Here is a 72,089-nt window from a genome sequence, read left to right as displayed (position 1 = left end):
ATAGGTACTTAAACAATTATTGTTTTCTCTAATGGAGAGATTCCTGCTGCCAGTGTCTACTCCCACCCCCAGAAGTAAGTTGTGACATCCTTGAAGCTGCAAGTCCAAACATAAAGTTTATGAAGGGGCCCACAAGCAGGGCTCTCCCTATCAAGGTTTACTTGGCTACAACCACTGCATAGCATCCATGTGACAAGAACCAGGGACAACGTTAGTGCTGGGGTGTGTCGTCCATGTGATTCCAGACAGCCTCCTCTTCAGTGAGTGTTTCTGTTGAGGCATTGACAAGGAACACAAATGTCCTACTCTCCCAATCCAAGATGTCCATCCATGTGTCTTTCCAAAAGACTTCCTTATTATCCTCCTCAATCTTGCTTTTTTCCCCAGATCACTTAGACAAGCCAACATGGATTATATAATCAACCACAAGCAGAGAAGATCTATGTATTTCCCATATTTATAGTAACCATGTGTTGTATTTCAATCATATTGGACTCTTTGCGACCCCATGGACTGTAGCTCACCAGGCTCCTCTGTCCAGGGATTCTCCAGGCAAGAATACTGGAGTAGGGAGCCAGGCCCTCCTTCAGAGATCTTCCTGACCCAGGGATTGAACCTGAGTCTCTTATGTTTCCTGCATTGGAAGGTAGGTTCTTTACCACTAGCGCCACCTGAGAAACCCATAGTAACCATAGTAGAGGCCTATTTAAGCTAGGTGATGCTGAGGAATAACCTCAAAATGTCAGTGGTTTGACACATAAGTGGCTTATTTCTTTTTGAGGTGAAGCACACTGCAAACCCAGCCTAATCTTCAGGGCAACTACTGTCCAAGTGGAAAATGGTTCCACATCCTTCAGAAGCTACAACATCTGAAACACACAGCTTCCTTAATTATCATGGAAAACAAAGTGAGGGGAGGATATCACACTGGCAATTAAACGTTTCAGTCCAGAGGGTGACACTGACCCAGAACTAATCACATAGCCCCATTCTACCATTAGAGATTGGGAAGTGCCAACTTCTCTGAGCTTTGAAGGGGAGAAGCAGAGCAACTCTGTGACCTGTGCTGTAACTATAATCTGATAGCTCTACCAACATTACTTCTAAATTTTACAGGAATTGTGGTTTCAAATAAAAGCAAAACTATTTAGTCACATATTTCTACTAAAATAAAAATAACTGAGTGCTTATTGATTCAAACAAAGGTGTGAATTCAAACACAATGTTGATGATGGAGGTATAAAGTAATCACAATAGTTCTTACTGTGTAATTAAGAACAAGTTGCCTCTTTGGTTGGAGAAATATGACTCAGGACTAGAAAACTCTTAATAGAGAAATGACCTGAAGAGAAAGGCAATTGCCATTACTAGGATATTTGAGGTGGAATCTCTCTCAATCTACTTCCACCCTGGCACATGACTATATACTATGTTGCTGAACTTAATGGATGACTTTATTCTTTCATTTGAATCAACACATATTTGTGGAGTATTTGCATAGTGCTAGACATGATATTTGGAGAAGGAAATGGCAACCCACCCCAGTGTTCTTGCCTGGAGAATCCCAGGGATGGGGGAGCCTGATGGGCTGCCGTCTATGGGGTCACACAGAGTAGGACACAACTAAAGCGACTTAGCAGGAGCAGCAGCAGACATGATACTAAGAGGCACACTATGAAACTCAAAGGTCTAATTTCTGACTGCAGAACACATATATACAAAGAATAGGTAGCAATGGAAGCTTCCATAATGTTCCTTGCAAAGCGGATAGCTCCAAGAAGCTAACCTAGAAAAAAAGCTTTGAATGTAAGAGGTTTATTTCAGAGGTAATTCTAGAATGAGTAGAGAAATGAATTATCTATTACTGCCAAATGTAGTGGCTTAAAACAACACAAATTTATTATTTTATAGTTATGTAGGTAAGTCTGACATGAGTCTCACTGGACTAAAATCAAGATGTCAGTAACCATTGTCTTCTCCAGATTCTAGAGGCCACCAATATTTCTTGGCTCATGACTCCCTTCTTCCTCCTGAAGGAGACAATCTTCAAAGCCAAAAATTTTGCATCTCTATCACCCTTCACCTATCATCATGTCTCTCTCACCACAATTGAGAAAGTTCCTCAACTTTCAAAGACCCAGGCCATTAGACTAAATCCATGTAAATAACCCAAAATAATTTCTTTGTCTCAAATTCCAAAACCTTAATTCCATCTGCAAAGTCCCCTTTGCTACGTAAGGTAACATATTCATAGATTTCAGAGATTAGAGTATGAATGAGTGTCTTTGGACTTTGCAGCCATTATTTTGTGCACTCAGGGAGTGTGGGAGGGAGATATCAAAGAGATGGAATTCCAAAGAGTGGGCATATACAATGGAATATTACACAGTCATAAAAAATAAATTTTGCCATCTGCAGCAACATAGATGGACTTGGAGGGCATGATGTTAAAGTGAAATAAGTTAGACAGAGAAAGACAAATACTGTGTGCTGTCACTTACATGTGGATTCGAAAAACACGACAAACTAGTGAATATCACAAAAAAGAAGCAGACTCACAGGTATAGAGAACCAACTTGTGGTTACCAGTGGGAAGAGGGAAGGGGAGTAGCAATTTGCAGGCCAAAGAGTAAGGGGTACAAACTATTAGGTAGAAAGTGTGCTACAAAGACATATTACACAACATTGTGAATATAGTCAATATTTTGCAGTAACTGTGAATTAAGCATAATCTTTAAAAATTGTGAATCACTACATTGCATACCTATAACATAATATTGCCAATATTGGACAACAAGGAGATCAAACCAGTCAATCTTAAAGGAAATCAACCCTGAATATTCACTGGAAGGAATGAATGCTGATGCTGAAGCTGAAGCTCCAATATTTTGGCCATCTGATGTGAAGAGCCGACTCATTGGAAAAGACCCAAATGCTGGGAAAGATTTAGGGCATGAGGAAAAGGGGGAGACTGAGGATGAAATGATTGGATGGCACCATCAACTCAGTGGACATGAATCTGAGCAAACTCCAGGAGAGAATAAAGGAAACCTGGTGTGTTGCAATCCATGGGGTCGCAAAGAGTCAGACATGACTGAGTGACTGAACAACAACAACGTATAATATTTCCCAGCAACTATACTTCAATAAAAAGAGATGGAGGGGTAAACTGGGAGATCGGGATTGACATATACATACTACTACATATAAAGTAGACATCTAATAAGGACCTACCTGTATAGCACAGGGAACTTTACTCAGTACTCTGTTATAACCTATATGGAAAAAGAATCTAAACAAGGGTGGATATATGTATAACTGATTCACTTTGCTATACACCTGAAACTAACACAACCTTGTAAATCAACTATATGCAAATAAAAGTTTTTTAAACAGAAATGCAAGCCCGTAGAACGCATGTGAATGAGCACGTCACTACTATAAGCACTTGGGGCTCAGTCTTACTGAGGGCATCCAGAAGATGGTGTAGAGCTCACCTCAGAGTTCTCCCACTCTGAAGGGACAACTTAACAGCCTAAGGGCTACTCTGAGGGCATTTCCCAAAAGCCCTTGGGAGATATAGATGCTTCCAGGAGCAAGCTGTCAGCACGGTATGCACAGGAACTGCGACTGCTGAAGAAATATGGTGAAGTGCTAAATAGCAGTCCCAGAGAAAGAATATAGCATTTGAGAGTCAATGTAAAACAATAGATAAAGCCTTTATAATCACTCTATTTCTTCACCGACTAGGAGTGGTTTAATGGAATCACATGACCAAGTACAGGAAAACTGTATTCATATCTTTTATCTACCACACAACATTGAATTATGGATTCAAACACTTGTCTGGGCTCCATTTCCAGTCTGAGAAGTTGGACCAGAGAAACTCTATAAAATTCCTTCCCGCTAGACATGCTGCTTTCTATGAGTTTTCAGGCCACTCACCCTGGTGATATCTATGGCTTTCCTTAAACATTTCATAAATGAAATCCACACCAAAGCAGGGGGCAGCTGCAAATAGGCAGTTTTTCCCAACTCAAATTTTAAATGTCAACACACAATTTACTTATTAAAAGTCACAGGAAACAAAAAAGAATGATTTAATGGAAGGGTGTAATTATAATGAATGTTGCCTGCAATTGACTTAGGATGCTAACCAGGGAAAACCAAGAACTGACTATCAGAGTTTAACCAACCACAAGGAAGTTGGGAAATTGATCAAGTATGTCAGACTACAAATGTTCTTGACCTTGGGAATAAGTTCTTAACCTTGGGAAAACTTATGAGTCAACACAAAATTTCCTGGGAATTCTTGAGGTGGATTTGAAAATGCTCAGACAGACTCTGAGTTTGCAAATTACTCTAGTTCAAGACTGAAGTTCACTCTCGGGAAAACAGAACTGTTTTGAATCAGTATGACAGGGGTTGGGGGGAGAAGCGTGTGGGAGAGCTGCCCTTCAGTCACCTGAATTGCTCTCAGCATATATGTTGCTAAACAACCAGATTCCATCTCCGTCGTCATTCATACTCAAGTCCTTGTAGTTCTCTGTATCAGTTGTCTTCCGCCTGTGTAAGTATTGATCTGGACATAGAATGTGGCATAATTTGCCTTTGACTCTGCTAAGCACATCTATACTATCCAGAGGAGAATACACTGTAGGATTTGGGGATGTTACTAGTCTGTTCAGGTGACAGCTTAGTGTGTGTCCTCTAAGGAACTAGGCAAATGCTTTGTATTCAGGGTCATGTCTTTTCTGTATTTTTCACCTTTATAGGAAGAAAAGTTCATCCAAGTTGAACAAATGTCATGAAATGAATATGTTGTATGCCTGAACAGCTTGTTTTTAAATTTGATGGCCATCACGTTAATGTGGGCAGACACACACAATACTGTAACTACATTTAGTTATAATGAGTCAGTGAGTGAGTGAAAGTTGTTCAGTCATGTCTGACTCTTTGTGACCCCATGGACTATACAGTCCATGGAATTCTCCAGGCCAGAATACTGGAGTGGGCAGCCTTTCCCTTCTTCGGGGAATCTTCCCAACAAGGGGTTCAAACCCAGGTATCCTGCATTGCAGGTGATTCTTTACAAGCTGAGCACAAGGGAAGCCCCTTAGTTGTAATAGTTTTAAAGTAATGACCTCATTTTTCACTTACCACATTTTCACATTTCTGGGTGAGCCTTCAGATGTTCCCCTACATTGCTTTTATACATAAAAATTGGATAAGCATTGATTTTAAATTATTTTAACTTATTCAATGTCTATTTAAAATAACAAAAAGAAAAGCATTTGTAAATAATTGCTGGAATAGGAGACAGCCAAACCATTTATAGTGTGTTCAGTTTATTTTAACCTTTCAAAATAATAAATTCTGGGACTTCCTTGGAGGTCCAGTGGTTAAGAATTCGCCTTGCAGTGCAGGGGACACAGGTTTGATCCTTGGCTCTTCCCAGGTGACTCTACTGGTAAAGAACCTGCCTGCCAATGCAGAAGTCATAAGAGATGTAGGTTCAATCCCTGGGTCAGAAAGATGCCCTAGAGGAGGGCATGCAACCGACTCCAGTATTCTTGCCTGGAGAATCCCATGGACAGAGGAGCCTGGCAGGTTACAGTCCATAGAGTCACAAAGAGTTAGACATGACTGAAGCAACTTAGCATGCTTGCATGCAGGGAAATAAGATCTCATATGCTGTGGAGCAACTAAGCACCTGTGCTGCAACTACTGAGTCTGCTGGTCACAGCTAGAGAGTCCATGCACCACAATGAAAGATCCCCAATTATGCAACAAAGACGGACGGGCCACAACTAAGACCTGACACAGCCAAATAAATAAATAAATTCTGATTATAAAGTGAAGATGAGATGGCCTGTAAGCATATCCTTATAAATGAATTGCACTGGATAGTTTATTAAGCAGACTTGTATCTATTATCACATCCAGGACTCCTAACAATGCTTTCAACTAGGAGGCAGGTGTAAGTTCATTTTGTATAGAAGGAAACTGAAGCTCAGAGAAGCTAAGTCATTTGCTCATGGCTCTTCAGTCAGAGTTCAGAGGGTCCAGACTGTAGCCCTATTGCCACCTCATCCTTACCATAAGAAGGACAGGCGTCTGCTGGTTGCATTAGCCCCATGGGACATGATGCAATGGACAAAATGTTTCCACATCCCCAAACTCTCTGTCCTATGACATTTCCTTTTGACTCTTGAAGTGTCCAAATGCTCTCATGATAATCTGTTAGCAAAACCTACTCTCAAGGAGGATTTAAAAAGTGTTAATATGACTATACAACCTAGTGTTTTCTCTTCCACCAAAATCTCAATTTTAGTAGATTTCTGGGGGGCTTGCATGGCTGCCCAGTGGTTAAGATGCTACACTTCCAATGCAAGGGGTGAGGGTTCAATCCCTGACTAGGGAACTAAGATCCTATATGTCCCACAGCCAAAAAAAAAAAGTGCCACTTTTTAACAATGTAGTTGAGCAATAAAATGTATGTGTGTGTGTATATATATAATTCTGGAGCTTAGGCTCTAGAAATTAAATTTTTGGGAGCTTTAAACTGTAAAAACTGTGGCAGAGGATTGAAGTTTTGTGGAAAGAAGTTGCGAGGTAGGAAAGAGGGAAGAAGACTCCTTTATAATACCAGTTCTGTTTGTTGGGCAATCAAGTCTTTCATGACTAAACTAGGCTTTTATTTTCTTTTTTCAAGGCTTCTCTACTCATGCTCCCCTCAGTATTCCTTGTAATTTTAGAAGATTTCTTTGGAAGACTTTGTTATGAAATGGAAAATTGAGGCTTTCTTCCAAAACATGGTTTTTCAAAATTTGTTCTTTTAGAAATGAAGTGGTTTGTGTGGTTTACATTTTCATCACTGTCTGAAACATATTTTCCAAAGTCGAGAGCCACACATGCCCGCTGGTGCCCTGCTGACTTTGGCAGCCTGTGAAAGCATTTCTTTGGTGATTTTGGTCACCTAACACTTAGTTAACCTTGCAGACATGATATAATTATTCACAGGACTCTGCATATGGATTTTTAAAGTAATGATGATGGTCGAAACTGTAGATTTTTAATTTTTTATTTGATTATTATTGAAGTACTCTTTACTTGACTCCTTCATGTCACCGTTCCATTTATTCCTTGCACAAATAGAAAAATAACAACAAAAATTCCACTCTGAAACAAAAACAGACTTATAGACATACAGAACAGACTTGTGGTTGCCAAAGGGAGAGGTAGAGAAGGAGAGGAGTGGGAATTGGGATTAACAGATGCAAACTATTATACATAGTATACTATTACATAGTATAAAGAATAAGGTCCTATTGTACAGGACAGGAAACTATACCTGATATCCTATGATGAAACATAATGGAAAAGAATATGAAAAATGGTGTGTATATATATATATATGTATGTGTGTGTGTGTGTGTATATACATATAACTGAGACATTTTACTATACAACAGAAATTAAACACAACCTTATAATCAACTATACTTCAATAAAATTATTTTTAAATTTCCAAAGATAAAATAGTTACTCGGAGAATATCTTTGCTATGCAGATACAGAGTAAATTCTTTGTGATGAAGACTCTACTCATGCTAAGAAAGAAATGTAGTAAAGGAAAATGGAGTTTTGTTTGTGTGTGTTGAGTGAGGATTGGGGGTGGGATGAGGATTGGGGGTGGGATGAGCAACACAAAGAAGATGAATAGAAAAGACTCTGAGCGCTGATTGTGTGATTCAGGCAGAACGAAGTAATTTTAGACAAGTCGTTGAACTCCATGAAGTCTCTGTTTTCTCAGCTGTAAAATGAGGGGTTGGGACAACAGTGTTTTAAGAACCCATCCAACACACTGTGCTTCCAGGAAACCCAGCCTACCAGCCACAGGAAGCAGGGAAAACAGTTAAGAAACTCCTGAAATTTCCACCCCAAAGTCTCAGGCTGAAAGCCAGCCCTCTGTTGAGGCCCCTGGGGAAGAGAATTCAATGGCTGGACCATCAGCTTAATCTATAGCAGAGTCCAGAGTGGGAACCACAGACTTTCCCTATAACATATGCCCTTTTGAGGAAAATCTAAACCTAAACAAGTTTAGGGTCCTCTCCCAAGCTAATCAATAAACACCATTACTTAGGGTTAATAGATTCATTTTGAATTGCTATCTGGGAAACAGACATGAAATAAATTTTTAGAGTTTCTTCCCAGAAATGACTCAGGAAGGAGGAATATCCAACAGTACTTTACTTCAGTCCACTCTGTACTCAATCTGCACTTGACTACTTGGGTTGGAATTCACATACCAAGCCCAATGGGACTCGTGGTATGAGGTTTGATCAATACATACTAGCACTGGACATCATCAGATACCAGCGTTCACTGTGTCTGTAGAAGACTAGTTGGCTCCAAGTCTCAAATTAAAAAAGATATCCAAGTATCTTTTTAAAGAACCCACCCAACACACTGTGCTTCCAGGAAACCCAGCCTACCAGCCACAGGAAGCAGGGAAACAGTTAAGAAACTCCTGAAATTTCCACCCCGAAGTCTCAGGCTGAGGGGTATTTTATTGACGCAATGAATGTATCAGTTCAGTTCCGTTCAGTTCAGTCGCTCAGTCGTGTCCGACTCTTTGCGACCCCATGAATCACAGCACGCCAGGCCTCCAGGTCCATCACCAACTCCCAGAGTTCATTCAAACTCATCTCCATCGAGTCGGTGATGCCATCCAGCCATCTCATTCTCTGTCGTCCCCGTCTCCTCCCACCCCCAATCGCTCCCAGCATCAGACTCTTTTCCAGTGAGTCAACTCGTCGCATGAGGTGGCCAAAGTATTGCAGTCTCAGCTTTAGCATCAGTCCTTCCAATGAACACCCAGGATTGATCTCCTTTAGAATGGACTGGTTGGATCTCCTTGCAGTCCAAGGGACTCTCAAGAGTCTTCTCCAGCACCACAGTTCAAAGCATCAATTCTTCTGCGATCAGCTTTCTTCACAGTCCAACTCTCACATCCATACATGATCACGGGAATAACGATAGCCTTGACTAAACGGACCTTTGTTGGCAAAGTAATGTCTCTGCTTTTTAATATACTATCTAGTTTGGTCATAACTTTCCTTCCAAGGAGTAAGCGTCTTTTAATTTCATGGCTGCAATCAGCATCCGCAGTGATTTTGGAGCCCAAAAAAGTAAAGTCTGACACTGTTTCCACTGTTTCCCCATCTATTTCCCATGAAGTGATGGGACCAGATGCCATGATCTTTGTTTTCTGAATGTGGAGCTTCAAGCCAACCTTTTCACTCTCCTCTTTCACTTTCATCAAGAGGCTTCTTAGTTCCTCTTCACTTTCTGCCATAAAGGTGGTGTCATCTGCATATCTGAGGTTATTGATATTTCTCCCTGCAATCTTGATTCCAGCTTGTGCTTCTTCCAGCCCAGCGTTCCTCATGATGTATTCTGCATATAAGTTAAATAAGCAGGGTGACAATATACAACCTTGACGTACACCTTTTCCTATTTGGAACCAATCTGTTGTTCCATGTACAGTTCTGTCTGTTGCTTCCTGACCTGCATACAGGTTTCTCAAGAGGCAGGTCAGGTGGTCTGGGATTCCCATCTCTTTCAGAATGTTCCACAGTCTATTGTGATCCACACAGTCAAAGGCTTTGGCATAGTCAATGAAGCAGAAATAGATGTTTTTCTGGAACTCTCTTGCTTTCTCCATGATCCAGCGGATGTTGGCAATTTGATCTCTGGTGCCTCTGCCTTTTCTAAAACCTGCTTGAACATCTGGGAGTTCACGGTTCACATATTGCTAAAGCCTGGCTTGGAGAATTTTGAGCATGACTTTACTAGCGTGTGAGATGAGTGCAATTGTGCGGTAGTTTGAGCATTCTTTGGAACTTCGGCTTCTTCAGCATTACTGGTTGGGGCATAGGCCTGGATTACTGTAATATTGAATGGTTTGCCTTGGAAATGAACAGAGATCATTCTGTTGTTTCTGAGATTGCATCCAAGTATTGCATTTTGGACTCTTTTGTTGACCATGATGGCTACTCCATTTCTTCTAAGGGATTCCTGCCCACAGTAGTAGACATAATGGTCATCTGAGTTAAATTCACTCATTCCAGTCCATTTTAGTTCACTGATTCCTAGAATGTCTATGTTCACTCTTGCCATCTTCTGTTTGACCACTTCCAATTTGCCTTGATTCATGGACCTAACATTCCAGGTTCCTATGCAATATTGCTCTTTATAGCATCAGACCTTGCTTCTATCACCAGTCACATCCACAAGTGGGTATTGGTTTTTCTTTGGCTCCATCCCTTCATTCCTTCTAGAGTTATTTCTCCACTGATCTCTAGTGGCATACTGGGCACCTACCGACCTGGGGAATTCCTCATTCAGTATCCTATCATTTTGCCTTTTGATACTGTTCATGGGGTTCTCAAGGCAAGTATACTGAAGTGGTTTGCCATTCCATTCTCCAGTGGACCACATTCGGCTGTGGTCCATGTGATCAGATCGACTAGTTCTCTGTGATTGGAGGGTCAATTCCAACACTCACTGCTGCTCCTGAATGAGCAGTGATTTTGATAGGCAAGCAGTAGAGACAGCTAATTTAAACCCTAAATCCTAAAGAGGACCCAGTTCGGGGGTCATTAACCTACGGAGCAAGGAAAGACTTCAGAAATTTGTAGAAACAAATGTGATAGTATGTGAATATGAGCATATGTGCATTTTTTTCTGAGATCATAATTCTTAAAGGATTTTATGAGTTTAAGCAAATCTATGAAATCCATGTTAAAAAAGAAAGAATTCTTAGTCTAGGAAGAACTTGGGGATAGGGGAAAAACTTCCAAACATAAGATGCATTTGAAATACCTGACAGAGGGTAAATCAACAGTGACATGCTGAAGTAACACTATAGTCACACTGATATGAGGAGAAATAATGTGGGATGCATGGCTCCCCCAGGGGAGAGACACATTGGTCTCAGGCTAAAATCCCAAGTACATCCCTAACATCAAGGTTGAGGTAAGTGATTTTTTCATCTAACTGAGCAATCTTTAGAAAGCCAGGAGCTCAGAGGTAGGATGAAGAAATCTGTGAGAGCATCAGGTTCAGTTAAGAGGGTTGTTTTATTTTCTGAATGACAAACGAACTGTTTAACAAAATACATGTAGGCAGTAGTCAGGGGCAGCCACGTATTCATGGTCCAGGTAGCTGCTTTAATGAAAGACAAAGAAAGAAAAATACTCTGCTTTCCAGGGAAGAATGAAACTAACTTTGATCACAGACTGGGGATAGAATTAGAGAGAACTAACAGAAAATTTCACATGAGGATTTGGAGCTAGGGAAAGCATCAGTTGCTTTGATGATGAAGCATGAAACACTGAAATAGCCAAGGAGACAGCTATGCTTATGTAGAGGTCGAGTTTGTGGGTCCAGGGTCAACCCACCACCCTCCCCGCCAGGTCTCTACACATGGTTTGATGTGTACAATGGATTTTTTTTCCCTAAAGTCCATGGGGAGAGGTCTGTACATGGATGCAAGAAAGGCAGGAGGGGGAAAGGATAATGTGAGATGACATAATATCTGTCTCTACTTTGGACTATTTTGAGCACCTTGGAAAGGTGGGTATCAGTCCATTTTTTTGAGAGAGATTTTGTGAGTTTTTTAGCATAAGTGGGGCCTTTTTTCCTTCCTTCCTCCCAACTTGGCTGTATCATACAATATTGCACCCAAAAGTTGCAAGGAAACAGTGGGACAGCTGCATGCCTGTGGAGAGTAAGTTGGCGGCAACAGGCAGGCCATTACTCTCATATTGAGACATGGTCAACCTTGCTGCTTCTTCCAATAATTGGCAGATGCAATCCCACAAACCATTTAGAGTTTCTAGAAGCTCATGAGAACATTTATGTCTGAGCCCACATGACCGTTTCTCTAAAATTCTGAGAAACAGCAGGTGAAGATTTTGAGGAGGGAGCAGAAAGAACTTGCACTAAGAAGAAGGGGCTAACAATTTGGAAAATTCCGATATCAATGTATAAAATGAACCCTTAGACACCAAAAGGAGGGGAGGCCCTGGCTGAGATCTGCATGCACTTCCTATCCACCCTCTTGTTCACTTCCTTTGCTACCTTAACTTCCCTTCTGCAGCATAGACCCCACTTAGCCAGGTTCTAGATGTTTCTATGACCCACTGTTCTGAGCAGGATGGGCTGCACTAGCCACTCCTGGACTCCTGCAACTCTCTTTGCTTTGACAGCTGAGATCATCTGCTTTCTTCCCACTTACTTACAACAGGCTTCCCAGCTCCTTCCCAAATCTTCCAGCTCTTTCTCAAAGAGAAAAACCCCAAAATGCCCCACAAGATTATTCGCAGCTTTTTAAGTAGATATTTTGGCAAAAACTCTGTTTGTGTAAGATGACACTTCTCTGTGGAGGAATTTCATCCTTGGTAAAGACTTGAGTAGGTCCTTTATTTTAGCTGTAGCCATTGACTATGGTTATATTTTCTTCTAAATCATTTTACTGCATTTAATTTTGTCAAATATTATTTCAGCTGTTGCCATCAGAAATAATTAGATCTCTGTGAGATTAATTCCTTCGTCGTCCAGCTGCTGCCAGGAATTATGTCAATCATTTGTGCTTATGATGTCATGGTTTGTTTCCATGGTAACAAATATGCAGTCACAAGTGCCTCATTATCATTTCATTAGAGTGATGACATATTTATAGTATTCAGGAACAGCATATTGCCTTTTTAAATAATGTGTTCTTATGGCACACACAAATACCCTTCTTCCTGAATGTACATTTTTTCCCTGTGGTTTGCATCATTTCCTATATATATACTGTACACTGTTTGCTTGTTTAGAAAGAAAATAAATAAAAGATTACTTAAAAGAAGTAAGACAACATAAAAGTATTAAAATTAGTCAATCCAAGGGAGAAGAAACATTTACAATAAGAAAGTCAAAGGACTATCAAATGATTATCAAAAAAAAAAATCAAGCTGTTTAAAGCTTCCTACCTACCAGGATTTACCAACATGTTTATTGAAAATATTAACTCAAAAATTGAGAGAATCAAATAATATTTTAAGTAATTTAGAGTAGTCACTCTTCATATTATAGCACTACTAATTATGAACCTGTAAAGAGACACTTGAAATGTTGGCACACTAATGACTTAAAACAAGTATAAAATTTTATTCCGTTGAAGATGCAAGGACCGATAAACAATATTAAGTGACACATTTCAGATTGTTCTGTGAATGTGGTCTTTCTTCTTGCCACAGCTATCCCCTTGCCTTTTCATAAATCTTATTCAGAAGTGAAACATTTATTCAGTTCAGGGAGATTCTCTCTGGAGGGGAAATAATTTTATCAGTAAGACTCCCTGGTGATGAGGCTGACTGGGGACTGCTATTAATCAGCCTTTTTGACGTGGTACCTTGAATAGCCCTTCCCATCATGCTCCATGATTCCACCTTAATGCTTTCCCTTTGAACTCACCATGACTCATACATGTCTTTTTGTCCCTTTGTGTGTCTGAAGTTATCCCATTATTAACTTTAATTGGAAAGGTACCTTTTGTTCCCCTAGTGGAGTCATACACTAACCACTGAACTCCCTAGGCTAAATTTCAGGGGCAGGAAAAACTTAATTTTTTTTAATAACTGAGGGGGATAAATAATGATAACTCAGATAACTTCATAGTGATTAACAAGAAGTTACTGCAAAGGAGCATATTTTGGTATACATTTCACTTTTGTAAAAGTGTTTCCATTCAAAAGCTCTTCTGAAAAGAAAAGAGAGCAGGCTGGGGAAGTGGGTTCCACAGGGATGTTTGCATGAGGGTCAAGGAGCTTCCTGGCAGACAAACGAACATGGAGAAAGAGGGGGTGTAAATAGGAGCAAGGTTTCCTCATCAGTGAGGAGGAGTGATTAGAGCATGGATGGATCTACCCTGGGAGGAGCCTATGAGTGAAAACACAAAGAACTGTGTCCACTGAGTGTCTAGAAGACTTTGGAAGCATCAGGAGATCCTGCTTTAGACTTTGGTAGCACAAAGTTCGTAAGTTCAGGGAGACGGACTCAGCCACTTTGGTCTTGTACTCTTTGGAGTTCCCACCAGTCCCCCTGGGTGTACAGACACCTGGAGAGCAAACATGAGTCACCAAAACTCAAACACCCATAAGCATCACCAAGGGCTGTGACACCTTTGTCAAGCATCCAAAGTCTAGAGCCTGTGGTGGACATTATCTTCTTCACAGGGCTCAGAGACTCAAATAGCCGATCTCAAAAAGCAGGAAGTAAATGGTGGCTTCAGTGTGATAGCTTAGAGGATGAATTTGTGGGTACATCAACAGTATTATCAAAACTACAAAAATAGAAGGCTGGGGTCTTTGAGGATTATATTAAAATCCTACAATAGCAGTAGATGAGAGCCACAGAAATGCACTACTCTTCCCTATTATTTTGGCCCCTATTTAACTTCCAGAGTCTTGTGTTCTAAAAAAAAAATGGCTGATCACTATACAGGATGCAAACAGTTGGACTAGTACCCAGATCACACACACACACACACACCAAAAAAAGTCCATGTTTAGATTTGTTCCCTTCATTATCCCAGAGATTACAGTGTTCATAATAAAAGCAACAAATCAAATCATATTGACATGTTGAACTTCAGGACTAAAAACAAGGTTCATCTATTTATTTTTGTTCTTTTCAAAGGTACTTTTAGTCTTATTTGGGGATTTGTTAATCTTACAAAGTATAGCAGGGAGCAAGTCTCTTTCGAGCAAGAGGAGAAATGGATCAGAAGAAAACAGAGGGAAAAATAGACTCACCACATTTTTTAAAATCTTACTAAAGTGACAATAAATCCTTTCATTGTTCTGTATGTAAATATACTTCTCTGTGAGGAAATGTCTGCTGGAGGGAGCAGGACATATAAATTCTAGTCCCAGATTTGCCTCCTTTGGGACCGTTGGCTAAATTACCTGATTTCTCTAAACTTTAGCCCCCATTGTATGCAAAATTACATGAATAACATTTGTCTCACCTCCTTCAGAGATGTATGGACAGCAATGATTCATGCAAAAATGCTTTGTAAACTGTAAGGCATGTAGCAAAGATAAGATACTGCAATCTCAATCTCATTCCATCTGGCTTCCACCTCCACATGCCTTCTGAGAACTTTGTCATCTGAAATTTTCATGCCTCTCCCTCCCACTCTTGCTCCATCTCTGATATCGTCTTCAGAGGAGTGATGGCTCCTCTGAGACTTAATATGATGAAGCAATCTAGGAGTTTACAGACTTCAAATGGGATTGACTTAATATGTGACCACATCAACAAACAATGCAGCTGCAACTCCACCTCTTCTGCAGAGTTCCCTTTCCTGGCATAATTAAGAAGTTTAGATGTAGAAAAGGATAATTATCTCCTGATTCATTTTATCTGTGTTGTTCTCTTGAAAATTCTTATTCCTTTTCATCCAGTCCCTTTTTTTTTTTTTTTTTTGTCCTTTCTTTGCACTCCCAGGGCTCTCTTCCTAATTTTCATTCAGCATTTTTCCTAAGGCTCCTAAGACAGCCATGTAAGAATGAAAGGATGTGTAGCTTGGGGTCAGACAGACCTGAACTCAAACTCTAGCTCTATTACTTACTAGCTGTGTGACCAAGAAGAAATTATTCACCCCTCTTTAGCCTTGACTCCTCTATTAACTATGATAATAACATCTACCATATAGAATCAAATATAATGTATATCTGCTTATATAGTAATATAATATTATAATAAAATATATTATAAATGCCTGCTGCATTTTAATTCATCAAAATTTAGTAAACATCTATCAAGGACCAGACCTTACTCACACTTGTAAATGTGGTAACAAATGACAAATACAATAGGCATTAAATACTAGTATCCACTTCTCTATTACTTCTCCCTTGTTATTACTAATAAAGGCTTACAAAACCAAGGCCATGCTTGGGCTGTCACGTTCTCATGGGATAATGGAATCTCCCTAAAGCGAAGCCCTTACAACACTACAAAATCATAAGCATCAAAAAGGAGACAAATCAACTTACCTATCCTTACTCCTTTGCCTGTACTTACATAAGACCAAGACTACTACAAATATTTCTTTTACGAAAATAGGGAAATAAACACTCTAGACCATGTGAACTAGTTTCTGAAGCCCATGCTGGAGAGGAGATTCAGGCAGGAACAGACTGCAGAAACCAGGAAATAGAATGTTTTAATCCATCCAGGCTAATGTAACAAAATATCATAGACTGGGTGGTTTATGAAAGATAGAAATTTGTTTCCCATAGTTCCAGAGCCTGAGAAGTCTAAGATCAAGATATCAACAGATTAAGTGTCTAGTGGGGGCCTGCTTCATGTTCAAAAATGGCTATCTGCTCCTATGACCTTACATGATGGAAGGAGTGAGGGAGCTCTCTACCGCCACTTTTAATAGAGCACTAATCCCATTCATGAGGGCCACATCCTTATGACCTATGTACTTCCCAGAGCCTCTACCTCCTAATACCATCACATTGTGGCTTAGGATTTCAACATATGGATTTTGGGAGGACACAAACATTCAGTGCACAACAGGGCGATAAGAGTCTGTCAATAGCAGAATATAGACATGATCACCCCCAGAAGAGTCTACCCTGAGTGGAGAAATAGGAAAAGTACTTTTGACCATTGTTGTTAAGGCAGAGTCATGGCCACTAAAGATCTGAAAGAAAGGTACTTGCAGATGTCTCTGACCAGATGCAACAGTCTTAGAAAGGCACAGCTTCTGGGAGAGAAGATTTGGAAGATGTGGTAGCCAATGGAGACATGGTGTTGAAGGATAAGAAAAAGGCAATCGCTTGAAAAGTAAAATAAAAGTAAAAACAAGAAAACACACAAAATCTCCCACCCCTTCACCCCCAAAAACCAACATTTGACTGTACCAACAGATTTTTTAGACCAAGAAACTTAATAAACCACTCAGTTCCCTCTCCCTTGCCTACTTTGAGTGAGTGAGTTTTTGAGTGAAGTCACTCAGTCGTGTCCGACTCTTTGCAACCCCGTGGACTGTAGCCCACCAGGCTTCTCTATCCATGGGATTCTCCAGGAATGAATACTGGAGCGGGTTGCCATTTCCTTCTCCAGGGGATCTTCCTGACCCAGGGATCGAACCCAGGTCTCCCGCGTTGCAGGCAGATTCTTTAACCTCTGAGCCACCAGGGAAGCCTTACTATAAACACCTATAATTGCTGACCCAAGAAAACGTATAAGAAATTTAACATGCATCCCAACAAGAATCAAATTTTATTATATAATTATTCGTTTAATGTTCTATTTAATGATCATTAATAGAGATTAATGAATCTCTATTGATTTGAATCAAGTCAGAGATTCAAAAATCAGTGGTGAAATGAACAACAACAAAAAAAAAGCTCATAAAAATGAAAAACAAGAGTTGATCCAGCTTAGTAAAGGAATTGAGTTTTTTTAATCATCTCAGAAATGAACACTAAATTACAAGGTGCCTAAAGGAAAAGAGATCTGGATAAAAATGTGGTCCAGGACATTGACGAGGGGGATGGCTAAGAAAACACATAATGAGGTGGGGTTTTCTTAAAGATGAGAAATAAAATTACAAAGACTATCCAACATATATTTAATTTGAATATACTTAATGTTGCAATCCAAAACAACTTTCTAAAAATGAAAGAATTGAATCTTCATACTGAAAAGGTCTAGAGTGTATTCATTGTTGTCAACTACAAGATGTACTGTAGTAAAGTGTTTAAACTTTATTTTTTATTAAACAAAATTTAGATTTTTATTAAAAACAATCTTCAAGCACAAAAGGCCACTCACAAAGGGAAGAAATTAGGTGAATCTCAGACTTCTTGGCAGCAACATGTATGCAAAACAACATTGCAGAAAAATCTTTGACAAATTCAAGATGGAGCATAAACTCAATGATCTTACACCCACTCAAACTTTCCTTCAAGTGCCAAAGGTATGGAAAATCAGTTTTAATCTGAAAGAACTCAGAGAATACTGCATTCATAGGCCCTCCCTGGCAAATCTACTAAGGAATTTAAACCAAGAGATGACTGGAGAAATTGGGGAAAAGTCTGGTAATAAGGACAAAATATATTGAATAGAGCTGAGATTAGAACAAAGATGGATGAAGAGTAGAAAATTTTTATGTTAACATATGTTTTGAAAAAGTAGAAATAATTCAACTGAAAACTGGGAGAAGTTGGGAGAGAGAGACATATAGAAACAGTTTACTGACTGTGCTGCAAATAATAAGTGAAAGTCAGAGAACTGAAAGACTGCCTTCCTAAAAACCTAAGGATGACCCTGCATACCGAGATAAGACCTTTTCAGAAGGAATAATTAATATTTGTCACTGATGTGTAATATTTTATTATTGTATTCTATGCTAACAATGGGCAATATTGTATTATTTATCATTTTTTTATATTTCTATTCACTTTGTATTACTTTATTATTTTTAAAAATGCCTCCATTACCTAAAACTGAGCCCCATTTGAGCCCATAGAGATTATATACCATCCACCTGACCCTAGGAGTAATGGGTTAGACTCTGGAATCCTGGCAAATCAGTAGCCATGGAAATGACTCAGTCCAAAGGATCTGGGGCAGAGAAGCTAGATCAGGCAGGTATCAATGGTAGCTTCAGGAAATGAAAGAAGCTGACCAGCTGTGTTCCTTAGCAATCTGTGATTTACTGAAAACTTGGTAGCATGACTCTACGCTGGTCAAGAGGAAAGACTTCAGGGAAAATGGAGAATATTATCCAGAGATAGATGCTACTTATACAATAGCAAATACGAACACTTTAAACAGTTTAACTCCCTCAAGTGCCTTTCTTTTCCTGGTACACCAATGTCATTCTCATAATCATTTCACTCTTCTCTGATGAGTTCTTATGAAGTTCTTAAAGCCTAGAAAGACTCCAAAAAGAAAGGAGTGATTTTCTCATGAAAATGACATCATGACCTCTATGACAGATCATAGGCTAAAAAGTTCAGGAGACATTCTGTTCCATGTGCTTATACTTATAAGACAAGTTAGATTACCTTGCAAACCAAGTTCAAGACTTTAGGGATAATCCCTGACAGCTGACCATTTTGAGGATCACAGAAAGACTAGGTTAAAATTCCAGTCATAAATTGGACTCTCTATCACTATGGCTAATGAATTGTATCATGTGGCTTCTTAACTATCTTAGCACTGATGATTGATGATGATTGCTGTGCAAATGTGGTGGCATCAAACCCAGATACACCCCCTGCAGAGTTTATAAGGTCTCGTCTTTCCCTGAGGACACATCTGTCATATCAGCCAGTGCCAATGGAATGGGTACTTAAAACAAGGCTCTAATTTTATTTGTGAGGAAACAACTCTGGAGCAGTAAGTTGTAGCCCAATAAGTAATAATTAACAGTAAGTACTTCAAGAGCTCTAGCAAGACAGGTCAGTTAGGAATTTCCTTGAGATTAAGAAAATAATAAGAGGAAAGGATACTGCAGAGATATATATGGAATTGAGAAGGATCAAAACCTCAGTGAGAACTCAAGGAACCTCATCACAGCCAAGCACCTGGACCTTGTAAGGACTGAAGCAGAATTCAGAGCAAAGTCCACCCAATATCCAGTTATGCTTTACTCATCAATCACAGGGTAATTAGCATATGAATTAACTGATCAACACTATTGTGCTAGTTCTCATTACTACAACTTGTTTATCAAAGATTCCATGGGGCAGCTCTCACATCAATGATTCCAGGCTTCAGCACATGAAAAATGACAATAATGATGAAAAAGATGATAATAATAATACCTGTAATTTTTCGATCTTGTACCACAGACCACACAATGTATTAAGTCCTAGCCCCTTTCTCTGGTGGTTCAGATGGTAAAGAATCTGCCTGCAATGCAGGAGACTTGGGTTCACTTCCTCAGTCAGGAAGATCCTTTGTAGAAGGGGATGGCTACCCACTCCAGTATTCTTGCCTGGAGAATTCCACAAAGGAGCATATCAAGCTAAAGATCCATGAGATCGCAGAGTTGGACTCAACTGAGCAACTTCCACTTTCACTTACAGAAAGTGAAGGGCTTCCTAAGTAGTGCTTGTGAAAAAGAATCCACCTGCCAATGCAGGACATGTAAGACACACAGGTTAGATCTCTTGGTAGGGAAGATCCCCTAGAGTACAGCATGGAAACCCACTCCAGTATTCTTGCTGGAGAATGGAAACCCACTCCAGTCCTGGGCATCCCATGGACAGAGGAGCCTGGCAAGCCACAGTCCACAGGATCACAAAGAGTCAGGCACAACTGAAGTGCTGTAGCATACACAGAAAATAAAACCAAGATTTTAAGCTAGTTGATTACCCAGGTGATATGATTCCAAAGCTCATGCTGTTTGTGCTCTAACACCTTTAGATCATGAGACATTTTCATGGGCGCTTGAATGCCCTTCTGAACTGTGGAGCTCTGTGGAGCCTATATGATGACTTATGCTTAAGGACTCACCTACGGCCACTGTTTTGCACTGGTTTGTCTGAGCTGGCAGAGTCAGGGTTTAAACCATTCAGTTCAGTTCAGTTCAGCCACTCAGTCATGTCCGACTCTTTGCGACTCCATGGACTGCAGCACGCCAGGCTTTCCTGTCCAACACCAACTCCCAGAGCTTACTTAAACTCATGTCCATCAAGTTGGTGATGCCACCCAACTCTCTCATCTTCTGTCATCCCCTTCTCCTGCCTTCAATCTTTCCCAGCATCAGGATCTTTTCCAATGAGTCAGTTCTTCACATCAGGCAGCCAAAGTATTGGAGTTTCAGCTTCAGCATCAGTCCTTCCAATGAACACCCAGGACTGATTTCCTTCAGGATGGACTGGTTGGATCTCCTTGCAGTCCAAGGGTCTCTCAAGAGCCTTCTCCAACACCACAGTTCAAAAACATAAATTCTTCGGTGCTCAGCTTTCTCTATAGTCCAACTCTCACATAGCCAAGCCATTCAGATGCTTCCATTTCTTGGGGTGTCTAACATACTTGCTCAGAGGTTACTAATACCTCCCTCCCTACCTGCGTTCAAGCCCAGTGCTCTGCTCCTTCTCAATACTGATCCTACACCTACATGTTACAATTTCCAGACTTAGAAAAAATTTTAGCTCAAAAGGGTTGAGTTCTTTAGGTCAATCTTAAATTGTATAACCTTTAGGGAATTATAAATTATCTTTGTTGTTTTGATTTCAATGTTTGCTGTTTCATTCCCTCGAGGATACAATCAGGAAGCATGTGTGGTACATCAGATTACTAGGATCAAAGTCACTTTTCCTTATTATTTATTAATATGAACAACTGAACTAGAGTTATGGAGATATACATATATATATATATATATATATATATATATATATATATATATACACACACACATGTGTTTGTATTTTCTCCTTATTAGATAGTGTTCATTTTTTTTTCAGATTTGGACTATATTACTAAGGAAGACGTTAGTAAGACATTTATGCAATAAATCATATATCCCTAAATTTAAGGGGCTTACTAGTAAAAGTTTATTTCTTGTTCACATCAGACTCTGACATGGCTCTGGTAGATTTGACACTGCTTACATCCAAAGGGAGATTCAGCAGCTCAGGCTGGTTATATTTTATAATTCTACCATCTTAGAGTCCTCCACTCTCAGCTGCACAGCCAAGAGAGGGTGTGTTATGTACACAGTTACTCAGCTGCCTCAGACTGGAAGTAGTGCGTCGCTTCCTTTCACATTCCCATTGGTTATAACACAGTCACTTGGTCCAACATAACTGAAAGGAAGGTTGAGAAATGAAGTCCTGTATACTCAAGAGGGAAAGCTGGATGCATGCGCTCCATGCCTGTCTCTTGCCTTCAAATTGAATAGTCTCTGGCCCTTTAAATCCTAGATCCAATCTTGCTAATTCCACACATCCATTCACACAGGAATTTCTCATGTCTCTGCCTTCAAAATATTGAGAATATAATTCTTGATCACCACCTCTACTGTGTTCATCATGGTCCCAGCCACCATCATTGATCCCACTGATGACTGCAATAGGTTCTATACTGGCTTTGTTGCTTCCACCTTTGCCCCATACAATCTGTCCTCAGATCCAACCAGAGTAATGTTAAATATGAGTCAAATCAGGGATACCCCATTTCACTCAGAGTCAACATCACTTCAGGGTCAGCATCATTACCATGATCTACCAAGCTCTTCATAATCTGCCCTCCTTTCATCTCTCCAACCTTATACTTCTTCCCTTCATGCTCCTCTAGCAACCCAGTATGCTCCCACCAGAAGGTTTTGCACTGTCTGTTCCTCCCATCCAAAATGCCTTATGTCTGGATATCAGCATAGCTAATTTCCTCTCCCCCTCCAATTCTTTGTCCAGCTGTCACCTTCTCAATGGCAGCTCCCCTGTCACACTCTGCCCCCAATGCTGCTGCACTCCCATCCCCATTTCCTCACTTTAATTTTTCATGGTGTTTATCCTGTTCCAACATACTACATAACATATATTTATTTTGTCAATTGGCCCACAGTAGTCACTAAAATAAGTGCCATGAGCTTAGGGAATTTTGTTTGTTTGCTGCACAAGTCCCTGGAACAGCATCTGGCACATAGCAAGAGCTCAGTCAATATTATCAAATAAACAAGTGAATGAATCTTTGTATCCAACGGACCTGGTGATGCATCCCACAATCTTCTTCAATATTTCTGCCAGAGGATGTGATGGAGGTAAATAAATCTCTTTGCCTGATATCCACGAATTCCCAAACTAAATATGTCAGTTAGAATTTTACCATCACTTCCATAAAATTTCTAAAATTCTCACTAAAATTTCATGAATTCACTAAAATCCATCAGTCATCCATGATTGTCACATTGCAAATTTCATTTTGTAGGTTTCTGGAGTTTTCTTTTAATTTTTTTTCAGGTTTGTCTTTGCCTACCAGTATAGCATAGTTAGGGATTAAGATGTTCAAGGCCAGGATTATGGCTTTCAACTTAACTGGTATATAAAGGGACTTAATATCATTCATTGCACACTAGTGTTGTTTTTTCTTTTTTTACATAAACATTTTAACAATACTCTTAGCCTTTATTTCTAGGCAAATTCTCCTCTGCCTATAGACCCAGGCCAACTAAACATAAGAGGTAAGCTCAGGAAACTGGAATATTTTCTCACTCACCCAAGATCCCTTAAGGACCAGACTTGGAGAATAGCTCTAGCCATACTGAGCTGCCAGAACCTAATAAATGAGCTTCCTTTTATCTGGAAGAAAGTCTGGAAAACAGACCAAAAGTTTTCAAGACCATTTCTGTCTCTTTTCCCAAGAGGCTGGGTCGCTGGTGTCTGGACACAAGCTGAGCATTACAGCCATTGTTTTACATAAGGAGTCCCTTTGATCTGGTTTAAAAACACAAACAGAAGAGCCTTTGCCCGATCTGAATTTGACATGTGTCCTTTGATTCTGTAAATAATCAAATTTGAACACAGTGTTATAACCACAACTGCAAAGTGTGGAATGAAGCAAGTTTTTATTATAAGAAGACAATTTGCATTTACTAAGCAATATTTTTCAACAATACATTTTTTTTTCTGAGATTCCTAACATGTTCCTTCATCAGTACAATTTATTTCTTTTTTTTATTCCCATAATTCTCAACAATAAAGGAAAATCTATTTAAAAGAGTTCATTTTCCACAAAGAGACAAAAAAAAATATTTTCAAAAGAAACCAAAAAACCAAAGTTATTCAGATCAGTTCAATCTGTGCCTTCTGGACAACTTGACTATTGAGGGTGGAATGATTAGTTAAAAGGTTTTTCATGGAGTCCAGAGGTTAGCACTGTCTGGATATCATCAGGTATATGAGACACTAGGCCCAGGGAAAGAAAAGCATTGCTTCTGTAGGAAGTTAAGAAAGTGTTTACTTTCAACCCTCTCAGTAAAGGAAATGCAAGTCAGCGAACCTACTTTCTGGGGGCTTTTGGTCTCTGGATTTGTAAGCCCCAGGGCCCAAGAGAGGTTATAACCTTGAGCCCAAGTTCCCCAGAGCACCAAGGTCATTTCTAAACTTGCAGGGTGAAATGTATTTAAAGCCCTTCCCCAAAGGGAGTTGCAAAAGTTAGAAGTTGTTTCACTGTCAGGGTCAATTTAGATTCGAAAGACTGCAGGAGATGGGGGTCTTTGCCCAGGAGACTTCCTAGGAAAAACAGAATTGACCTATTTTTAAGGAGAATGAATTCCAGAACTCCTCCGTCCTTGGGACCCACTCCACAACCACATCCGTTCTCTATTCTTCCAATGGAGAAGAAATTTTTCTGCAAATCACTTCTGCTAATAACAATTGTCACCCTCTATATAAGGAACTGCCAGGGCCCCTGGCACCCTTAACCCACATCATTAACTCCAACCAGGCAAATACTCTCACTGCATTCCAATGCCAAGAGTTTAAATCTCAAACATAATTAAGCATGGGGCCTTGGCTGATTCATGTGTCAACGTTAGCTCCTACTATTTCTATTTTGATATTAATCTTTAAAATGTTTATGCCTTTCTAAAATGAGTATTAGTCCAGAATAGTCATCTGACATAGCTTAGATGGAGACATTGCAGCTTTTTTTTTTTAGCACCAGAAGTTCTGAAATGTAAAGAATTAGGCTTCCCCATAAAGGCAACAAAGTGTGAACCATGAAACTTCAATAATAAGGAAACTGGACTTACATGTTTCACCACAAAAAGCTAGATCATAATTACAGAAAATGTGATCCCAAATAACAAAATAAATGGTTATTGATCAGAGAAATAACCTAGAACCACATGGTCCTGCTACCAGTTAAATCATGCAGGAGACTTTATGAAGAGGTTCAGTTCAGTTCAGTCACTCAGTCATGTCCGACTCACTGTGACCCCATGAACTGCAGCACTCCAGGCCTCCCTGTCCATCACCAACTCCCAGAGTCTACCCAAACCCATGTCCATTGAGTCGGTGATGCCATCCAACCATCTCATCCTCTGTCGTGCCCTTCTCCTCCTGCCCTCAATCTTTCCCAGCATTGGAGTTTTTTCAAATGAGTCAGCTCTTTGCATCAGGTGGCCAAAGTATTGGAGTTTCAGCTTCAACACTGGTCCTTCCAGGATTGATATCATTTGGGATGGACTGGTTGGATCTTCTTGGAGTCCAAGGGACTCTTAAGAGTCTTGTCCAACACCACAGTTCAAAAGCATCAATTCTTCGTCGATCAGCTTTCTTCACAGTCCAACTCTCACATCCACACAAGGTTGCTGGAAAAAACCATAGCCTTGACTAGACGGACCTTTGTTGGCAAAGTAATGTCTCTGCTTTTTAATATGCTATCTAGGTTGGTCATAACTTTCTTTCCAAGGAGTAAGCGTCTTTTAATTTCATGGCTGCAATCACCATCTGCAGTGATTTTGGAGCCCAAGAAAATAAAGTCATCCACTGTTTTCCACTGTTCCCCATCTATTTGCCATGAAGTGATGGGATCGGATGCCATGATCTTAGTTTTCTGAAAGTTGAGCTATAAACCAACTTTTTCACTCTCCTCTTTCACTTTCTTCAAGAAGCTCTTTAGTTCTTCTTCACTTTCTGCCATAAGGGTAGTGTCATCAGCATATCTGAGGTTATTGATCTTGATTCCAGCTTGTGCTTCCTCCAGCCCAGTGTCTCTCATGACGTACTCTGCATTAAGTTAAATAAGCAGGGTGACAATATACAGCCTTGATGTACTCCTTTCCCTATTTAGAACCAGTCTGTTGTTCCATGTCCAATTCTAACTGTTTCTTCCTGACGTGCATACAGGTTTCTCAAGAGGCAGGTCAGGTGGTCTGGTATTCCCATCTCTTTCAGAATTTTCCACAGTTTATTTTGACCCACACAGTCAAAGGTTTTGGCATAGTCAATAAAGCATAAGTAGATGTTTCTGTGGAACTCTTGCTTTTTCGATGATCCAACAGATGTTACCCATTTGATCTCTGATTCCTCTGCCTTTGCTAAAACCAATTTGAACATCTGGAACTTCATGGTTCACGTGTTGCTGAAGCCTGGCTTGGAGAATTTTGAGCATGACTTTACTAGCGTGTGGATTGAGAGCAATTGTGCAGTAGTTTGAGCATTCTTTGGCATTGCCTTTCTTTGGGATGGCAATGAAGACTGATATTTTCCAGTCCTGTGGCCACTGCTGAGTTTTCCAAGTTTGCTGGTATATTGAGTGCAGCACTCACAGCATCATCTTGTAGGATTTGAAATAACTGGAATTCCATCACCTCCACTAGCTTTGTTCATAGTGATGCTTCCTAAGGCCCACTTGACTTCACATTCCAGGATGTCTGGCTTTAGGTGAGTGATCACACCATCGTGATTATCTGGGTCGTGCAGATCTTTTTTGTACCGTTCATCTGTGTATTCTTGCCACCTCGTCTTAAGACATCACAAGACAGACTTGTTATGGTAGAGAGATCTGACAGAATGTGGTCCACTGGAGAAGGGAATGGCAAACCACTTCAGTATACTTGCCTTGAGAACCCCATGAACAGTATCAAAAGGCAAAATGATAGGATACTGAATGAGGAATTCCCCAGGTCAGTAGGTGCCCAGTATGCTACTGGAGATCAGTGAAGAAATAACTCTAGAAGGAATGAAGGGATGGAGCCAAAGCAAAACCAATACCCAGCTGTGGATGTGACTGGTGATAGAAGCAAGGTCCGATGCTGTAAAGAGCAATATTGCATAGGAACCTGGAATGTTAGGTCCATGAATCAAGGCAAATTGGAAGTGGTCAAACAGGAGATGGCAAGAGTGAACATAGACATTCTAGGAATCAGTGAACTAAAATGGACTGGAATGGGTGAAAATAACTCAGATGACCATTATATCTACTACTGTGGGCAGAAATCCCTTAGAAGAAATGTAGTAGCCATCATGGTCAACAAAAGAGTCCGAAATGCAATACTTGGATGCAATCTCAAAAATGACAGAATGATCTCTGTTCGTTTCCAAGGCAAACCATTCAATATTACAGTAATCAAGGCCTATGCCCCAACCAGTAATGCTGAAGAAGCCGAAACTGAACGGTTCTATGAAGACCTACAAGACATTTTAGAACAAACACCCAAAAAAGATGTCCTTATCATTTTAGGGGACTGAAATGCAAAAGTAGGAAGTCAAGAAACACCTGGAGTAACAGGCAAATTTGGCCTTGGAGCACGGAATGAAGCAGGGCAAAGGCTAATAGAGTTTTGCCAAGAGAATACACTGGTCATAGCAAACACCCTCTTCCAACAACACAAGAGAAGACTCTACACATGGACATTACCAGATAGTCAACACCGAAATCAGATTGATTATATTCTTTGCAGCCAAAGATGGAGAAGCTCTATACAGTCAGCAAAAACAAGACCAGGAGCTGACTGTGGCTCAGATCATGAACTCCTTATTGCCAAATTCAGACTGAAATTGAAGAAAGTAGGGAAAACCACTGGACCTTTCAGGTATAACCTAAATCAAATCCCTTATGATTATACAGTGGAAGTAAGAAATAGATTTAAGGGACTAGATCTGATAGAGTGCCTGATGAACTCTGGACGGAGGTTCGTGACATTGTACAGGACACAGAGACCAAGACCATCCCCATGGAAAAGAAACACAAAAAAGCAAAATGGCTGTCTGAGGAGGCCTTACAAATAGCTGTGAAAAGAAGAGACACGAAAAGCAAAGGAGAAAAGGAAAGATATAAGCATCTGAATGCAGAGTTCCAAAGAATAGCAAGGGGAGATAAGAAAGCCTTCCTCAGTGATCAATGCAAAGAAATAGAGGAAAACAACAGAATAGGAAAAACAAGAGATCTCTTCAAGAAAATTAGAGATTCCAAGGGAACATTTCATGCAAAGATGGGCTCGATAAAGGACAGAAATGGTATGGACCTAACAGAAGCAGAAGATATTAAGAAGAGATGGCAAGAATACACAGAAGAACTGTACAAAAAAGATCTTCACCACCAAGATAATCACGATGGCTTGATCACTCACTTGGAGCCAGACATCTTGGAATGTGAAATCAAGTGGGCCTTAGAGAGCATCACTACGAACAAAGCTAGTGGAGGTGATGGAATTCCAGTTGAACTATTTCAAATCCTGAAAGATGATGCTGTGAAAGTGCCACACTCAATATGCCATCAAATTTGGAAAACTCAGCAGTGGCCACAGGACTGGAAAATGTCAGTCTTCATTCCAATCCCAAAGAAAGGCAATGCCAAAGAATGCTCAAACTACCGCACAATTGCTCTCATCTCACACACTAGTAAAGTCATGCTCAAAATTCTCCAAGCCGGGCTTCAGCAATATGTGAACCATGAACTTTCAGACGTTCAAGCAGGTTTTAAAAAAGGCAGAGGAACCAGAGATCAAATTGCCAACATCTGCTGGATCATGGAGAAAGCAAGAGAGTTCCAGAAAAACATCTATTTCTGCTTCATTGACTATGCCAAAGCCTTTGACTGTGTGGATCACAATAAACTGTGGAAAATTCTGAAAGAGATGGGAATTCCAGACCACCTGACCTGCCTCTTGAGAAACCTGTATGCAGGCCAGGATGCAAGTGTCAGAACTGTACATGGAACAACAGACTGGTTCCAAATAGGAAAAGGAGTACGTCAAGGTTGTACATTGTCACCCTGCTTATTTAACTTCTATGCAGAGTACATCGAGGAACGCTGGGCTGGGAGAAGCACAAGCTGGAATCAAGATTGCTGGGAGAAATATCAATAACCTCAGATATGCAGATGACACCATCTTTATGGCAGAAAGTGAAGAGGAACTAAAAAGCCTCTTGATGAAAGAGGAGAGTGAAAAGTTTGGCTTGAAACTCAACATTCAGAAAATGACAATCATGGCATCTGGTCCCATCACTTCATGGGAAATAGATGGGGAAACAGAGGAAACAGTGTCCGACTTTATTTTTTGGGGTTCAAAAATCACTGCGGATGCTGATTGCAGCCATGAAATTAAAGACGCTTGCTCCTTGGAAGGAAAGTTATGACCAACCTAGATAGCATATTAAAAAGCAGAGACATTACTTTGCCAACAAAGGTCCGTCTAGTCAAGGCTATGGTTTTTCCCATGGTCTTGTATGGATGTGAGAGTTGTACTGTGAAGAAAGCTGATTGAGGAAGAATTGATGCTTTTGAACTGTGGTGCTGGAGAAGACTCTTGAGAGTCTCTTGTACTGCAAGGAGATCCAACCAGTCCATTCTAAAGGAGATCAATCCTGGGTATTCATTGGAAGGACTGATGCTAAAGCTGAAACTGCAATACTTTGGCCACCTCATGCGACGAGTTGACTCACTGGAAAAGACTCTGATGCTAGGAGGGTTTGGGGGTGGGAGGACACGGGGATGACAGAGAATGAAATGGCTGGATGGCATCACCGACTTGATGGACATGAGTCTGAGTGAACCTTGAGAGTTGGTGATGGACAGGGAGGCCTGGCGTGCTGTGATTCATGGGGTCATTGAGAGTCGGACACGACTGAGCGACTGAACTGAACTGAACTGAATTTCTTAATAGCTTCTGCTTCTGTTATGTCCATACCATTTCTGTCCTTTATCGAGCCCATCTTTGCGTGAAATGTTCCCTTGGTATCTCTAATTTTCTTGAAGAGATCTCTAGTCTTTCCCATTCTATTGTTTTCTTCTGTTTCTTTGCATTGATCACCAAGGAAGGCTTTCTTATCTCTCCTTGCTATTCTCTGGAACTCCGCATTCAGATGGGTATATTTCTCCTTTTCTCCGTTGCTTTTCGCTTCTCTTCTTCTCACAGCTATTCATGAGGCCTCCTCAGACAGCCATTTTGCTTTTTTGCATTTCTTTTTCATGGGGATGGTCTTGGTCCTTATCTCCTGTACAATGTCACGAACCTCTGTCCATAGTTCATCAGGCACTCTATCAGATCTAGTCCCTTAAATCTATTTCCCACTTCCACTGTATAATCATAATGGGTTTGATTTAGGTCATACTTGAATGGTCCAGTGGTTTTCCCTACTTTCTTCAATTTCAGTCTGAATTTGGCAATAAGGAGTTCATGATCTGAGCCAAGTCAGTTCCCGATCTTGTTTTTGCTGATTGTATAGAGCTTCTCCATCTTTGGCTGCAAAGAATATAATCAGTCTGATTTCAGAGTTGGCCATCTGGTAATGTCCATGTGTAGAGTCTTCTCTTGTGTTCTTGGAAGATGGTATTTGCTATGACCAGTGCATTCTCTTTGCAAAACTCTATTAGCCTTTGCCCTGCCTCATTCTGTACTCCAAGGCCAAATTTGCCTGCTATTCCAGGTGTTTCTTGACTTCCTACTTTTGCATTTCAGTTCCCTAAAATGAAAAGGACATCTTTTTTGGGTGTTAGTTCTAAAAGGTCTTGTAGGTCTTCATAGAACCGTTCAATCAGCTTCTTCAGCATTACTGGTCGGGGCATAGACTTGGATTACGATGATATTGCATGGTTTGCTTTGGAAACTAACAGAGATCATTCTGTCATTTTGGGGGTTGCATCCAAGTACTGCATTTCGGACTCTTTTGTTGACTATAATGACTACTCCATTTTTTCTAAGGGATTCTTGCCCACAGTAGTAGGTATAATGGTCATCTGAGTTAAATTCACCCATTCCAGTCCATTTTAGTTTGCTGATTCCTAGAATGTTGACGTTCATTCTTGCCATCTCTGTTTGACCACTTCCAATTTGCCTTGATTCATGGACCTAACATTCCACATTCCTATGAATTATTGCTCTTAACAGCATCAGACCTTGCTTCTATCATCAGTCACATCCACAGCTGGGTGTTGTTTTTGCTTTGGCTCCATCCCTTCATTCTTTCTGGAGTCTTCTATGAAGAGGTAGAGGTCTTAGTTCTTTACCCCATTTTGGAATAAAAAGCTCATCTGAACAGCTTCAGTAGGTGTTGGTTTCTTTAATACGTCAAAGAAGAAAGTATGTGACAATACTTCACAAATAATAAAGACCAATCTAAATAAAAATGAAAGAAGACTACCCACCTCTGTTCTTTCAAAAGCAACCAAAATTTGAAGCCAGTGAAAGGAATGTCTCTTGCAAAGAAGGTAAATTACTATGTGCTTCTGGAAATTTTCATCAAGTTTTTGTTAAATCTTAGGGACCCAAAATCAGCTTTGTGTTCCTGGGGATTTACTTCTAGTGATACTCACCTTTTTGGGCAGAAAAAGAAAACACAGCACCACTGATCCTTTGAACATTTGATGGAAACCAATGTAACCCAAGTTCTAAATATATGCCTCATTTCCTTTTTTTAAATATCACATGTTCAGTACCAGAGAGCATCTTCTATGAAGGATACAGAGTCATCTCTTGAACTGTTGAAGGCATGAACCTCCCCTCTGGAATCTAGCTCTCCCCTGTGGGTTCCTTAGGTATATGTACATGGAGACTCCTTCTCTGTGACCTAAAGAGAAACTGGCATAATCTGTCTCCTTATTTTCACTGTTGATTGGCCAGTCAGGGTTCTAATCCCTGTTTGTCCACTAACCAACTGCATTCTGGGGTCTGTCAAGTTTGCTTTTGTGAATGTCAGTTTCTTCCTCTCTGAGATAAAGAGATAGAGTCAGATGATCCTGAATAACTCCTTGGGAGCTGATGGTCTGTGGTTGTTTAGACAACTGTGTGTATGTAATTATAGTTCCTACAGTGGAAACAGTGTCAGACTTTATATTTTTGGGCTCCAAAATCACTGCGGATGCTGATTGCAGCCATGAAATTAAAAGACACTTACTCCTTGGAAGGAAAGTTATGACCAACCTTCATAGTATATTAAAAAGCAGAGATATTACTTTGCCAACAAAGGTCCATCTAGTCAAGGCTATGGTTTTTCCCGTGGTCATGTATGGATGTGAGAGTTGGACTGTGAAGAAAGCTGATCGCCGAAGAATTGATGCTTTTGAACTGTGGTGTTGGAGAAGACTCTTGAGAGTCCCTTGTACTGCAAGAAGATCCAACCAGTCCATTCTAAAGGAGATCAATCCTGGGTGTTCATTGGAAGGACTGATGCTAAAGCTGAAACTGCAATACTTTGGCCACCTCATGAGACGAGTTGACTCACTGGAAAAGACTCTGATGCTAGGAAAGGTTGGGGGCGGGAGGAGAAGGAGATGACAGAGAATGAGATGGCTGGATGGCATCACCGACTCTGTGGACATGAGTTTGAGTGAACTCCAGGAGTTGGTGATGGACAGGGAGGCCTGGCGTGCTGTGATTCATGGGGTCGCGGAGAGTCGGACACGACTGAGCGACTGAACTGAACTGAATAAGGACATGGCCCAAATTAATGGAATCCATGGTCAGTGAAGTCATCTCAGAGCTGCTGTAAAAGCATTTCTTCAACAGTTTCCTCTGTAAGAAAGTAAGTAGAATGTTCATATCATCTTTCACATGGAAATTGATAATATGGAAATATGTAAAATTCACAGATGATTACCTAGAAACTAATTCTGTTTTATAAATGTGGTTCAAATATCAAGTCACAGATTAGAAATGTGTCCATTTGGCTAAAGGATTTATCCCATCATGAAAGAAAGATAACATCATGAGAAATAGTCATGTATCCCTTAGAATTAATGATTATTAGTTCATTTTCTAGGAGAAAGTTTGGCAGGGAGGGGGACGATAGACCTTTCTAGGTAAGAGAAAAGTCCACAGGAGCATAAAGGAGAAAGAGTTGGGACCAGCCTGACCTCTGCACAGTTTTTCTGAAGTTGGTTTTAATCATAGGAAAAAATCATAATTTCCTTTTGTTTCGCTTTTCCTAAACTAAATGACTGTCCTGTCATTTTGTCACCAGCACAGGGATATTAATATGCAACTTCTGATTCAAATACAGTTGGATTGACCCCAGGTTAAGGCTTGCATGAGATTCTTAGCAAAACAACCTCTTACCTAATTAGCTGGCACATGTGAACTAATTAGAGCTTTACCCCTGCCACTAGGAAATTTGAAAACTTTGGTCCAAACATGGAAAATCTGATTTCATTTGCAGGACCTGAGATGCTGGCAATGAACGGAGGGAAAGAGATGGATTGATTTAAGTCAAATGAGAAGGCTGGTGTACCATGCTTCCATTACATCATCCATCAAGAGGGCTGAGCTGCAGACTCGACAGGTCACCTTCTCAGCATGATGAAATGGAAGAAGTGATTGGACAAAGAATTAATTGGTGCACATGTGCTTGGATATAGCCTTAAATGTTTATGGAGTTTCTAGATGACATCAAGGTAGAAGCAAAGGTTTGTAGTCACATGGCTAAGCCATAGCAGAACTTGATTGGTGGAAAAGTAATTGTGCTTTCAGACCATGAATTTCAAAGCATTATAACTAGGCTCAAACATATCTTTAGTAATCAAAATAGGAACCATTACAATCAAAACATTTTTGCCAATGGAAAATATGTTTGTTTATTCCTGTAGCATAAAAATCCATGCTTCGGGATTTGACAAACTCTTGGAAAGCATTTTCTGCCTCCTGCTGGTTGTAGAAGCATTTTCCCTGCAAAAAGTTGTTGAAATGCTTGAAGAAGTGGTAGTCAGTTGGTGAGAGATCAAGTGAATCGGGAGGGTGAGGCAAAACTTCATAGCCCAATTCATTCAACTTTTGAAGCACTGGTTGTGTGATGTGGGGTAGAGCATTGTGATGGAGAAGAATTGGGCCCTTTCTGACAACCAATGCCAGGCGTAGGAATTGCAATTTTCGGTAACTCTCGTTGGATTTACTGAGCATAATTCTCAGATGTAATGGCTTTGCTGGAATTCAGAAAGCTGCAGTGGATCAGATGGGCAGCAGACCACCAAACAGTGACCACGACCTCTTTTGGTGTAAGTTGGGCTCTGGGAAGTGATTTGGAGCTTCTTCTTAGTCCAGTCACTGAGCTAATCATTGCCAGATGCCATCTAAAATCCACTTTTCATTGCATGTCACAATCCAATTGAGAAATAGTTCACTGTTGTTACGTAGAATAAGAGAAGACAACACTTCAAAATGACAATTTTTTTAAATTTTTTGGTCAGCTCATGAGGCACCTACTTATTGAGCTTTTTCACCTTTCCAATTTGCTTCAAAAACCTGATGACCATACAGTGATCAGTGTTGAGTTATTTGGCAACTTCTTGTGTAGTTGTGAGAGGATCTGTTTTGATGATGGCTCTCAGTTGGTCATTGTCATCTTCCAATGGCCTGCCACTACACTCCTCACCTTCAAGGCTCTCATCTCCTTTGCAAGACTCCTTTGCAAGAACCACCACTACACTGTATGTTCATTAACAGTTCTTGGGTCATATTCTTTGTTGATGTTTTGAGTTGTCTCAGCTGCTTTACGATTCATTTTAAACTTGAATAAGAAAATTGCTCAAATTTGCTTTTTGTCCAACATCTTTTCCCTAGTCTAAAATAAATACAAAATAAATAGCAAGCAATAAATCATTAGCAAAGAAAAATCAAGTGATACATGAGCATTAAAAAAAATCCATAACATAACCACATTTATTTAAGAAGTTATTCCAATATCAAATGGCAAATTTCAACAGTGAAAGAACTGCAATTACTTTTGCACCATCTTTCGACCTTTGGGGATGGAAAGACTCTGAGCTTGTCATGAATGAAGATTATGGACAGAGCATCAAGCTACACACTATAGGCACCAGAGTCCAGATATCTGGCCAAAGAAGTTCCAGATCTGCCCTCAAATTCTGCCAGTCTATGCCTGACTCTGGGCAAGTTAACTTATCTAGTGCAAGCCTGACTCCATTGAGGCAATGAGTAAAAAGGCTTTTTCTTAGTTGTTTTTACTAATTCCATAACATGCATGTGTGTTACATACATTTCAAGCAATACAGAAGATGTCAAAAGTAAAGCAAACATTACCCAAAACCTTATCATAAAGAAATAGTCAATGTTAAAATTTGGTGAACATTCTGGGCCTGTATGAACAGTTTCATTTTCTTATACTTTTTAAAATATTTATTTATCTATCTTTGGTTGCACTGGGTCTTCATTGCTGCACATGGAATTTCTCTAGTTGCTCTGCATGGGCTCCAGGACACATAGGCTTCAGTAGTTGTGGCTTGTTGGCTTTAGCACGCAAGCTCAGTAGTGGTGGCACAGGGGCTTAGTTGGTTCACTGCTGCTGCTGCTGCTGCTAAGTCACTTCAGTCGTGTCTGACTCTGTGCGACCCCATAGATGGCAGCCCACCAGGCTCCCCCGTCCCTGGGATTCTCCAGACAAGAACACTGGAGTGGGTTGCCTTTTCCTTCTCCAATGTGTGCAAGTGAAAAGTGAAAGTGAAGTCGCTCAGTCGTGTCTGACTCTCAGCAACCCCATGGACTGCAGCCTACTAGGCTCCTCTATCCATTGGATGTTCATGGTATGTGGGATTTTCCTGGACCAAACCCTTGTCCCCTGCATTAATAAGCAGATTCTTACCCACTGGCCCACCAAGGAAGCCAGCAGCTTCATTTTTTAAGTGATTTAAGTTGTTAATTACTAATTCGTTTCCCAGAGAAAATACAGCATTTGCCTTAAATTGTCTGCCTTTGTTGATCAACTTCAGAAAAGTGTTGCTAAATCGCTATCTTATATTTAGAGTAAAATCTGTTGCAATGCCTGGGTATGGTAGTTTTCAAGTAGCGTCCCTGCCAACCATGAGGTTTCACAGAAGTGCTTCCACAAATACTTGATCCAAATTTGACTTTTTAAACATTTTTCAATTGTTTTTTTAGAACCTTCATTTTAAAAACCCAGCTTGGAGATTTACCTACCTGTTAACATTCAGGTAAGTGAATTGGATTTTCCTAAGACCAATGAATGATGTTACTTCTGTCCTCACTGTTTAACTGAATGAAGAACATCCCAAGATTGAAGGTGAGCAGGTGAAATTTACTATTTTCATTACTAGTCTGTGTGAATCTAAATTCTCTCAACACTTTGCAGCCCCCCAAAACGTGACTATTTAAAGCCCTTTATGATTGCAACTTATAATCATAATATCCAGTTATTAACTTTTTGTTTATTGCTATCTTTTTAAAATGATTTTACTTATTTTCTGATATGGACCATTTTTAAAGTGACAATATACAGCCTTGACATACTCCTTTTCCTATTTGTAACTAGTATATTGTTCCATGTCCAGTTCTAACTGTTGCTTCCTGACGTGCAGGAAAAGGAGTACATCAAGGCTGTATATTGTCACCTTGCTTATTTAACTTATATGCAGAGTACTTCATGAGAAATGCTGGGCTGGATGAAGCATAAACTGGAATCAAGATTGCCAGGAGAAATATCAATAACCTCAGATATGCAGATGATACCACCCTTATGGCAGAAAGTGAAGAACTAAAGAGCCTCTTGATGAAAGTGAAAGAGGAGAGTGAAAAAGTTGGCTTAAAGCTCAACATTCAGAAAACTAAGATCATGGCGTCTGGTCCCATCACTCATGGCAAATAGATGGGGAAACAGTGGAAACGGTGACTGACTATTTTTTTGGGCTCCAAAATCACTGCAGATGGTGATTGCGGCCATGAAATTAAAAGATGCTTACTCCTTGGAAGGAAAGTTATGACCAACCTAGATAGCATATTAAAAAGCAGAGACATTACTTTGCCAACAAAGGTCCATCGAGTCAAGGCTATGGTTTTTCCAGTAGTCATGTATGGATGTGAGAGTTGGACTATAAAGAAAGCTGAGCGCAGAAGTGATGCTTTTGAACTGTGGTGTTAGAGAAGACTCTTAAGAGTCCCTTGGATGAAAAGGAGATCCAACCAGTCCATCCCAAAGGAGATCAGTCCTGGGTGTTCATTGGAAGGACTGATGTTGAAGCTGAAACTCCAATACTTTGGCCACCTGATGCAAAGAGCTGACTCATTTGAAAAGACCCTGATGCTGGGGAAAACTGAGGGCAGGAGGAGAAGGGGATGACAGAGGATGAGATGGTTGGATGGCATCACCGACTCAGTGGACATGAATTTGGGTAAACTCTGGGAGTTGGTGATGGACAGGGAGGCCTGGAGTGCTGCAGTTCATGGGGTCTCAGAGAGTCAGACACGATTGAGCGACTGAACTGAACTGAACTGATTTTTAAAGTCTTTATTCAATTTTACAATGTAGCTTCTGCTTTTTTAAGTTTTGGTGTTTTGGCCACAAGACATGTGAGATCTTAGCTCTTCAACCTGCGATCAAACCCGTACCCCCTGCACTGGAAGATGAACTCTTAACCACTGGATTGCCAGGGAAGTTCCTGTTTATTGCTGTCCTTGATAAATGTGAGCTTCCCTGGTGGCTCAGAGGTTAAAGCATCTGCCTACAATGCGGGAGACCTGGGTTCGATCCCTGGGTCAGGAAGATTCTCTGGAGAAGGAAATGGCAACCCACTCCAGTATTCTCGCCTGGAGAATCCCATGGACAGAGGAGCCTGGTGGGCTACAGTCTATGGGGTCGCAAAGAGTCAGACTCAACTGAGTGACTTCACTCACTCACTTTGATAAATGTAATAATTTGAAAATGTTTTTAACTGTACTAAAATAACTTTATGCTAATAAAAATTTGGCAAACATCCTTCTATATATGGCTCAAAGATAAAATGTTGGATAGATGGATGAGGGAATGATATCCCCATCATAAGCTATTTTTATGTATATGTAATATTTCATTTAATTCCCTCAAATTTAACACAAAAAAAGGGGGATCTAAAATAATTCTAAAGGAACCTAAAAGGATTCTTTCTAGAGGAACCTCAGATAAATTTTTGAAAATGAAATGTATATATTAATCTGTATATCTTAAAGAATTATATTTATGTCAATATCCATATGCTATCACCCAGGATAAGAAATTAAAAACTCTGTAGGGCTTCCTAGATCACTTTCCCATCACCGCCATTAATTTGAAATAAACATTTCCTTGTTTTACTTGGTAGTTTTACTGTATAAAGAAGAATCTCTAAAAAATAATTTGTTCAAGTTTGCCTGATGCATTCTAGGTGTGGAACTCATTCATATGTAAGGGTCTTACTGTATTACCATTTTCATTTCTCAGGTCTCCCATACCTATTTAATCAGTTCCCTACATTAAACAATTTCTGTTAAAGCATCTAGTTTGGTTTCTGACTGATACCCTGCTATCTTCACCCACTTTGAAGGATTTGAAACAGAACTAAAAGTGCCTCTTTACTTCAAAGACGCAAAACTTAGTGAGGAAATAATACATATGCACAAACATCTATAATACAAATAGAAATTGATTAGTGCCACTTAAAAAAATCTGTAAATAAAGAGTTTTAGAGATTTAGAGGAAGGAAAAAAGTGCTTCTGCCTAGGAGAAGCAGATAGTCTTCATAAAGAAGGAAGGATTTTAAATCCTAAAGGGCAGTAAGTTCTTAAAAGGAACAAAAAGAGGAGGGAGCAGCAAGAGAAAAGCAAAAAGGAAAACATAACAGGAAATAAGGTTTGGAAGTTAAGTATAGAGAAGAAAGCGTTTGGTCTCTACACCAGTGCTGTCCAATGGAAATATACTGTGAGCCACAAATCCAAGCCGCAAAAGTAGTTTTTAAATTCTCTAGTAGCCAAACTTATAAAGTAAAATAAATAAATAAAGGAATTATAATGTTTTATTTAAATCAATATTTCTAAAATATTACCTCAATTGATAATTAACATAACAAATACTAATGAACTCTGTACATTCTTTCATTGATAAATAAGTCTTCTATGTCCAGTGTGTTTTTACATTTACAGCACATCTCAGTCTAGACTAGCCACATTTCAAGTACTCATAACCACATGTGGCTTTTGGCTGCCATATTGGACAAGGTCACTCTAAACAACAGGGAACCATGGAATATTTCTGAGCAAGGAACCACTGTAATCAGGGAAGTGCTTGGAATTTTTAGTGTGGAAAAACTGTTTATTCAGTAAGCAGACATTTATTGAGTACCTGATATCCAATAATACCAACATTAAGAGACTTATCATTTACTGCGTGCATAGCTGTATTTAACAATCACTAAAACCTTTGGAATTTTTTTATAGAGAGAAATTAGATGCCCTGCTCTAACAGTGTTTTCCATTATTTTTTTTAAAAACGTTCACTGAATTTTATAAATGTAGTGAGAAGCTTGTCAAATTCTTCAAAATAATTAAATATGAAACCTTGAGTTTTCCAAAAAGTATTCTCCTTAGCATTAAGGTTATAAAGCTGCATTTTGGATTTATGCTTCCTGAATATTGTAGGATCTCTCTATCCTCCTACTAATCCTCTCCCCTAGGGATCTTTAATATGGTGATTACTGACATTCCTACTACAATGATAAAAATACAGGAAATGTCATTTTAATGATTGTGGGTTTTAGCCTTTCCAAGTTACAAGATTTAAATGAGAATTATTTACAAGTGGAGTGCATTTCCCCCTAGGAATTCATTTGGTTCACCTGGATTTATGGACTTAGTCTGTTTTCCATTTTATTTTATAAACGTTAAGCTAGCTATTAAGATAGGAAACATATACGGGTAAACTGTGGAGTGGGGGGAAAGCCAGCTTTGTCCATAACCAGTAATGTTCATGTCACTGATTTCATTTCATAGTGGGAGATGGGTCACGAGATCCCGTGTCTTATCTTTTCATATTTGCTGTTAATTATTCTCCTACAAAAGGAATAGTTTGATGATTTTCCTCAAATCCTTTCTGGAATCAAGACAGGAATAAGCAATCCTCAGGCTTCCCTGATGGCTCCGAGGTAAAGATACAGCCTTTCAATGTAAGAGACCCAGGTTTGATCTCTGGGTCGGGAAAATCCCCTGGAGAAGGAAATGGCAACCCACTCCAGTATTCTTGCCTGGAGAATCCCATGGACAGAGGAGCCTGGCAGGTTATAATCCATGGGGTCACAAAAGAGTTGGACATAACTTAGCAACTAAACTAAAAAAAAACCAATCTCCAAACTTCTGTAAATATTAACAACAGAGTCACCCTCATACTTTCAATCTGTTAGAGGATTTGATTAATGCGCTCTTTCCATGTTTGGGGTCAGGTCACCTGAGATTGAAATAGGACTATGGAATATGAGTTCTGGGTGCTATTTCACTAACATAAGCTTTGCTAAATAACTCTGGACCTCGCCTTTATCCTTGGTGGCTCAGAGAAAGGGAAGAGGAAAAGAGACTTGAAAATATTCCTAGATTGCTGAATGGTCCATATACATAAGTATCAGTTACTGTCAAGTCTCTACTCTTAAGTACATTACAGCCTACCTGGGAGAAAATCATGTTTATGTGGGAGTGAGTAAGACACAGTAGGGAGACTTATTGGGGAGGGAGTATTATTGATAAGAGATTGAACAAATGCCTGTGAGAGAGAACAAGCGGGATCAGGCTAAGGATAGTTGACCTTGGTACAAACTCAACAATGGATATAATGCTGACAGAGTGTGGTGGCTTCAAGCGTGACTTCTCTCTAGGTTTTCTCACTTTGGCAACTGGGTACCCATTCTCCAAGAAAGAATCATGGAGCAGGAGTGAATTTTGAGTCTAGGAGTCAAGAGGGAGCATCCCATTACATGATGGATTCAACCTTGTGCAAAGTGAGATGCCCAGGGGACTCACAGGAGGAGACTGCCACAGCCTACTGGATACATATGCCTAGAACTCAAGGAACACGTCTGGGTAGAAAATATACACTTTAGAATCTAAAGGTGATAGAACGGATGGAAGTAGCTAAGCACTCCTGGGAGGTACATGTACAGCCAGGAGAAAATGAAGAAAGTGAAACAGAGCAGGATCCTATGGTCCTGTCCGCTGACCCCCACCCCAACCCCCAGTGTCCTCTGCCTGCCTTTTGTCTGTGGAAAGCTTCAGCCAATGAATAAGTTTAAGCAGAGTAATCAGAAAGGCAAAAACAAAGGAAAATGGTCAGAGAAGACCAAATAATAATAATGTAGCTATTAAGTATAGTCAAAGATTTTAGTTCTTTCTCAAGGGCTATAGATAATATTCTGAGCCAAAGACTGTGACCTATCTTATAGATACTAAAACACCAGGGTGCAGGAGTTAACTACATGATGACCAGACTGCACCCACGACATCAGTTCAGTTCAGTCGCTCGGTCATGTCCAACTCTTTGTGACCCCATGAACTGCAGCACACCAGGCTTCCCTGTCCATCACCAACTCCCGGAGCTTGCTCAAACTCATGTCCATTGAGTCAGTGATGCCATCCAACCATCTCAACCTCTGTTGTCCCCTTCTCCTCCCGCCTTCAATCTTTCCCAGCATCAGGATCTTTTCCATTGAGTCAGTTCTTTGCATCAGGTGGCCAAAGCATTAGAGTTTCAGCTTCAGCATCAGTCCTTACAATGAATATTCAGTACTGATTTCCTTTAGGATAGACTGGTTGGATCTCCTTGCAGTCCAAGGGACTCTCAACAGTCTTCACCGATACCACAGTTCAAAAGTATCAATTCTTCAGTGTTCAGCTTTCTTTATGGTCCAACTCTCACATCCATACTGGAAAAGCCATAGCTTTGACTATATGGACTTTGTTGGCAAAGTAATGTCTCCTTTTTAATATGCTGTCTAGGCTGGTCATAGCTTTTCTTCCAAGGAGCAAGAATTATTTAATTTCATGGCTGCAGTCACTGTTAGGGTCCGGAGTCGCCCTTCCCTCAAAGGAACAGAGGACACTCATGATAATGCAAGACACACAGCGAGGTTTATTTCCAGCTAGCTGGGGTCCAAGTGCCTGCCCGACGCAGCGGGTTTCAACAAGGACCCCGAGCACTCAGAGCCAAGGGGTTATATAGCATTTTCAAATCATGATATTTCTAAATTACCTAACTCACAGTAATTTTTCACACACACACACACAGCTGTGCATATCTCTATCCTGGTGTCTTAACGAGATAAGTTTATCAGACCTGTTTACCTAATTTTCAGTGTAGCAGCCGCCCACATTCTTGGTACTTAAGATTAACTTGTCTCCCAGGTTTTATCTAGTTCTTCTTCCCTCAAGTCACATACTCAGTAAAAATGGTTTTTCCAGCCTCTAAGATGGCTGTTCTTATGCTAACCCATTCTTACATCACCATCTGCAGTGATTTTGGAGCCCAAGAAAAGAAAGTCTGTCATTGTTTCCATTGTTTCCCCATCTATTTGCCATGAAATGATGACACTGGATGCCATGATCTTAGTTTTTTGAATGTTGAGTTTTAATTCAACTTTTTTACTCTCCTCTTTCACTTTCATCAAGAGGCTTTTTTGTTCCTCTTCTCTTTCTGCCATAAGTGTGGTGTCATCTGCATATCTGAGGTTATTGATATTTCTCCCGGCAATCTTGATTCCAGTTTGTGCTTAATCCAGCCCAGCATCTCGTATGATGCACCCTTCATATAAGTTAAGTAAGCAGGGTGACAATATACAGCCTTGACATATTCCTTTCCCAGTTTGGAACCAGTCTGTTGTTCCATGTTCGGGTCTAACTGGTGCTTCTTGACCTGCATATAGATTTCTCAGGAAGCAGGTCAGGTGGTGTGGTATTTCCATCTCTTTAAGAATTTTTCACAGTTTGTTGTGATTCACATAGTCAAAGGCTTTAGCGTAGTCAATGAAGCAGAAGTAGATGTTTTTCTGGAAGTCTCTTACTTTTTCTATGATCCAAAAGACATTGGAAATTTGATCTCTGGTTCCTCTGCCTTTTCTAAATACAGCTTGAACATCTGGAAGTTCTCAGCTCATGTACTGTTGAAGCCTAGCTTGGAGAATTTCGAACATTACTTTGCTAGCATGTGAAATGAGTGCAATTGTGCTATAGTTTGAATGCTCTTTGTCATTGCCTTTCTTAGAGATTGGAATGAAAACCGACCTTTTTCAGTCCTGTGGCCACTGCTGAGTTTTCCAAATTTTCTGGCATATTACGTGCAGCACTTTCACAGCATCATCTTTTAGGATTTGAAATAGCTCAACTGGAATTCCATCACCTCCACTAGCTTTGTTCATAATGATGCTTCCTAAGGCCCACTTATCTTCACATTCTAGGATGTCTGACTCTAGGTGAGTGATCACACCACCGTGATTATCCGGGTCATTAAGATCTGTTTTGTAGAGGACTTCGGTGTATTCTTGCCATGTCTTCTTAATATCTTCTGCTCCTGTTAGGTCCATACCGTTTCTGTCTTTTATTGTGCTCATCTTTGCATGAAATGTTTCCTTGGGATCTCTAATTTTCTTGAAGAGATCTCTAATCTTTTCCATTCTATTCTTTTCCTCTATTTCTTTGCATTGATCACTTAAGAAGGCTTTCTTATCTCTCTTTGCTATTCTTTGGAACTCTGCATTAAGATGGCTATATCTTTCCTTTTCTCCCTTCAGTTCAGTTCAGTTCAATTCAGTCGCTCAGTCGTGTCCAATTCTTTGCGACCCCATGAATCGCAGCACACCAGGCCTCCCTGTCCATCACCAACTCCCGGAATTCACCCAAACTCATGTGCATTGAGTCGGTGATGCCATCCAGCCATCTCATCCTCTGTCGTCCCCTTCTCCTCCTGCCCTCAATCCCTCCCAGCATCAGGGTCTTTTCCAGTGAGTCAACTCTTCACTTGAGGTGGCCAAAGTATTGGAGTCTCAGCTTTAGCATCAGTCCTTCCAATGAACACCCAGGACTGGTCTCCTCTGGGATGGGCTGGTTGGATCTCCTTGCAGTACAAGGGACTCTCAAGAGTCTTCTCCAACACCACAGTTCAGAAGCATCAATTCTTCAGCGATCAGCTTTCTTCACAGTCCAACTCTCACATCCATACATGACCACGGGAAAAACCATAACCTTGACTAGACGGACCTTGGTTGGCAAAGTAATGTCTCTGCTTTTTAATATGCTATCTAGGTTGGTCATAACTTTCCTTTCAAGGAGTAAGCGTCTTTTAATTTCATGACTGCAATCACCATCTGCAGTGATTTTGGAGCCCGGATAAATAAAGTCGGACACTGTTTCCACTGTTTCCCCATCTATTTCCCATGAAGTGATGGGACCAGATGCAATGATCTTATTTTTCTGAATGTTGAACTTCAAGACAACTTTTTCACTCTCTCTTTCACTTTCATCAAGAGGCTTTTTAGTTCCTCTTCACTTTCTGCCATAAGGGTGGTGTCATCTGCATATCTGACGTTATTGGTATTTCTCCCGGCAATCTTGATTCCAGCTTGTGCTTCATCCAGCCCAGCATTTCTCATGATGTACCCTTCATATAAGTTAAATAAGCAGGGTGACAATACACAGCCTTGATGTACTCCTTTTCCTATTTGGAACCAGTCTGTTGTTCCATGTCCAGTTCTAACTGTTGCTTCCATACCCACGACATAAACTGTCACAATTCTGAGAACTAACTCAAAGAAATGGAAATAAAGGGACCCTGGATCTGAAGATTAACTATACCTAAAACAACCAAGATTACACTGGTCAGAGACTACTGATGATCAATTCGAAGATGACCGTCAGAGCTGACTGTGCAGTTTCTGCATACAACCCCTCCTTCTGTCTATAAAAGCTCTTGCCCAACCGGTTGCCAGTGGGTGTTGGTGGGAGGGGAATTGGCCTTTGGACAGATATCCAACCTCCACCATGACCCCCAGTTGCCAGCATCTGAAATAAAGTGAACTTTCCTTTCCACCAACCTGGCCTGCTTATTGGATTTTGAGCAGCGAGCAGCCAGAACCCATACACCTTTCAGTAACACAAGGACAAAACAATGGGAAATCAGCACTTGAAAAGGAAAGGAAGAGAAGAAGAGCTCACAAAAGAATCTGAGAAGCTTGGTGCTGCCTCTTCCCCTGCCCACCCACATCTGGTTTATCTTCTTTCTGAGCTGACTTCTTGCTTCTCAGCTTCTCAATGTTCTCCTCTGGTGTCAGGAGAACTGACTCAGCAAGCATAGATCATCTCACAGGTGCTAAGAACTTAAGGAACTCAAAGAAATAATTCAGCTTCCTATCCTTGGTGGATCAGTTCTGGCATGTGTCCTACTGGGTTCATCCGAGGCTCACAGTACCCACTGCCCCAACCTGACCACTAACACACCTTTTATTAGCTTGTTTCCTGTTCTGTTTCACTTTTCCCATGTCCTTGTTTGCACCTCCCAGGATCGCTTCCCAAATAAACAGCCTGCATCTCCCATCCCCATCTTTCTGTCTTAGAGTCTTAGAAGGGAAAACTAAACTAAGAGAGAAGGAGAGATCAGATAGGTAGGGGAGCATCAATAGGGTCTTGCGTCCTAGTGGGGAAAGAGGAAGGATGGTGTTTCCTGAAGAAACTGACCAATCATGCAAAATAGTGCAGAGACACTGAGTCCAAGAAGGATCAAAAATATGCTCTGAATTTAGCAGCTGGAAGGTAACTTTGACAAGAATATTTTCAGTAAAGTGGTGGGAGTAGTAGGCAAATTGCGGGCACCTTTATGTGATTATGAATTCAAAAGAGGAGGAAGCCATAAAAGGAGAATAAATGGTAGTGGCTAGAGGGGAACATGGTGGGGGTGGGGGGGGCGTCTTGTTAAGTTGTTTAGGAAGGTGTGGATGGAGTATGCCCAAGAAGAATAGGGCAGTAAAAATGATGCCAGTAGAGGAGCGTGGGTCATTAATAGAGTACAGAAGGCCATTTAAGGAAGAGTGAAAGGATGGAATCCAAAGTGGAAATCATCCATCTTGGACCTACCTTGTCTGCAAATACTGGACCAAATAATAGATGTACATGGAGAAGCCTTATGGTAGGTAAGAAATAGAGAAAGTTCCTAACTTGACTTCTATTTTCTCGGTAAAGTAGGAAACCAGTCATCAGTCAATATCTATACCAGAAATGATTAGAAATGGAGCTTTGAAAACAGTGGTGAGGTTTGAAAAAGCACATGTGGGAACTCTGTGCTACAGAATGTATAGATTACAGAAGGAAATACTAGGAAATACCAAGATCCTTGCAGGGCTAAAGACTGTGAAAGCCTAGTGGCCTCAGTCCCTGAGGTTTGGTTCAGCAGCTCAGAAACAGAAGCCTAGAATCTTAAAGAATGTACTTATTGCAATGAGCATAGAAGTATATGGTCATATTAGGCTTCTCCAGAGAAACAGAGCCAATAGCATGTGTGTGTGTGTGTGTGTGTGTGTGTGTGTGTATTTCTGTGTGTATCAAAGGAGAGGAACCAAATTTTGCAGGGCAGGCAAATAGGCTAGAGACCCAGAGAAGAGTTGTTGCAGCTCCAGTCTACAGGCAATCTAGAAGAAGAATTCCTTCTTCCAGAGTCCTCAGTTTTTTTCTTATAAGTCCTTCAACTGATTGGTGAGGCCCACCCACATTATGCAGGGTCATCTGCTCTACTCAGAGTCTGCTACTGTTTAATTGCTAAGTGCATCTAAAAAATACCTTCATAGTCAAAGGTAAATACCATATGATATTGCTAATATGTGAAATCTAAAAAGAAAAAAGTACAAATGAATTAGACTCACAGAAAATAAATCTATGGTTACCAAAGAAGAAAGTGGGAAGGGGTAAAGTAGGAGTATGGGATTAAAATACACGTAGTACTATGTACGAAATACATGAATGACAAGGACCTACTACATAGTACAGGGCATTATACTCAATATCTTGTAATAACCTATTGTGGAAAAAACCTAAAAATAAAAATATATATGTATAGTTTTGTTGCTATTCATTCAGTAAGTTGTGTCTGACTCTTTGCAAGCCCATTAACTGCCACACAAATGTCTTCCCTGACCTACACTATCCCCCAGAGCTGGCTCAAATTTATGTCCATTGAATCAGTAATACCATCCAACTCATCCTCTGTTGCCCCCTTCTCCTTTTGCCTTCAATCCTTCCCAACATCAGGGTCTTTTCCAATGAGCTGGCTGTTCACATCAGGTGACCAAAGTATTGGCCCTTTGGCTTCAGCATCAGTCCTTTCAATGAGTATTCAGGGTTGATTTTCTTTAGGATTGACTGGCTTGCTATCCTTGCTGTCCAAGGGACTCTCAAGAATCTTCTCCAGCATTACAATTCAAAAGCATCAATTCTTCAGCGCTCAGCTTTCTTTATGGGCTTCCCTGATGACTCAGCTGATAAAGAATCCGCCTGCAATGTGGGAGACCTGGGTTCCATCCCTGGGTTGGGAAGATCCCCTGGAGAAAGGACCGGCTACCCACTGCAGTATTCTGGCCTGGAGAATTCCATGAACTATAGTCCATAGGGTCACAAAGAGTCAGATATGGCTGAGCGACTTCACTGTCACTTTCAGCTTTCCTTATGGTCCATTTCTCACATCCATACATGACTACTGGAAAAATTATAGTTTTTATTATATGGACCTTTGTTGGCAAAGAGATGCCTCTGCTCTTTAATACATTGTCTAGGTCAGTTGTAGCTTTTCTTCCAAGGAGCAAGCGTTTTTTAATTTCTTGGGTACAGTCACTGTCCACAGTGATTTTGGAGCCCAAGAAAATAAAATCTGCCACTGTTTCCACTATTTGCCCATCTATTTGCCATGAAGTGATGGGACCAGATACCATGACCTTAGTTTTTTGAATGTTGAGTTTTAAGCCAGCTTTTTCACTCTCCTCTTTCACCCTTATCAAGAGACTCTAGTTCCTCTTGGCTTTCTGCCATTATAGTTGTATCATCTGGATATCTGAGGTTGTTGATATATATATACACATATATGTAGATGTGTGTATAACTGAAGGCTTCCCCTTTGACTCAGCAGTAAAGAATCTGCCTGCAAAGTAGGAGTCGCAGGAGACGCAGCTTCAATCCCTGGGTCAGGAAGATCCCTTCAAGGAAGGCATGCCCACCCTCTCCAGTATTCTTGCCTGGAGAATCCTATGGACAGAGGAAGATGGCGGGTTACAGTCCATGGGGTCGCAAAGAGTCGGACACAACTTAAGCAACTTAGCACACTCAGGTGCATGTGTATAACTGAATCACTTTGCTGAAACTAACACAACATTGTAAATCAATTGTATTTCAATAAAAATTTTTAAAAAGTGATAACAGAAAACATTTTTAAGCTATTAGGAAAAATACCTTCATAGCAACATCTAGATTCATGTTTGACCAAATCATCTGATTCTGTAGCCTAACCAAGTTGACACATAAAATTCACCATCACAGTGATGGTAGTAAGAGAGTGATCGAAAAGGTGAAAGTGAAGTTGCTCAGTAGTGTCCGACTCTTTGAGACCCCATGGATTGTAGTCCACAGAATTTTCCAGCAAGAGTACTGGAATGGGTTGCCATTTCCATTTCCTTCTCCAGGGAATCTTCCTGACCCAGGGATCAAACCTGGGTCTTCCGCATTGCAGGCAGAGGCTTTACCTCTGAGACACCAGGGGAGCCCCAGAGTGATTGAAATGACAGGTAAAAGCCTATACTGACCATAGGTGCAAGTGCAGCAGGAGAAGACTGACACGCTGAGGGAAAGAACAAAGGTTTCAAGCAGTGTCTCAGAGTGCTCTGTGGGACCTCTGCCAAAATCACCTAGGAGGTCTATGAGGTGCAGATTTCTAGGCACTGGTCCCATACCTAGGGGCAGGCTTTAGGGAACTGCATTTTTACATGCTCCTCGGCTGACTGTTATCATCATTAAAGTGTGAGAACTTCAGGATTAAAAGGGAATTGCTCCTGAAGTTGCCTGATAAGTGTGTTTGCAATAAGGGAATTAGGAGAGTTTTAAAAATGAGACTTTGTGTCCAAACTGCAGGATGTTACTATTAACGGTTGAAATGCGGTCCAGTTCCAGGATGGGGCATGGCTATGGGTGAAGTGAAGGCTGAGTTCAATGTGGCTGCCTCAGTCAAAGAAATCTGCTGCTAGGCAGTTGCTTACGTCACGCACTGGCCACTGGAGTTACCCCGGTTGATGACAGGATTGAGGCTGGAGGATGGATGACCAATGCATTAGTAAAGAGAGAAGAGGAATCAAAGGGATGTATTATAGCTACAAGGGCAGAAGCTGAGCTATGCCATCTTCTCTCCTGCTCTTTTACTCTGTTCAATATGGGAAGTTGGGCACCCCTGAAAAATTCCCTTGGGGAGAACCTGATGCAATGAAGAATCAGCAGACAGAAAGGGAGTTTGTATCTCTTGGAACAAGGAGTGACAGAAGGCACCAAGGAGAGTTTGGAAGGGAGGAAGGAGTAGGAGGAGGGGCTGGAAAAGGGAGTGTCTGGAGCATTTCAGTTCAATTCAGTTCAGTCACTCAGTTGTGTCCAACTCTTTGCGACCCCATGAATCACAGCACGCCAGGCCTCCCTGTCCATCACCAACTCCCGGAGTTCACTCAAACCCACGTCCATAGAGTCAGTGATGCCATCCAGCCATCTCATTCTCTGTCGTCCCCGTCTCCTCCTGCCCCCAATCCCTCCCAGCACCAGAGTCTTTTACAGTGAGTCAACTCTTCTCATGAGGTGGCCAAAGTATTGGAGTTTCAGCTTTAGCATCAGTCCTTCCAATGAACACCCAGGACTGATCTCCTTTAGAATGGACTGGTTGGATCTCCTTGCAGTCCAAGGGACTCTCAAGAGTCTTCAACACCACAGTCTGGAGCATTAGGAGAAACTAAAAGGTCAGTAGGTCTTTGGGGCTGAGTATGACAGGATCGGGGGTCTGCAGGATTAACTGCAGTTGCAGTTCCAAATGGAATTTGTGATTAAGAAAAGTTGGTGTCCTTGTAAACCCTCAGATTATTTTATTAAATGATGGTTATATCAAATTGGTCTTTGTTCTGGGTTCCAACTAGAGGAAGCTATTTTGGTCCCGGGGAAAGCCCTCTCCCAGATGTGCAAGTGAAGGTGCTGGTTAGTCCCCAGGACTGGTGAAGGGAGCATTGCAACCTGGCTCCAGGAGGAAGGATAAGAGGAGAATTTCAGGGACTTCCCTGGTGATCCAGTGGTTAGGATTCCACATTTCCAATGTAGGGGTAGGGGAGCAGGTTAGATCCCTGGTCAGAGAACTAAGATCCCACATGCCATGTGCTAAGGCCAAAAAATAAACAATAATAATAAAGTTTAAAAAGAAAAGAATTTCAGATGGATAAGCAGAAAAAAAAAAAAAAGTATAAAAGTGAGAAAGAGCAAAGCACATTTAGACCACGGGGCCAGATATTTGATTTTTGGCCCAGACCCTGCCATGCTTTGTCCTCATTAAATCTTGTCCTCTTGGCTGGTGACTGCTGCCTGGCATAGGTGAGGTGATTCCCCCAGGACTGCATGTGTACACAGAGTGCTTCAGGGCTGTCCTCAGTGTTCTGGGAAAGGGGGATAAAAGGGAGACCCCCTTTCTCTGCTGGTTTCACCTCCAAAGAGTGATGAGCCCGAAGAAGTTGAATGTGACTCTGGGGAGGCCATGCTGCCAGGACGCGGCCACATCCCCAGCAGGGACGTCTGATGGCTTTCCCAAAAGTCTTGGCTGTTTCTCAAAGCATGAGAACACCAGCGTGAGCTCATTTGAACCTGGCTGAAGGGAAATGATGTGGAAAAGAATTCAGGAAAGTTTTCACTTCCCTTCTGCCCCAGAGACGGCGATGCTGGCGTCATCAACTGCAAAAAAGAGAAATCCATTTGGGAATTATTATTCATATTCATCTCAACCAAAAGGACAGTGGAAAGGGCTCATGTTGTTTTGACATTTAGTATAAAAAACTCAAAAATCGTTTTTAAAGAGTTTTCATAAATTCTTTAAATAGTATATTAGTATTTATTTTTTTGGTTTTCCTGTGAAGTAAAATATAAGGCACTGAATTTTAGTTCACTGCATATCATCCTTTATCTGGGTTCACTTGGAACCCAGGAAAATGTTTTTAGTTTTCTCCTACTGTGAAATTTGTGTTATTGGCACTTATTCAACATGCCTAAGGAACTTAGAAATGTATGTATGTGTGTGTGCATGCATGCACGTGTGCACACATTTACACTTGAATAATTAGAGAAAATATATTTCAACAATATTTATCATACAATTGAATGATACATTTCCTTTCAGGGACCTAACCCATATAATGACATAGGAATGTCACAATGCATCTGTGGCCCCTGGATGGACCCCAGCTCTTCACAAGGGCTGATGATGCTGACAACAGTGATTTATGTATCAGTCAAGGTCTGTTAAATCAGATCATACATACAAAAGGAAGGTAATAAAGAAAGAATGTGTAAATAAATGGAAGCAGAGTCAAGTGAAGACATGAGACAAGTATCTGCATAATTCTTTCCTTAAAAATAACTTTTGAAGTAGAAGGAATTTGTGAACTCAATCTGCACTAGTGGGATTATCCCAAATATAATTGCTCAGGCACTGTCTTAAGGGCCCCTTATTAAACACCCAGTCCCATGAATGTAAAGGAAGCACTGAATTTTAATTTAAAAATGGGATATGTGGACAAGGAATCAGAGATGTGAGTTGTTACTAGCTACGCCAGCAACCATTCTGCAGGGCCTTGTAAATTCTCATCTATAAAAGAGACACAGTGGTGTCCATTTGCCTCTGCTACAAGGTTGGTCTCAGAAATAGAGGGATCTCTTTCAACTGCTGAAGCTCTCTGCAAGTGGAAGGGATTGCTATTATCCCATTATTGTCTGGAGTTGCAGTTAACTGTTTGTAGAAAAAGGCGGTGCACTTGAACTGAAAGGTGAATCTGAGCTTTTCTCTGCTTGGCCACCCTTTGCCACTCCAGCAGCTAAATATAGGAGAAAAGACTCCAGTGCAGAAGGTGGAAGCAAATTGTTAGGCTCCTCTTCCAACTTCATCAAGATTCTTGGCTTCCTTCTTCATACCCATAGTTTGAATTATTAGGTAGCAGACATGCTGTCAAAAGACTGGGTAATTATCTGTCATTTTCCATGTCTGAAGGCAGACTTCCACCTCTGCAGCTAGATGGATAATCTGTGCTTGCATTCCAAAAATTATTATATTTGGATTTTATGTGGGTGTGCATGATCCCTCAAGGGGGAAACCTCAAGAAACCTCTCTTTTCCTCACCACCTACTCGCAACCCAGCTCCCTATACACACACACAGAGTCCCACATTCACCTCCCTACACACATACAGACACACACAGACACACACACTCCAAAGCAAGGTTCTGTGGACCAACAACTGACCTTAAAACTTTGGATACTTGTTCATTAATCTTTCCGCTGTACATGTATGTTTATAGTCTCATTTTCTCATCATTCTCCAACTCAATCAGTGTTTGGTCACATTGAATCAGGTAGAAGAACAAAAACCCAACTACTAATGGATCTTTTCCTCAAGCCACTATTTCTCTCTGCAAAAGATTATGTTATTCCATAGAAAATAAGATGATAAAGCTAGCTCTAGAGTCGAAGATGTCCTTTAAAGAACTGTTCATTAAAGGCAAAAATCAAAATGCTGATTCAATAGAGAATATGTTTTGACTTGCTTTTCCAGCTGTAGAAATAGATCCACAGTGATTTCTCTCTGCCTCTTGCCTGGTTCACTTTGGGACCAGCAGCATATATTTTTAAGAATTCAGTTCAGTTCAGTTCAGTCGCTCAGTCGTGTCCGACTCTTTGCGACCCCATGAATCACAGCACGCCAGGCCTCCCTGTCCATCACCAACTCCCGCAGTTCACTCAAACTCATGTCCATTGAGTCGGTGATGCCATCCAGCCATCTCATTTTCTGTCGTCCCCTTTCCTCCCGCCCCCAATCCTTCCCAGCATCAGGGTCTTTTCCAGTGAGTCAACTCTTCGCATGAGGTGGCCAAAGTATTGCAGTTTCAACTTTCGCATCAGTTCTTCCGATGAACACCCAGGATTGATCTCCTGTAGAATGGACTGGTTGGATCTCCTCGCAGTCCAAGGGACTCTCAAGAGTCTTCTCCAACACCACAGTTCAAAAGCATCAATTCTTCAGCGATCAGCTTTCTTCACAGTTCAACTCTCACATCCATGCATGACCACGGGAAAAACCATAGCCTTGACTAGATGGACCTTTGTTGGCAAAGTAAGGTCTCTGCTTTTTAATATACTATCAAAGTAGGGCATAACTTTCCTTCCAAGGAGCAAGCGTCTTTTAATTTCATGACTGCAATCAGCATCCGCAGTGATTTTGGAGCCCCAAAAAATAAAGTCTGACACTGTTTCCACTGTTTCCCCATCTATTTCTATGAAGTGATGGGAAAGGATGCCATGATCTTTGTTTTCTGAATGTTGAGCTTCAAGCCAACCTTTTCACTCTCCTCTTTCACTTTCATCAAGAGGCTTCTTAGTTCCTCTTCACTTTCTGCCATAAAGGTGGTGTCATCTGCATATCTGAGGTTATTGATATTTCTCCCAGCAATCTTGATTCCAGCTTGTGCTTCTTCCAGACCAGTGTTCCTCATGATGTACTCTGCATAGAAGTTAAATAAGCAAGGTGACAATATACAACCTTCACGTACTCCTTTTCCTATTTGGAACCAGTCTGTTATTCCATGGCCAGTTCTGACTGTAGCTTCCTGACCTGCATACAGGTTTCTCAAGAGGCAGGTCAGTTGGTCTGGTATTCCCATCTCTTTCAGAATGTTCCACAGTTTATTGTGATCCACACAGTCAAAGGCTTTCTGAAAGGAAATCTCCCTCACCCATGCTGAAATTCTATCCAGATAATAGGAATCTGGAAGAACAATCATGTATTTACTTAGAACAAACAATGAATGTGTCCTCTCAACTGAGTATGGAAGGCTCACAGTGTGCTAGGCCCTGAAAAGAGCCAGATGAAAGACAAAGTCCCACACTATCTAAAATGCATCATGGTGACTGCAGACAAGCAGCAGTCTCTGCTGTTTCTGTTTGAAACATGTCTCTGCTTGAGAGGAGAGGATGGGGATGGGGGAAAGGAATCTTGAAAGGAAATCAGAAATTTTCCTGCAGACGCAAGAACTGCAGCTCTTATGAAGGCATACATAACAGCACGAGAGACTTGAGAAGTGGTGAAGAGTTCCACACGACTTGAGTATAACACTCCATTCTCTGGAGGTAGGCAGAGGTCATATCATAAAGACAGTGCATGTCACACAAGGACTTGAAACTTCCTCCTTTAAGACAATGGTTCTCAAAGTGTGGTCCCTAGAGCAGCAGCACCACCTGGAATGTTGCTAGAAATGCAAAATTTAAAGGCCCATCTCAGAAGCATTGGCTCAGAAACTCTAAAGGCAGGACTTAGCAATCTGTGTTTTAACAACCTTTCCAGGGAGTTTCCTGGTGGCCTAATGGTTAGGATTCTGGGTTTTCACTGCTGTGGCCTCAGTTCAGTTCCTAGCTGGGGAACTGAGATCCTGCTAGTCACCTGGTACTACTGGGGAGAAAAAAAAAAACAACTCTCCAGTTGATTCTGATGTAATAATTTTAAGAATCACAGAGTCTGTAACACTGGCTACACATTAGAGCTACTTGAAAAGATTTTTAAAACTGAAAAATCCCATATTTCACCTTCAACCAATTATTAACTGAGTAGGCAATGTTGGAATGGGGTCAGCTTCATGACTGGTGCAGGCATAAGGGGCCCCAGGCTCAGAAGGGCCAGTGCTAATTTTAATGTTCTATTACCCCAATTTTAAAATTCTTAATAATTTCTGAACTAGAAGACCCACATTTTCATTTTTCACTGGGTCCCACAAACTGTGTAGCCACTCCTGGGCTGGACCTTCAGTGTACTTTCAAGATTTCCTAGGTGTTCTTTTTTTTTTTTTAAGTTTTGTTAGTTTTCTGACCTGGTTAGTTCTCTGACCAGGAGTCAAACCAGCACCCTCCCCAGTATTGGAAGGGTGGAGTCTTAACCACTGGACCCACTGGACCACCAGGGAAGTCCCTCCTAGGTGATTCTAATAGTGGCCCAAAGTCCTGAGAACTACCAGGTTAGGGAACACAATAGAAATAATGTCATTCAACTTCAACTAGATACTTAACAAAATCGCAAGATGGCTTCACAGTCAAGATGGACAAGTGTTGAGTGAATCACATTATAGTTACATTGATTAAAAGTGAATTGATAATGAATTCAAAAAGTGACTAAAATAAACTAGTGATAAATCAAGAAGTCTTCCTGGGAAAGTTACAGATCTTTTTCCTATTCTGATAGAAATGTTTATTGTGATTTAGATAAAGATATTAAAGTATTGCTTATTTGTTTATGGATGACACTATGCAGAACTATGGTTGATAGAATCAAAACACAACTCCCATCAGTAGAGTGCTGGAGCCAGCTCTCATGGGCTCATAGATTGGATTATGCACGTCTCTTCCCAACAGTACTTTTGGTGACATCACAGCCTAGCCTGAGATCCACCATGATGGGAGTATTTATACAACAGAGTTTGACAAACACGCAACAGAGCCCTGTTAACCCCTTACCTGGACACCACTGACTACCACTACCTTTTGCTCAGTCCTCATTTAATTCACAGTTGCATCATTATATGAGTCGCTTATCATGATCTATGCAGAAGAATACTGATGGCAATTCAGGCCGAATGACTTTCCTAAGGTGACTAAGTAAAGAGAACAAATGTCAACATAAACACTGTCTGCAAACATGATTTTTCCACAATATGTTCTACTGGTGAAGAAATCTGAATACAAAAGGCCTTTAACAGGCTTAAATATAGTCCTTATACAAGGAATCTTTTAAAGGCTACAAATGAACTTATCTACAAAACAGAAGTAGAGTTACAGATATAGAAAATAAGTTTATGGTTACTGGGGGGTATAGGGGGTGTGGGATGAAAAGGGAAACTGGGATTGACATATACAAACTACTCTGTATACAATAGGTAACTAATAAGGACCTACTGCGCAGCACAGGGAACTCTATTCAATGCTCCATGATGGCCTATATGGGAAAAAAAAAAATCTAAAACAGAGTGGATACATGTATACAGTTGTACATGTATAACTGATTCACTTTGTTGTGCAGCAGAAACTAACACAACACTGTAATTCAATTATACTCCAATGAAAATTTTTAAAAATATATAGTCCATATTCAACAAAATAAACACAATGCACAAGTATAAGGCTCTTGACTTGAAATAAAAAAAAAACCCACAACTGCACCAGTTGGCTTAAATATTAACTTACAAAAGGAGATTAGAGGGGTTAGTTGAGAATATACCTTGACTTGATAAAAAATGTGATGCTCATTTCCAATGTGGCTTTCAACCTGGCTGACTCACTCAAGAAACTATCATGTCCCAAGTGCCGTGTAGCACCCAGGCATTAACAGTGGCCCCTCTCATATGTCATCATCTGTCCTCAACAGTTCACATACAGCCAGCTTGCTTTTATCTATGCTCTGTGCTGTGTTCATTCCTTTGGCTTTTAAGCTGTCTTCTTCAAGTGACTGTTTGGTCAATTCAAAGTTCAGACTCTCTTTTAGGAATGATTCTTCTCCAGTGAGGTTCTCCTCTACGTTTTCCTCAACCTCAGAGAGCAAAGGAGAAGATTCTGGCCTTCATGTTGCTCCTGGTCACAAAGGTCTCCCTGATTCCCCAGGTCACTGGTCTCCTTTAACTGAAGTTTCCCAAGATGTGTCTGGTCTTTGAGATGTCATGCTGACACCAACTGCTGGAGCCTGTAGCTCCCACCACGCCCTTTAGGAATTCAGTTCCTCCTCCTCTTCCTGGGCCTTCCAGCTCATAGCTCTATCAGCACTTCTGGGCTCGCCCTGCCCTAAACTGAACACAAAAATCTCCTACCTCCCTAATTTTCTGTGCTCTGGCTGTGAGTCATAAGAAAACTGTCATATTACCAGTCATTAGAAAAAATGCAAATTAAAATCACAGCATCCACTACACACATAGTAGAATGGTTATAATTTAAAAGACACCATGCCAAGAGTTGGTGGGTATGCAGATTAACCAGAACTCTCCTACATGGCTGGTGGGAATGTACGATCATCACTTCCAAACATGAGCCAGCCTTTCCACTGCTAGATATTTACCAAAGAGAGATGAAAGCATAAGTCCATGCAAAGAACTGAATAGAGTGATGTCTCATCCAAGTCGCCAAACACTCAAGGATTGGATGTGGCCTCCAGAAAATGTCTGTGGGCCTGAGGTCATTTTTTACATGGACCCTGACCAAGAGGACCCCTGTCACAGGATGAGGGGAAAGGGAGAGGCCAGGTGAGATGCAGCAGGGCAAGGGGGTGCTGCCATGTTGTGGGAGTAAGCCGAAGGTCCATCAGAGAGATCTCTGAAGAAGCCAGGGAGTCCTCCTGGAGAAAACCCTCAGTTTTTAACAGCAACAAGACCCCAAATGCACAATGAAGAGATGCCATACTCACTTTCCACACTAAAGCAGCTTCTTGCCTGCAACCAGCTAGCTGAAATCTAGTTCATAGGTTTTGAAATACACACCAGACTGGGCATCCTAATTTTCAAATGGAAAGTCCCAGGACTTTCTATGACCTAAAACATAACAGAGAAGCCACAGGTCCTGCCAGAGAATGGAGAAAACCTTGGGACACAAAAAAAACAAGTAAATATGTACCAGGAACATATCCCCAGAATCAGTTCAGTTCAGTTCAGTTCAGTCGCTCAGTCGTGTCCGACTCTCCGCGACCCCATGAATCACAGCACGCCAGGCCTCCCTGTCCATCACCAACTCCCGGAGTTCACTCAAACTCATGTCCACAGAGTCGGTGATACCATCCAGCCATCTCATTCTCCGTCGTCCCCTTCTCCTCCCACCCCCAACCTTTCCCAGCATCAGAGTCTTTTCCAGTGAGTCATATGGAACCTCTTTAATGAATTGATTGTGCTTTAAAATGCCTCACTATATAGAAAATACTTGAAAAACTCATAGTGTATCCATATGATAGACCAGTATAATTTTTTATTATTTTGAAAATCATGACATAGCCTGAAAAATTTCTCATACTGTGTGAAAACAAGTAGAACTCAAAACTCTTTATTCTATAGTATATGATCCCAACTCTATAAAAATTGTCATAAATATCTATATAAATATATATATATATTATATTAAAGTATATCTTTTAAATATTATAAATATATAAAGAAATGCATACAAAACATTTTATATAAATATAGATTTCACCAGTGGTTTTCTTTCAGTGATGAGCTTGCTGATTATTTTTAATTCCTTATTCTTACTTTTCTGCACTTTGAACATTTTTTACAATTAACCCCACAATGAATTTTGGGTTTTATTTTTAAAGGTGTAATGAAAGACTTCAGTGTGGCAGCTGAGTCTTTCCTCTGGGCTGGCTGTGTTCCCCTGGCTGACCCGTTATGGAGGGAATTTGGGGATCCTTGAATATGCTGACCTCTCACCCACGGCAGAGTGTCAATGAAGCAACATGAGGTCCCCCATGATCCAGTGATCAGGTGGCCTTCTGTGATGTGGAGTCAATAGCAAGTAGTGGAGATTTGGAAAATTCATTCCGTTCAGTACTGGGATCAAAAGAGCAAGAAAAGTTTTGGAAGAATTTTCTGTGTTTATCTGAAGCCAAAATGTCTGTGATTTTCTAGGAGCTGGGAGATGTGACTTCCTGGAGGGAAATAAATTTGGAACACATGTTAAGTGATGCCCAGTGAAACATCTTTCCTTACAAAAGGATGTGATATTTTTTCTGAAAATTCTGTAGTGTTAAAGTAGACTAAAAAATACAACAAAACATGCATCATCATTCTGGTAGAAAAGGTGATTTAAAAAAGATGATTAGTGAGGAAATAACAATAATTGTTTATATGTGTAAAGCACTTTACAGTTTTATGAAGTACTTATCCTTATAAGTCATTATTCAGTTCTTGAAGCAGTTAGAGCTGAATGAACTGGGGACTCAGATAAGTTAAGCAAATTTAAGTTTCAGGACACCCAACTAGAAAGAGGGCGGGGCCGAACTGGCTTAATTTGATCAGAAATATGAGATTTTGAAGTAATAAATATATTTTAAGGTCTAAGAAATATTATCAGAGGGTAGACCGTCTTTCCTTTGAAAACACTACACTGTCTTCAATGTAGAGGAGAGCTTTGGTTAAAAATGTTTCCTACTTTTATAAGAAGCAAGTAGTCTATTTACACTATAAATAATTGCCGTATTTCAGGTTATATTTATCAAGTTTCAGGGTTTCTCCAATGTTTTGAGTTTAATTTCTTATTTGATCTATGTTAATTTCTTTTTACCAACTTGTAAAAATAATGGTGACCAACCAGTCCATTCTAAAGGAGATCAATCCTGGGTGTTCATTGGAAGGACTGATGCTAAAGCTGAAACTGCAATACTTTGGCCACCTCATGAGACGAGTTGACTCACTGGAAAAGACTCTGATGCTGGGAAAGTTTGGGGGCGGGAGGAGAAGGGGACGACGGAGAATGAGATGGCTGGATGGCATCACTGACTCTGTGGACATGAGTTTGAATGAACTCCAGGAGTTGGTGATGGACAGGGAGGGCTGGCGTGCTGTGATTCATGGGGTCGCGGAGAGTCAGACACAACTGAGCGACTGAATTGAACTGAACTGAACTGAACTGTATAGCACAGGGAACTGTATTCTATACTCTATAATGGCCTATATGGGACAAGGATCTGAAAGGAGTGGGTGTTTGGATATGTATAACTGATTCACTGTGCTGTGCCCCTGAAATGAACACAACATTGTAAATCAACTATACTCCAATAAAAAACGTTTTAAAAATAAGAAAAAGAAATTTCCCACCTCATAGATTACTACCCCCGGGGTCACAACCTCTACAGATAAGATTACCAGATACAATCTAATCTCTAGAGGTAAGAGGAATCCCAGTTATACTTGAATCTGAGCTAAACAATGAATTTTTTAACTGATGGTATGTCCCACACAATATTTGAAACTTATATTTTTATATGCTAAGTCCTGTAATTTTACCTAGAGACAGAGCCTGAATTTCAACCAGATAGTCTTACGCGATATTAAACTTGGGCAGCATTTAAATTCTGTCTCCGCTCTTTCAACTCATGGTTCCTTTGGAAGCAAAGTTTGAATCTTCATGTTGCAGCCTGCTATCCTATTTCCTACTGGAGTTTCTTCCAGGAGAGTCCTGCGGTCCAGTCTTCCTGACAGGAGCACTTTGGAATACTATCCACACCTCTTGACTAGAATAAACCATAGACAGGAAAAAAATGTAAAAACAAGTTAGAAACCTTACATTAACAAAATAATGCATGGAAGGAGCCAGAGCAGGAGGGTCAGAGTGAAAAGATTAATAAAAATTATTGCTGAAGGGTATCAAGATGGTGGAGTAGCTGGAACTACCCTGGTGGTTCAGCAGTTAAGACTCAGAGCTTCCAATGCAGGGGGTTCCATCACTGCTCAGGGAACTAAGGTCCTACATGCTATGGGGTGTGGCCAACATTTAAAAAAATAAAGGTAAATAAATAGGTTTTCTCTACTCCAAGATTTTTTTAAAAGCAATTTAAAAAAAAAAGATGGTGAAGTGAGAGAATGCAGAATTCAGAATTCACCTCTCCCCATAAACTCATCAAAAATACATCTACAAATGGAATAATTCTCACTGAAAACTAATTGGAGGCTGGGGAAAAGACTCCTGTACAATGAAGGATGTAGGAAAGTAAAATCAGGTAGGAAAGATAGAGAAGGAATCAGGTCGGGATCTATACCTCTGGGAGGGGTCTAAGCAGAGATGGGAGATTATACAAGCAGAAATCTTCACTGGGAACTGAGGTTCGAGCCACATATCGGGCACCCTAGCTGGGATTCAACACTGGGAAGACAGGTTCCCTAGGCTGGTTGGAGGGCTGGTAGAACCAACAGGAGGGCCATGGAAAGAATGGAATACACTTGCAAGGAGTATGCACACCTGCTTGCTTACTTCCAAATAGGCAGAGAGGAAGCCTGAAACTGAATGGGCCGCTGGCAAGTTTCCCATCACTGCAGCAGAACGTGCACTAGCCTGAACTGAACAACCTCTCTGACCCTGGGTGCTCCACAGCACAGCTTCACACCGGGGTGAGACCCGCTGAGGCCTGGAAGAGAACTCAGACCTGAAGTGGCAGCAGAGCAGGGCAGAGGCAGCCCTTACTGGGCTCGAACCTGCGGAGCATTGGAAGCAGTCTGGTCCCTGACTGCAGCTGAACTGCCACAGCCCGTAACCAGCCCCATGCCAAGTGCCTGAGCGGTCTTTCCTGCTCCATCCAGCACTGCTCCCCTCTGAGGCAAGGGTGCCAGGGCTGGGAAGAGGAAGAACACGCACTTAGCTAGCTTAGACCAACCCAGAGGGCTTCTACTCGAGAACCTTGGAACCCTCTCCCAACCCAAATAAGGCAGCGATGGCCAATGAGCAAAGGAGAAGCCCCAGTTCACACGTGGCTTTGGCCCCAGCCCCTTCTTCTCTAGACCCAAAGGCCCCTTCTCATGCTACCGAAGGTGATCACTGCCAGCATGCCCTGGAGAAAGACATGACTTGTGTTCATGTCAAATCCAGCTCTCCCACCAAAGGCACTGGGCACACACAGACTGTACGGGATGCTCTTACATAAGGACACCCCTTCAAGACCACAACAGGCAACTCTTTCACCTAATTTCATGCAACAAAGAAATTCAAGAAAGTGAGAAGACAGAGGAGTTTGTTCATTGAAAGAACAAGAGAAGATTCCTGAAAAAACAACTAATGAAACAGGAAAAAACAATTTTAACAGATAAAAACTTCAAAGCAGTAGTAATAGGAATGTTAACTGAATTAGGGAAAAGAATATATGAACACAGAATCTTAACAAAGAACTAGAAAATATAAAAAAGAAACAGTCAGAACTAAAGAATACACCGTGTGCTCTGTGTGTGCTCAGTCATGTCCGACTCTTTGCTAGTCCACAAGGCTCCTCTATCCATGGAATTTTTCAGGCAAGAATACTGGAGTGCATTGTCCTTTCCTACTCCAGGGGATCTTTCCGACCCTGGGATCAAACCCACACCTCTTATGTCTCCTGCATTGGTAGGCAGATTCTTTTACCACTGCACCACACCACCTGGGAAGCCCAAGGATACAATACCTGAAGTGAAACCACTGCTGCTGCTAAGTCACTTCAGTCGTGTCCGACTCTGTGTGACCCCATAGACGGAAGCCCACCAGGCTTCCCTCTCCCTGGGATTCTCCAGGCAAGAACACCGGAGCGGGCTGCCATTTCCTTCTCCAATGTGTGAAAGTAAAAAGTGACTAGAAGCTATTAATAGCAGACTAGGTGATACAGAAGAAGACACAAGGAATCTGGAAGATGGAATAATAGAACTCATCCAATCACAACAAAGAAAACCATTAATGAGAATGGTGTAAAAGTTCTCTAATACAACATGAAGTGTACCAACATTCAGATTATAAGAGTCCCAGAAGAAGAAGAAAGAGAAAAGGAGGTTGAAAGTGTATTTGATGCAATTATGGCTGTAAACTTGCCTAACCTGAAGAAGGAAACATATTTAGGGACAGGAAGCACTGAGGATCCCAAACAAGAGGAACCCAAACAGGCCCACACCAGGACATTCCATGAAAGTAAACTGAATTGGAAAAAAGCAAATGCAGAGGAGACAGATGGAATCTCGGGTTTTCTTCATGGGCTGAATGAGAGGACACACATAAAATTGCATCAGTGGTTCTACAGTTCAAGTCAAGTGAGATAGTCAGTGAGACAGATGTGGGGTCTTCACGTCTGTTGTTCTCCAGAAAACTGCAGGCTACGGTGAAGGGGACGGGCAATTGACAAGGCTCTGGATGGCAGACCCTCAAAAATGTTTGCTCCATTTGAAAACAAATCTGGTTTCCCAGGCACATTCATACCAAGAAGGGAGGCATGGACACCACTGGGAAAACACTGTCTCTCTGCATTACAAATCTGGGGTTAGCATGAATCACTTCCTTTTTTCCCTGTTAGTGTATATATAATTTTTTTTTAATTGGAGTATAGTTGTTTTGGCTTTCCCAGTGGCTCAGTAGTAAAGAATCCACCTGCAATGCAGGAGGCACAGGACATGTGGGTTCAATCCCGGCATTGGGAAGATTCCCTGGAGGAGGGAATGGCAACCTACTCCAGTATTTTTGCCTGGAGAATCCCATGGACAGAGGAGCCTGGGGGGTTACAGTCCAGAGGACTGCAAAGATTCAGACACTACTGAAGCAACTGAGCTCACATAGCTGCTCTTCCATGTTGTGCTTCTTTCTGCTGTATAGCAAAGTGAATCAGCTATGTGTATACATATGTCCCCTCTTTATTGGATTTCTTTCCCATTTAGGTCACCACAGAGCACTGAGTAGAGTTCCCTGAGCGATACAGTAGGTTCTCATTAGTTACCTATTTTATATATAGTATCAATAGTGTATATATGCCAATCTCCCAATGAATCGCTTCCCTTGGATTGCACTATCTCTGGGTAAACAGATAAATGGAGTGGAAGAGCCTGGGGCCTGAGTACCTCGCTTCCCAGACCGTGGACCATCTAGATGCTGCATGTCGAAGGCTCTGACAGATTGTCAACCTCTTTGCATCCCTTTACAGCACTCATGCTGAGACAATTTCCTCATCTTAGGGGAAAGGGATGTTAACTTCAAGATGATGCATGGAGGAGGCTGGGAGAGTCTTATTAAATTCACCATCAGATGGATAACTTTTGGATCCCTTTGCCTCTGTAGTACAACTGCTTCTATACAGCTCGTTTTGTTGAGCTTTGAGGCTCTGCATCTGATTTGGTCCAACTTCAGCTCATTTGATTTTCTGTTGTTCAAAGATTACATCTGCGCACTTGACATCCGCCCACCAAATGCTACTTCCAGCTCTGGGTCCTGCTAGAGACAGTGTTCCTCCTAATCAGAGCTGATGTTTTAATGGCGAGAGAAAACAGGCATCGAGTATTCAACAAATCTATTCTTTGGCACCTCTTTTAGCCTTTATTAAGCCTAATGTGAATAAATATAACATGAAGTCTCATAAATACAGAGGACAGGGAAAACTCTTGTTGGATTATAGCCAAGCCTGCTTCCTTCTGTAATAGGACACTTAATTGTTCATTTATTGATTACACTGTGTGTGCCACAGTGGCCTAGATTGCCAAGAAGATAACATTATGTGAGTTCAGCCTTGTAAAAGAGAGCAAGGAGGGTTCAAGGAGTAATACACAAGAAAATTAAAGATATTTTCTTCAAAATCTTTCCCACGAATGCCATTTTTCTCAATTTGGAAAACAATTTTTTTAAAACTATCTGATGTTTACCATGAATTAAACTTAGACTTACAAGTTGGGTATCTGGGCATGTGGTTGTGGGTTTGACTATGAGCACGCATCTGTAGAATCTAATTCTTTGCCTTGATTGCTTGCCATTCTGGTCACCCCCATAGACACTTGTGGTATCTAAATAATTCCTACTGACTTAAAGTGGAAATTGTCATTTTAGAGCATTAAATTCCATTAGCACTTGTGATTAAGAGATTCATAGGCTCTTAGTCAACTGACTTTAAGAAATCAGAGATATTCAAATTTCAGGACTATAAAAAAACAAGATTAACCTCTATAAACAAATGTTCTCTTCCATAGTAAGTATTTGGAGCTTAATGATCATGTATTCATTATCTTGGTAGCTTTTAACCAACATTGAAATGATTCTGTTCAAAATGTTTGGGGCTATTTTAATACATAATTTATTTAATACAATGACACAAGCCTGTTCTCAAACGGTATATTTTTATTCCTTCCTCAAGGCACAAAAGAAAGAGGGAGACTTGGCTGCTCTTTGCTCCAGAGACCAAAGGCGTGGACCACTGACATATAAGTTTGAAAAGACACATGGGCTTTTGGGGTATACATTTGGTTTTCATTTGCTTGAAATGGTTTTGTAGCCTAATAAAAAAAAGAGCCTACATTTTTTATAAGGAAGTTAACTGACTATAGTTGAACAGAAAGATGGTCCTTCATTTTTCACTCAGTTGTTTTAAGGGCATGACAGCAATAATATCCAACACTCCATCAGAGTGATAACAAAAAGCATCAAATTGACTGAGTATCTCTTATTACTCATTATCTAAAATACCAAAGGCCAACACCTACACACAGTCTCATGTCATATCTAAAAAAAAGAATCATTTTCTAGAAAGCAATGACTACTACAGTATAATGTGCCCATTCCTTGTAATATAATGAATGTAAGTATAAGATGGCCTTCTTTCCTTAACCAACACCTTAAACAGAAACAGCAAATGGTCAATGTTGCTTTCATGCATAAACTACCTTGAACTCTAATCAGATGGATTCTTGCTTAAGAATTTGGAATCTAGGGTACCTTCCATGCAGAATAAACTTAAGAACCAATTTGAGTTCTTGAGAAGGGGCAGTCTACAGGTCTGGCCCACAACCTACACCTTCCAGGCTTATGTCAGTTGCTAAGTGTCAGCAACTGCAGCTGGTATAGGTCTAAATACTTGGACTAGAAGTTAGGCTCCCTAAGTTATCAACAAATAAATACAATTAGAAGCATTTCCATTTTTACTTGAATGGCTAGTGACTTTACCTTTAGAACCATTAACATGAAAGTTTTGGGGTTTTTTTAATTTATTTTATTGAAGTATAGTTAATTTACAATGTGTCAATTTCTGCTGTACAGCAAAGTGATTCAGTTATAAATATATATATATCCTTTTTCATATTTTTCCATTATGACTTATTATAGAATATTGAATATATTTCCCTGTGTTATACAGTAGAACTTTATTGCTTATCCATTCAATATTTAAAAGTTTGCATCTGCTAATCCCAACATTGCTGGATCACAGAAAAAGCAAAGGAATTCCAAAAAAAAAATCTACTTCTGTTTCATTGACTACACTAAAGTCTTTGACTGTGTGGATCACAGCAAACTGGAGAATTATTAAAGAGATGGGAACGTCAGACCACCTTACCTGCCTTCTGAGAAACCTGTATGCAGGACAAGAAGCAACATTTAGAACTGAACATGGAACAATGGACTGGTTCAAAATTGGGAAAGGAGTACATCAAGACTGTATATTGTCACCCTGCTTATTTAACTTCCATGCAGAGTATATCATGTGAAATGCCAGGCTGGATGATTCAGTCTGGAATCAAGACTGCTGGGAGAAATATCAACAACCTCAGACGTGCAGATGATACCACTTTAATGGCAGAAAGTGAAGAGAAACTAAGAGCCACTTGATGAAAGTGAAAAAGGAAAGTGAAAAAGCTGGCTTAAAACTCAGCATTCAAAAAAACTAGGAGCATGGCATCCAGTGCCATCACTTCATGGAAAATAGATAGGGAAAAAGTGGAAACAGTGACAGATTGTATTTTTGTGGGCTCTGAAATCACTGTGGATGGAGACTGCAGCCATGAAATTAAAAGACACTTGCTCCTTGGGGGAAAAGCTATGAAAAACCTAGACAGTGTATTTAAAAGCAGAGACATCAGTTTGCCAACAAAATTCTGTACAGTCAAAGCTATGGTTTTTCCAATAGTCATGCACAAATGTGAGAGTTGGCCCATAAAGAAGGCTGAGTACCTAAGAATTGATGCTTTTGAATTGTTGTACTGGAGAACTTGAGAGTCCCTTGGACAGCAAAGTCAAACCAGTAAATCCTAAAGGATATTAATCCTGAATATTCATTGGAAGGACTGATGCTGAAGCTGAATCTCCAATAACTTTGGCCACCTGATGGCAAAAGCTGACTCATTGGAAAAGACCCTGATGCTGGGAAAGATTGAGGGCAAAAGGAGAAGGGAACAAAAGAGGATGAGATATTTGGATGGCATCACTGACTCAATGAACATGAGTTTGAGCAAACTTAGGGAGATAGTGGAGCTTCCCTGGGAGCCCAGCTGGTAAAGAATCTGACTGCAATGCAGTAGACACTGGTTTGATTCATGGGTCAGGAAGATCTCCTGGGGAAGGGATAGGCTACCCACTCCAATATTCTTGGGCTTCCCTGGTGGCAATAAGGAATCCACCTGGAATGAAGGAGACCTGGGTTTGATCCCTGGGTTGGGAAGATCCCCTGAAGGAGGGCATGGCAACCCACTCCAGTATTCTTGCCTGGAGAATCTCCATGGATAGAGAAACCTGGTGGGCTACAGGCCATGAGGTCACAAAGAGTTGAACATGACTGAGCAACTGAACAACAACGATCCCAAACTCGCAGTCCATCCCTCCTCCACCCCACACCCTCCTTGGAAATAGAAAGTCTACTCTCTGTATCTGTGAGTTGGTTCCATTGGAAGTATCTCTTAATCATGAGTCCCAAATACAACTCAGAACCTGGCATTCAGAGCCCCCATGACACAGGTATTTAAAGGGCTCACCCCTTCTCTGCTCAATCAGACTTCACCCTTACAGATGTTTCTTTATTTGAAATAAAGAAGTTGATGTTCAGGAGAAAGTAGATATATCAACATAGAACCATAGTGGCCTAATAACAAGAAAGTCATATTTTGCAGACCATGTGCACCTATCTAATTCGGGGGAATTGCAACAATGTGAGTGCCTCTCCACCATCCCCTTCAGGCGAGACAATAGATTCTAACACCCGTGGAGAAAACTGTCCTACTTCCATAAAACAAGAGCTATCAATGAGTGCTTTGTGTGCGGTCAGGCACCCTGCCTACTGCTTCCAACCTTCACAGTGATATGTAAGGGAGCTAGTATTCCCTTATCATAGGAAGACATTGAGGCTCAGAGAGGGCAAGTGACTTGCCAGGACCACAAAGACTAGAAAGCAGAGGATCTGTCATGCAAACTGAAGTCAGAGAGAAAGACAAATATCATATATTAACAAGTGTACATATATATATGGAATCTGAAAAAAATGGTATAGGTGATCTTATTTCAAAAACAGAAATAGAGACACAGACATAGAGGACAAACAGATGGACACCAAAAGGGAAGGGGATGGTGGGATGAACTAGGAGCTTGGGGTTGACATATATACATTATTGATAATATGTATAAAATAGATAACTATTGAGGATCTACTGTATCGCTCAGGGAACTCTACTCAGTGCTCTGTGGTGACCTAAATGGAAAGGAAATCCAATAAAGAGGAGATATATGTACACACATAGCTGATTCACTGTGCTGTACAGCAGAAATGAACACAACATGGTAAAGCAACTATACACCAATTAAAAATTTTTTAAAAAACAGTCCACCTGAGAATGGCTCTAAATAACAATAACAATTGTTCTCTGTGAAGTTGATTCTCTTCTTCGTGCCTGAAGAAGGGGGGACAACCCCACCTTTTATAGATGGACCCCCTATTCCCTTTGAGACTATTTTTGTTTCCTACTAACTCTTGACCCTGCCCATGTGGCAAAAAAATAGGCCAGATGGAGCGGAGTGAGAACAGGAGTTGGGGAAGCAGACACACATGAGGAGAATCTCCTCAGTCTTGGAATTCACAAGACTACTTTGGGGAGCCCCAGGTGATTCCTCATGTGACATGATACCTTGAAATCTTCAACAGTGGTACCCAAGAAGTCCATATGCTCTCAGCCTCCTGGTCTTTTGTGAGGTTTCCTTTGAGCACAGTCCACTTGGATGATTCTGGTAGGTGCTGTCATTCACACATCTTATGTACAACACTTTGAAATGCCAGGGTTTTTCAGGAATAGTCTCATTAACTACAAACCCTACTGGACTTTGTGCTTCTGTGGGTTTTTTTTTTAAGCTTTTTTTTTTCTAACGAGGACCATCTTTATTGAATTCATTACAATATTGATTCTGTTTCATGTTTTGGTTTTTTGGCCATGAGGCATGTGGCATCTTAGCTCCCAGACCAAGAATCCAACCCACACCATCTGCATTGGAAAGCCAGGTCTCAACCTATTGGACTGCCAGGGAAGTCCCTGTGTCTCTGTTTCTATTTGGACACTATTATAATGCTACCTCTTCTTCTACACTAGAAGGTAAGCTCTATGAGGGGCCAGTTATTGATTCTGTGTTCACACTGAATTCTCTGAACTGTACCTGACACCTAGGAGATGCTCACTACCTATTTTTTAATTCATGAAGAGATAAATGAGTTTATCCCATTGATTAGCCCAGGGAAAGCAGGAGCCAAACTGCCCAGGGTAATCGGTTAGATTAGGATCCTGGTTAAGAAACAGCCCAGTGGTCAATTTTTTCTCATTCCCAACACATGGTCAGCAGGACGTTGTGCTTCGTATAGTCACTAAGGGCACCAGGAAGAGGATCAGCCACCATTCCTTCTCCAGAACTCTTGTTTAGAGAGTCTGGAATCCACGGTCAATGCACTGACCTAGAAGCAAAACCCACCACACTTGCAGGTCACTGGCCAAAACTAATCATGTGACCCCACTCAAGTCTGAAGGGCCAGGACATGCAAACTACAAGACGGTTGAGAATATTTGGTGAATTACACACAATGGAAAATAAATGAAACAGAAACTCACTAGCCATCAAAGTGCAGGATGGACATTCAGACAGAACACCATACCCATGGACACGGAAGCAGGCAAAGATGTAAGAAGGTCAGATGGGCTGCTTTCACCCCAGCTTTCTTTGTAAGCTGTGCAAAGGCAATGATGCCTCGTGGTGACAGCCCCACTATGGAGCCCAGCAACTGATACTCAAGAACAACTCGAAAGTATTTGCTGAATGAATGAGAGCATAAAACAAGTGAAGTCTGCAGATGGAGTAGAAACAGAGTAAAGTTGAGATGGTATTGTTTCATGGGAGGCCCCGGGGGTCATGCATCAGCCACATCAGAAAGCTCATCTTCCCTGTCCCGAGTCCAAAACTGTAGCCCCTCAAAATCACACACACACAAGGCAGTAGAAACCCAATATCCTGGATAACAATAGGCTGTGATCCCAAGTCCTGGGCTGGCTGCCAAGGGAAAACTGGCCGCCCATCCTGGAAGGTGCTCCACCTCCTGAGATGGGGGCTGGATCGGGTGCCCCCTCCCATCTCTTTCCAGCTTCAAGAAGCTGTGATTCTCTGACCCTGGTTTTGGCTCTAACACAGAGCTATATTCTGTTGCTGAGGTCATTGTTTATCTTACCACATGGCTGTAGCAGCCTCATTTTATAAATGAAGGAACAAAGAACAAGAAAGTTCATGGAGAGTCCAGTCTCACACCATAGTTTCATAATGAGGGCAGGATTGGGGAAGTTAACCTGAAGTCTTATGCGTTCTCTCTCAACATCAAGCCACCACATGGAAGGTACTGGTGAGAAGTTTGCACACATGCCTCAGATCCAGAAATTACAGAGGTTATTCATTCGATGCACCAAGCCAGGCTTGATTTCAAGTTCAGCCAGGCTGCCTGAAAATTCCTTCTAAAGTTTTAGAAGGGAGAGACTACAGATCCACGCAGCAAATTCAGAAGCAGTTCAGTTTGGGCAGAAAGCTCCCTCTGCTGGCTCAGAGTCCTTATTTTTTGCCTGAGAAGAGTCCAATATACTCCACTTAGAGGTCTGCGTCCAGGGTCTCTGGATCTTTAGGATGGCAATGTAATAGAGAAGAACAAATCTGACTCCATATTAGATCTGCTTCTTTTACTTCAGCCTTTGCTTTCTGTTTCTTTTATTACAAGTTAATCACTAATATGATGTTGCCTGGGCTTCCCTGATAACTCAGTTGATAAAGAATCTGCCTACAATGCAGGAGACCCTGGTTCAATTCCTGGGTCCAGAAGATCCACTGGAGAAGGGATAGTTTATCCACTCCAGTATTCTTGGGCTTCCCTTGTCGCTCAGCTGGTAAAGAATCTGCCAGCAACGCGGGAGACCTGGCTTCAATCCCTGGGTTGGGAAGATCCCTTGGAGAAGAGAAAGGCTACCCACTCCAGTATTCTGGCCTGGAAAATTCCATGAACTGTACAGTGCATGGGGTTGCAAAGAGTCGAACAACTTTCACACTCACACTCACATAGCTATAAGCACACATAATGGCCTGTCTCAGGGAATGGCCTGCCCTCTGCATGAATATTAAACCAAAATACCTTTGTTCAACTCTCAGGAAAATATCCTGACCCTGATCACCTGTGAATGGCTGCAGAAAAGAAGAAATTAACACATCCCCTCTCTGAGGCCAGTGAAACCAGGAGATATTTGCAAAATTTAGGGTCTCTTTACTTTACCTCCTCATCTCCCCTCTCTTTGCTTTATAAAAGAAACTAGCATCCAGGCCCAGGTAAGATGGTTCTTTGGGATATTAGTCTGCCATCTCCTCAGACTTCTGGCTTTCCAAATAAAGTTGCTATTCCTTGTCCCTACACTTTGTCTCCCAGTTTACTGGCCTGTCCTGCAATGAGCAGAAGGAGCTTAGACTCAGCAACAGCAAGTATCTACTGGATTAGCAATCCCTGGAATGACAGGTAATGGATCAGACAGAAAAGCCAAAGGAAAAAGGAACAAGTAGACATTGGCCAGGGAAGAAAATGCTACTGATGTTGCCTGAGCTGCTTCTAAAATAAAAATCTTTTTAAAAAAGACATGATATATTTTTACAGATCTAACACTCAAATCATCTCTTTCATCCCACAACTCAGTCCAGTTGAGGTATTTTGAGCACAGATTATGTTCTCAGATAATTTTCTTACGAACTTATATTAATAGTAAATAAGAGCCCAAGATAAAGTTCATTTTGGGAATCTGTCAGCTTTACAGTGTTTATCATAGTGGAGATAGTGATCCTGGCTCAGAGGTCTGGCAATGTCTAAGGGATTTGGAGGAAAACAATCTGTTTCAGAGTTGAACAGAAGACTTCCATCACCTGAACTGCTGTTTCAGCAGAGGTCAAAATCTGCCACACACAGCCACATACATACCCCACATACACATCGCACATACACACCCCACATACACACACAGCCACATACACACCCCAC

Source organism: Moschus berezovskii, chromosome 3 (assembly GCF_049115385.1).
Source record: "Moschus berezovskii isolate FMDL1 chromosome 3, NW_MosBer_1.0, whole genome shotgun sequence".
Lineage (NCBI taxonomy): Eukaryota > Metazoa > Chordata > Mammalia > Artiodactyla > Moschidae > Moschus > Moschus berezovskii.
Note: the sequence above shows the minus strand (reverse complement) of the source record.